The 63,807-nt window shown below is 47.5% G+C and overlaps 1 protein-coding gene across 1 annotated transcript; it reads right to left on the reverse strand.

Moving 5' to 3' along the window:
- Positions 1-13,234: 13,234 nt before the first annotated feature.
- Positions 13,235-56,515, reverse strand: LOC119951506 (zinc finger protein 850-like). The gene is made up of 3 exons (XM_038774711.1): positions 56,452-56,515; positions 53,546-54,807; positions 13,235-15,561 (listed from the first exon to the last, which is right to left on the reverse strand). The coding sequence occupies exons 2-3, from the start codon at positions 54,470-54,472 to the stop codon at positions 14,500-14,502; spliced, it is 1,989 nt and encodes a 662-aa protein (XP_038630639.1). The 5' UTR covers positions 54,473-54,807; positions 56,452-56,515; the 3' UTR covers positions 13,235-14,499.
- Positions 56,516-63,807: the final 7,292 nt, after the last annotated feature.

Below are 63,807 nucleotides of genomic sequence, written 5' to 3' on the forward strand. Positions count from 1 at the left end.
CTTTCCTTTAAAAATAAGTTACAAGGGCAGCACGGTGGCACAGTGGTTAGCATTGCTGCCTACGGCGCTGAGGACCCGGGTTCGAATCCCGGCCCTGGGTCACTGTCTGTGTGGAGTTTGCACATTCTCCCCGTGTCTGCGTGGGTTTCGCCCCCACAACCTAAAGATGTGCAGGTTAGGTGGATTGGCCATGCTAAATTGCCCCTTAATTTGAAAATAAAAAATAAAAAAAATAATTGGGTACTCTAAATTTATTTAAAAAAAAAAAAAAATAAGTTACAAAATGTGTAAATGCCTCATGAGAACCAAGGGAGTATTTCAAAAGCTGCTGATAACAGCTTCCCAGAACAAGAAATGCTCTGTATCCGTGATAAGATCAAGGATACCAGTTGCAGCCAGGACATCATTATGTTTGTTTTGAATGACTTCTGTATGAAGTTAGGGGCCGGTAAGACAACGCCCACTTTAATGTGATAACTGGGATGCTAGGAAAATTGATTGACTACATGTAATGAAGTGTGATGCAAATATAGTTGATTGATTGTATGTAAATGAGAATACAACTAATTCCGCCCCTTGAATCTGTATATTAACCTGTGTGAGCCTTAGCTCAAGTGAGAAAAGGTGCTGTCAAAGACTGCGGAGTCTCAGGCCTTTCCTCCCAGAATTCTGATATAATAAACTGCTTTTTTCACTTATACTCAGGCCTTTGTGCGAATATTGTCACCTCTAACAAGCACCTATTTTTTTTTTCCAATTAAGGGGCAAATTAGTGTGACCAATGCACATATTTTTGGTTGTGAGGGTGAAACCCACGCAGACAATGGGAGAATGTGCAAACTCCACACAGTCAGTGACCTGGGGCCAGGATCGAACATGGGTTCTCAGTACCGTAGGCAGCAGTGCTAACTACTGTGCCACCGTTCCGCCATCGCTATCCAGAATATTAACACGTATAACTGAGGTTGAGTTTATTACCATCAATTGTAACAGACTTGAATGAACGAGTTTCAGTCCTGGATGTAATTAACACAAAAGTATAACCCTGTAGTTACTTGTAAACAAGCTGGTGTTTCAGCAGGTGGGATGAAGTAATTAATCCCTTCCCACAGTCGGAGTAGGTGAATGGTCTCTCCCCAGTGTGAGTTCACTCATGTACAGTGAGATTAGATGTTTGTCTGAACTCAGTCCCACAGTGAGAGCACCTGAACAGTTTCTCTTCAGTGCAAACATGTTGATGGGACTTTATAGAACATAGAACATAGAACATAGAACAGTACAGCACAGAACAGGCCCTTCGGCCCTCAATGTTGCGCCGAGCCATGATCACCCTACTCAAACCCACGTATCCACCCTATACCCGTAACCCAACAACACCCCCTTAACCTTACTTTTTGTAGGACACTACAGGCAATTTAGCATGGCCAATCCACCTAACCCGCACATCTTTGGACTGTGGGAGGAAACCGGAGCACCCGGAGGAAACCCACGCACACAGGGGGAGGATGTGCAGACTCCACACAGACAGTGACCCAGCCGGGAATCAAACCTGGGACCCTGGAGCTGTGAAGCATTGATGCTAACCACCATGCTACCCTGCTGCCCCATATCTTTTCTTATCTCCCCAGAACTTTTAAAACACTTCTCGCAGTCTGGGTGGTTTTCCTCTGGGTGCTCCGGTTTCCTCCCACAGTCCAAAGACGTACAAGTTAGGTGGATTGGCCGTGCTAAATTGCGCTTAGTCCAAAAAATGTTAGGAGGGATTATTGGGTTATGGGGATAGGGTGGAAGTGAGGGCTTAAGTGGATTGGTGCAGATTCGATGGGCCGAATAGCCTCCTTCTGCACTGTATGTTCTATGTTGTTCCTTAATCATCAAATCCATCCCTCACCCTGACAACTGTCTGAGGCTGAACCAGACTGTTCAACATTTTAGTATCATATTTGACCCTGAGATGAAGTATTTTGATGAACATGTTGCTCCCATTCTGTCATCGAAAGGATCGAAGAATATTGCCCCTCACAAACATGCGTCCTCTCGCCCATTGTCGCCTGGAAACATGGCGGCCGTTAACTTGTGTCAGTAACTGGGGAAAAAAAACCTGTGGCTCCGTTCGGTCCGAACAAAGGACTGTAAAGTTGATTATCGCCGTTTGCAGCTTTCACAACGTATTTACGAAACCTCTCCTCCCACCCGCCAGATCCATAATATTTATCTCCCTCATCAATGTCACATCTGAGAAAGAAGCATCTCTCCTTCGCCATTACTTAGACTGTACATGTTCTAGCCCTGCGCCCCTCATTCACTCCGATTGGTCGGAGGACCAGCCGCTCTCGCTGGGTCCTCACGCTCCCTCTCTTGGTTTAGATTTAGATTTATTGTTACGTGTACCGAGGTCCATGTCCGAGGTACATTGAAAAGTATTATTGAAAAATATGGTCCGGAGCTGCCGTCAATCAGCCGGGCATTGTGGGGTATCAACGTGGGCTTGAGAACGCAGACAGAGTCAAATGGACAATGGGGGAGAGTTTACTTGAATCACATTCACATTGGATTGTATTTGTGACTTTGAGAAGAGCTGGTTTAATACTGTGACAGGGAGAGAAATCTTACTGAAGGATTCAAATATGGAGTTCCAGGAAAAATGGTCATGAATTTAGGAGGTGACCAGGACTTTGGAGAGGAAAAGGTGGATGGAGATTGAGCGGTGGGTTTGCAAGGACAATGGGTCAAAGGTTTTTATTGAGGAGGGGATATGATGGCAGATTGGAAGGAGAGGGATAAAGATGTGACCAGAAGAGATGGAATCTCAGGGGCAGCACGGTAGCATTGTGGATAGCACAATTGCTTCAGAGCTCCAGGGTCCCAGGTTCGATTCCGACTTGGGTCACTGTCTGTGCGGAGTATGCACATCCTCCCCGTGTGTGCGTGGGTTTCCTCCGGGTGTTCCGGTTTCCTCCCACAGTCCAAAGATGTGCAGGTTAGGTGGATTGGCCATGATAAATTGCCCTTAGTGTCCAAAATTGCCCTCAGTGTTGGGTGGGGTTACTGGGTTATGGGGATAGGGTGGAGGTGTTAACCTTGGGTAGGGTGCTCTTTCCAGGAGCTGGTGCAGACTCGATGGGCCGAATGGCCTCCTTTTGCACTGTAAATTCTATGTAATCTATCTATGTAAACCATGAACAATATCAATGCACATGGAGAAATTGGGTGATCAGCAGGTTAATGGAAATAGGGTCCATGGAGCAGGAGGTGGATCTCATGGATAAGATGAAAACTTGTGAGAACATGAGGGAAGATGAGTATAAAAAGTGTTTATTTTGGAGAAGGAGAATAACTGGGAAACAGCACAATAAGTATAAGTCAGGTTCATTATAATAAAATAATAGAAGTAAACAAGGTAGGGTAAGGGACGGAAAGTTACCATAAAGGAGATGTAAATAGTATTCTTATCTAGCTTAATGCTTCATTAAAAGGAAGTAATTAAGGGCTTAAAGATAGTCTTGGCAGGCGAGCTTGTACCTATGCATCCTGTACTAAGTGGCAAATCATGGAAGCTTCAGCTGTCTCCGGTGACCACGTGTGCAGGAAATGTGTCCAACTGCAGTTACTGGCTAACTGCATTTCGGAGCTGGAACTGAGGGTGAATTCATTGTGGAGCGTCCGTGATGCTGAGCAGACCATGGTCACACGTTCAGTGAGGTGGTCACACCGCCGGTGAGGATTGAACAGGCAGAAAGGGCATGGGTGACCACCAGGCAGAGTAGAGGTAGTGCAGGAGTCCCCTGCAGCCTCCCCTTTCTAACAAATATACCTTTTGGATACTGTTGGGGGAAATTACTATGTAGGGGAAAGCAGTTGCAGCCGACCTCATGGTACCATGGGTGGGTCTGCTGCACATGGGGAGAAGGAAGAATGTCACGGCTTTGGTTGTAGGGGATTCAATTGTAAGGGGAACACACAGGCGTTTCTATGGTGCGGCCATCTAAGATGACCACCTGCAAAGGACCCTCGGAAATATGGCCAACCCAGGACACAGACAGATACACAGCCTCTGTGTATCTAAAACACAGGTAACCAGACCTGATCGAAATCCCCGCTCGTTTGCATTTTAATGGCCCATTTTCCCAGGACAATAGAACTCCAATCAAGAAACTGGTACAGCCACAGACTGATCGGCGCCACTCCCCTTACTCAGAAAGCGCAACAGCCAAGGTCAATGACCGCTAAGGACCTGCCCAACTACCAAGATACCCTCCCCTTTATTGGCCGAAATCAAAGAGAATGATCAGAGCCCTGTCAAACTATTGGGTCCAAGGTTAAGGACCGCCCCAAAGAGCGCAAAATCCCAGAGGGATAAAAGAGGACACAGCCATGTGTTCTGTCTCTTTTGGATCCAGCCTGTGCCAGCCCAACTGTAGCAGGAACAGCCAGTCAAGTTCAAGACCAACGATCGCTACCTGACTGAAGAACCCAGCAGAGACCGATCCACTTTCTTCGAACCAGCCAAGTGAAATCCAGATAAAGGCCTTATCCATTTGCATAGTGCCGGTCACCCTGAAGTTAAGTATAGGTTATTGTAGCTGATAAGTGTAGTTTAACTCGTAGTAGATATTGTGTTTGCATGTTGAGATAACTCTTGTGTATGTAAATAAACCATCTTTTGAACTAACTAACTGGTTGTGTGGTCATTTGGTCGATATAAGGGAAGGATTGTGATTCATTAAGATAAATAGAAATACCCACAGTATTGGCGGCGCTGTTGGGACCGAAACAGAGCAACATTGGTTACAAAAGAAACTCCTGGATGCTCCTTGGATACGATGTTGGAGTTCAGGGACACGTCCACTGACCCAGGCTCCTTTGCGTGCAAGAAGTGTGTCCAGCTGCAGCTACTGTTCGCTCGCGTGACGGCTCAGGAGCTGCGGAAGGACGCACTTTGGAGCATCCGCGATGCTGAGGATGTCGTGGATCGCACGTTTAGCGAGTTGGTCATACAGCACGTGAAAATGAATGAGGGAGATAGAAAATGGGTGACCAAAAGACAGAGCAAGAGTAGGAAGACAGTGCAGATGTCCCCTGCGGTCATATCCCTGCAAAACAGGTATACCGTTTGGATACTGTTGAGGGAGTAGGCTTACCAGGAGAAGGCAGCAGCAGCCAGCTTCATGGCACCGTAGCTGGCTCTGTTGCGCAGGAGGGCAGGAAGAAGAATGGCAGGGCGATAGTGATAGAGGACTCAGTCATAAGGGGAATAGACAGGCGGTTCTGCAGACGCAATTGAGACTCCAGGGTGGTATGTTGCCTCCCTGGTGCAAGGGTCAAGGATGTATCGGAGCGGCTGCAGGACATTCTGGGGGGGGGGGTGGGGTGAACAGCCAGCTGTCGTGGTGCACAAAGGCACCAACGATATAGGTTAAAAATGGGATGAGGTCCTACAAGCTGAATTCAGGGAGTTAGGAGTTAAACTAAAAAGTAGGACCTCAAAGGTAGTAATCTCAGGATTGCTACCAGTGCCTCGAGTTAGTCGGAGTAGGAATGTCAGGATAGATAGGATGAATGCATCACTTGAGAGATGGTGCAAGAGGGAGGGATTCAACTTCCTGGGGCATTGGAACCGGTTCTGGGGGAGGTGGGACCAACACAAACCGGACGGTCTACATCTGGGTAGGGTGTTTGCTGTTGGGGAGGGTTTAAACTAATGTGGCAGGGGTGTGGGAATTGATGCAGGAAGTTGGATGGAAGTAAAACGGGGCCAGAAACAAAAAGCAGTAAGGGGGGAGTGTAAGGCAAAGAAGCCATAGTCAAAAATCAAAAAGGGCCACAGTACAGGGTACAGTGACTGAGGAGAGTGTGAGAAGGGAGGTGGTCAATGCAGGATTGAGGGTGTTGTACCTAAATGCACACAATATATGGAACAAGGTAAATTGGCCGGTACGATATTGTGGGCATCACAGAGATGTGGCTGCAAGGGGATCAGGGCTGTGATCTAAATATTCAAGGATATATGTCCTATCAAAAGGACAGGCAGATGGGCAAAGGGGGCGGGGTCGCATTGTTAGTAAGGAATTAAGTTAAATCAATAGCAAGGAGCGATAGAGGATCAGAAGGCATAGAATCTCTGTGGGTACAGTTGAGGAATCGCAAAGGTAAAAAGACCCTGATGGGAGTTATGTACCGGCCCCCTAGCTGTAGTCAGGATGTGGGTCAGAAAATAAATCAGGAGATGGAAAAGGCATGTAAAAAAGGCAATATTACAATAATCATGGGGGACTGGGAAAATCAGGTTGGTAGTGGATCCCAAGAAATGGAATTTGTGGAATTCTAAGAGTTGTATTTTTGGAGCAGCTTGTGACAGAGCCTGCTAGGGAACATGCAACTCTGGATTTGGTGGTGTGTAATGAGGCAGACTTAACACACTGGGCTAAATACCGGGCTTTTAAAGCAGGCCAAGGCAGGCCAGCAGCGTGGGTTCAATTCCCGTACCAGCCTCCCCGAACAGGTGCCGGAATGTGGCGAACAGGGGCTTTTCACAGTAACTTCATTTGGAGCCTACTTGTGACAACAAGTGATTTCATTTCATTTCATTTCACTTGATTAGGGAATTTAAGGTGAAGTAACACTTAGAGAGCAGTGACCACAATATGATAGAATTTACCCTGCAGGGAGTAATGGTATTACAATTAAATAAGGCTAACCACAAAGACATGAGGGAGGAACTGACTAGAGTTGATTGGAAAATGATCCAACCAGGGAAGACAGTGGAACAGCAATGGCAGGAGTTTTTGGGGGTTATTCAGGAGGCACAAAAGAAATTCATCCCAAGGAGGAGGAAACATGCTAAGGGGAGAACAAGGCATCCATGGCTGACGAGGGATGTCAAGGACAGCATAAAAACTAAAGAAAAAGCATACAAAGTGATGAGGATTAGTGCGAAACCAGAGGATTGGAAAGCCTTTAAAAGCGAGCAGAGGACAACTAAAAAAGCAATAAGGGGAGAGAAGATGAAGTATGAGTGCAAGCTAGCTACTAATATAAAGGAAGATAGGAAGAGATGTTTTCAATATATAAAGGGTAAGAGAGAGGCAAAAATAGACATTGGACCACTAGAAAATATGGCTGGAGAAGTAATAATAGGAAACAAAGAAGTGACAGACAAACTGGATAGTTACTTTGCATCAGTCTTCACGCTGGAAGACACCAGTGGGATGCTAGAGCTCCAGGAGAACCAAGGGGCAGAAGTGAGTGCAGTGACCATTACTAAGGAGAAGGTTCTGGGGAAACTGAAAGGTTCGAAGGTGTATAAGTCACCTGGACCGGATGGGCTACACCCCAGGGTCCTAAAAGAGATAGCTGAGGAAATTGTGGAGGCATTGGTGATGATTTTTCAGGAATCACTGGAGGCAGGAAAGGTCCCACGGGACTGGAAGGTGGTAATGTAACACCACTGTTTAAGAAGGGAGGGAGGCAGAAGACGGAAAATTATAGGCCGGTTGGCCTGACTTCGGTCATTGGTAAGATTTTAGAGTCTGTTATTAAAGATGAGATTGCGTGAAAAAGAAAATAGTTAAAAAGGTGTGGTTATGATGGGGGTTTTGGGGGAATTTTTTGCAATCTTCTTCTGTGTGAGGAGGGGAAGGGCTGAGAGTGCCTGGGTACTTCTTATCTCTATCTGTTTGATCTAAATTGCACTATTGTTGGGGATGTCTTTGACTTGTGTGCGCTTAAGCAGGGCTGGTTTGGGGAAGTGGTATGGACGGGTAGGGCCGGGGGGTCGGTAGCCAGGGAACAATGGGTGAGAGACGCGCTGGCACCGAAGCGGGGAGCCACCAAGCTAGCTGGGTGGGCTGTTCAATGGAAGCCAGGTTGGGGGGGGGAATTCATTTAGTTAGACTAGAGCAGTTAGGTAGGTGTTACTGGGGGGTGGGGGGGGGAGAGTTGACGAGGATGGAAACTTGCCATGGCAACAGTGGGGAGGTCATGGGTGGAGCCAGCCAGGAGGCGGCCCAGAGGAAGCGCGACACACGGCTGCAAGGCTGGCCAAGGAAAGGGGATGGCTGATCGGCAAAGGGGAGGGGGGCGAAGTGCCCCCCATCCAGGCTGATCACCTGGAATGTTAGAGGGCTAAACGGGCCAGGGAAGAGGGCGCGTGTGTCCGCGCACTTGCGGGTTCTGAAGGCGGATGTAGTCATTCTGCAGGAGACGCACCTGAAAGTGGCAGACCAGGTTAGGTTAAGGAAAGGCTGGGTTAGTCAGGTCTTTCATTCGGGGCTCGACACTAAGACTAGGGGGGTTGCGATCCTGATTAATAAAAGGGTTCAATTTGAGTCGGAGGGTACAGTTGCGGATGGGGGCAGTAGATTTATTATGGTTAAGGGTAAGCCCGAAGGGGTGAGAGTAGTCTTGGTCAGTATGTATGCCCCTAATTGGGACAATGTGGATTTTATCAGGAGGTTGCTAGGGAAGATCCGCGACTTGGACTCACGCAGACTGATTATGGGTGGGGACTTGAACACAGTCCTGGACCCGAACCTGGATCGGCCGTCTTTAAAAACGGGCAGATTGCCAGTGATGGCAAAGGAACTGAGAGGGTTCATGGAGCAAATGGGAGGAGCTGATCCATGGAGATTTAGCCGGTCGTCGGCGAGGGAGTTTTCGTATTACTCCCACGTCTATAAGGTGTATTCCCGAATTGATTTCTTTGTCATGAGTAGGAACTTGCTGGCCGGGATGGTGGGGGCAGCATATTCGGCAATTACCATATCGGACATGCTCCGCACTGGGTACACCTACGGATTTGTAAGGATAGCTTTCAGCGCCCACAATGGAGTTGGAAGTTGGATTGCTTGCGGACGAGGCGGTGTGTGAGCGACTTAGGAAATGCATGCAGAATTACCTGCAGGTAAATGATACCGGAGAAGTCTCAGCAGCAGTGCTCTGGGAGGCACTGAAGGCAGTGGTGAGAGGGGAGCTGGTCTCAATTCGGGCCCATAGGGACACGCAGACAGGGCAGAAATGGACCGACTGGTTCAAGAAATTTTACGGACGGACAGGAGCTACGTGGAGTCTCCGAGGCCAGAGTTACTCAGGAAACGGCAGAGGCTGCAGGCCGAGTTTGGGGCGCTGACCAGAGGCAAGGCTGTAGAGCAGCTTAGAAAGGCAAAAGGAGCGATATATGAGCATGGAGAGAGGCCAGCAGAATGTTCGAGCAACAACTAAAGAAGAGAGAAGCGGCTAGGGAGATAGGAAGGATAGCGGATGGGGAGAGAAATTTGGTGGGGGACTCGGCAGGGCTGAACAAGGTGTTTCGGGACTTTTATAGTAAGCTGTACACTTCGGAGCCCCCCAGGGGACCGGAGGGTATGAGGCGATTTCTGGAAGGACTGACCTTCCCAAGAGTAGATAGGGGGTCGGTAGATGGACTGGGGGCCCTTGTTAGGATCGAAGAGGAATTGGGGGGCCTGAAGGTCATGCAGTCGGGTAAAGCCCCGGGGCCGGATGGTTATCCGGTGAAGTTTTACAAAACGTTTGCCGAGATAGTGGGGCCGGTGCTGGTCAGGGTTTTCAACGAGGCAAGAGACAGAGGGGTTCTACCCCCCGACAATGTCGCAGGCCACTATTTTGCTTATTCTGAAACAGGATAAAGACCCGGAGGCTTGTGGGTCTTACAGGCTGATCTCCTTGATCAACGTAGATGCTAAGTTATGGGCCAAGATCTTGGCGAGTAGAATTGAGGACTGTGGGGGCAGCACGGTGGCCTAGTGGTTAGCACAACCGCCTCACGGCGCTGAGGTCCCAGGTTTGATCCCGGCTCTGGGTCACTGTCCGTGTGGAGTTTGCACATTCTCCCCGTGTCTGCGTGGGTTTCGCCCCCACAACCCAAAAATGTGCAGAGTAGGTGGATTGGCCATGCTAAATTGCCCCTTAATTGGAAAAAATAATTGGATAATCTAATTTTATAAAAAGAAAAAGAAGAATTGAGGACTGTGTACCGGACGTAATTGCAGAGGACCAAACTGGGTTCGTAAAGGGTAAGCAACTAGCGGCCAATCTAAGAAGGCTGCTTAATGTGATCATGATGCCCCTGGAGAGCAGGGAGGCAGAGATAGTGGTAGCCATGGATGCGGAAAAGGTTTTTGACCGGGTCGAGTGGGACTATCTGTGGGAGGTGCTGGGAAGGTTTGGGTTCGGGGAGGGGTTCATTGACTGAGTTAGGCTGTTGTATCAGGCCCCAGAGGCTAGTGTAAGGACGAACAGGACGACATCAGATTACTTCAGACTGCACCGCGGGACAAGACAGGGTTGCCCTCTCTCCCCACCGCTGGAGTGAAAAACAGGACTTGAAAGGATACTGGCAGGTAAAATAAAGGAAAATCGTAAGTTGTTTTACAAGTGGATTAAGGGGAAAAGGATAACTAGGGAAATGAGTAGGGCCCATACTGGTAACTTGTGTGTGGAGCCGGAGACGTAGGTAGGGTTCTAAATGAATACTTTGTTTCGATGTTCACTTGTGAAAGGGCTGGCGTGGGTATGGAAATTAGGAAGAATTGTGATCAAATTAAAGAAATTAACATAGACAGAGGGAAGCTTCTGAGTGGTCTGGCAGGCTTAAAAGTAAACAAATCTCCAGACCCAGATGCAATGTATCCCAGGTTGTTGAGAGAGGCAAGGGAGGAACTGGCAGGAGCCATGGCAATCATTTTAAAATCTTGTTTGTCACAGGAGAGGTGCCAGAGGACTGTAGGATAGCCGATGTGGTATCATTATTCAAGAAAGGAGAAAGGGATAAACCAGGAAACTACAGGCCAGTCATTCTAACCTCAGTGGTGGGGAATCTATTGGAAGCAATTCTGAGAGGCATAATTCATCTGCATTTGGAGAGTAAGGGATTAATCAAGAACAGTCAGCATGGTTTTGTTTTTTTTTTAAATATTTTTTATTCTCCTCTTTTTTCACATTTTCTCCCAAATTTACACCCACCAACAACAAACAATAATCAGTAACAAATATGTCAATCCCCATACAAATAACATCGATCCCATCTTCCCACCAAACCCCAAACATTAGCACGGTGTTCACATAAGCAAATGACAAAAAAGAATCAAGAATCACCATAGTCACCATCAACACACACTAAAAGATTTGTTTCTTAGGGGTCGGTTTGCAGGATTGAAGGAACTGGAGGCAAACTATGGGCTGGAGCAGGGGGAAATGTTTAGGTACATGCAGTTCGAGATTTTGCCAGAAAGGAGATACAGAGCTTCCTGGTGAATATCCCCCCAACCCTCCCACCCACCCCCCCCCCCCCTCAACTAATGTTCGATGTTATCCAGTTCTTGAAAGTGCATGATGAATAATGCCCATGAATTGTAGAACCCCTCCATCCTTCCCCTCAGTTCAAACTTAATCTTCTCAAGAGTCAAGAATTCCAACAAGTCCACCCGCCACGCCAGGACACGGTGGAGAGGTTGCTCTCCATCCTATCAGGATCCGCCTTCGGGCGATCAATGAGGCGAAGGTAACAACATCTGCCTCCGCACCCGTTTCCAACCTTGGCTGGTCCGACAGCCCGAATATGGCCACCCGGGGTCCCGGGTGCAGTTTCACGTGCACCACTTTAGAAATTACCCTAAAAACCTCCTTCCAGTAATCCTCCAGCTTTGGACAGGACCAAAACATATGAACGTGATTAGGCCCCCCCCCGCCGCAACGTTCACACACATCTTCTACCCTTTCAAAGAATTGGCTCATCCTCGCCCTCGTGAGGTGTGCTCTGTATACCACCTTCAGCTGTATCAGCCCTAACCTCGCGCACGAGGTGGAGGCATTCACTCTCCGGAGCACCTCACATCAGAACCCCTCCTCCATATCCTCTCCCAACGTTTCCTCCCACTTTGCTTTGATCCCTTCCAGTGGTGCCTTCTCCTCTTCCAAAATAGCTCCGTAAACCGCTGACACTACCCCCATCTCCAGTCCCCCTGTCGTCTGCACCTCCTTCAGCAGTGTGGAGGCCGGTTTCACCAGGAAGCTCTGTATCTCCTTTCTGGCAAAATCTCGAACTGCATGTACCTAAACATTTCCCCCTGCTCCAGCCCATAGTTTGCCTCCAGTTCCTTCAATCCTGCAAACCGACCCCTAAGAAACAAATCTTTTAGTGTCTTGATCCCCTTCTCTTCCCATTTCCGGAAATTTCCATCCCACCTCCCTGGCTCAAATGTGTGGTTCCCCCGAATCGGCATTTCCTTTGACCCTGCCCCCAAACCAAAGTATTGGCGCAACTGCCTCCAAATTCTCAATGAAGCTATTATTACCGATCTCCCTGAGTATTTCCCCGGAGCTATCGGGAGTGGCACTGTTGCTCGTGCTTTCAATCCCGACCCCCTGCACAAACTCTCCTCCATTCTGACCCACTGGGAATCAACCCCTCTGATCCAGCTCCGCACCTGGGGCTGTTTAGCAAGGGCTAAATCTCTGGCTTTGAAAGCAGACCAAGACAGGCCAGCAGCACGGTTCAATTCCCGTAACAGCCTCCCCGAACAGGAATGTGCGACTAGGGGCTTGTCACAGTAACTTCATTTGAAGCCTACTCGTGATAATAAGCGATTTTCTTTTTTTTTTCATTTCACCTTCTCCACATTCGCCGCCCAGTAGTAATATATCAGGTTCTGAAGATCCAAACCCCCTGCCTGCCTTCCCCTCTGTAGCCGCTCCTTTCTAACACTGGGCACTTCCCCGCCCCATATGAATGAAGTAATCGTTCCCTCAATCTCTCTGAAAAAAGCCTTTGGCAGGAAAATCGGCAGGCATTTAAAAATAAACAGAAATCGCGGCAGCACATTCATTTTAACCGCCTGTTCCCAACCTGCCAGTGACAGGGTGAGACCATCGCACCGTCCCAGATCAGCTTTTATTCTGACCACCAAACTAGAAATGTTGTACCTGCGAACCCCCCCCGCCCCCTGGGCAACCTGCAACCCCAGGTACCTAAAGTGAGTCCCTGCCCTGTGGAATGGCAGCCCACTCCTCCACCCCTGCCCCCACCCCCGGCCGAGACACCACAAAATACTCACTCTTGTCTAGATTTAGTTTGTACCCAGAGAATGACCCAAACACTCGAAGCAGCTCCAATATTCTCCCTATCGACACACTCGGTTCTGACACGTATCACAGCAAATCAGCGGCATATAAGGACACCCTATGCTCTATTCCCCCCCCCCCCCCCCCCCCCTCCGCACTATTCCTTGTCAGCATGGTTTTGTTAAGGGGAGGTCAGGTCTGACCAAATTGATTGACTTTTTCGAAGAGGTGACCAGGTGTGTCAATGAAGAAAATGCATTTGACAAAGTCTACTTGGATCTCAGCAAGGCATTTGATACGATCCCACAGCGCAGACTGATAGCGAACATAAGAGCCCATGGGATCCAAGGAAATTTGTCAAATTGGATCCAAAGATGGCTGAGCGGCAGGAAGCAGAGGGTGATGGTCGAGGGTTTTTTTTTTACTGGAAGCCTGCCTCAAGTGGGATCCTGCAGGGATCAGTGTTGGGGCCTTTATTGTTTGTGGTTTATGTAAATGATTTAGATATTAATGTAGCAGGGTTGATAAGTAAGTTTGCGGTTGATACGGAAATTGGTGGGGTGGTAAATAGTGAGGAGGATAGACTTCAATTACAGCAGGATATAAACAGGCTGGTCAAATGGACTAATCAGTGGAAAATTCAATCTGGATAAGTGAGGTGCTGCACTTGGCAGATCCCTTAAGGTACCAGAGCTGGTGAATACAGTGGTTAAGAAGGCATATGGTATACATGCCTTTATTAGCCGAGGCATAGAGTTTAAGAGGAGGGAGGTTATGCTGGAACTGTTGGTTTGGCTACAGCTAGAGTATTGCGTGCAGTTCTAGAATCACATTTTAGGAGGGATGTGATAGCACTGGAAAGGGCACAGACGAGATTTACCAGGATGTTGCCTGGGCTGCAGAGTTTTAGTTGTGAAGAAAGATTGGAGACACTTGGATTGTTTTCCTTGGATCAGAGGAGACTGAGGGGGGACATAATTAAGATGTATAAAATTATGAGGGGCATAGATAGAGTAGACAGGAAGAAATGTTTCCCTTTGGTGGAGGGATCAATGACCAGGGGGCATAGATTAATGATTCATGACTCAGACAAGTCTGAACTCAAGACATTTTCCCGGTGGGCAATTGGAAGGGAGGGAAGCTGATCGGGTTGCCTCAATCTCAGTGACAAAGAAGCTCCATGAACTTCTCACATTTCTTGTTGGCGGTGCGGATGAAGGAGATGGGGAGAGGGGGAGGCATTAAAAAGGATATCTAAAAAGAGATTAAAAACTTCACCACACTGTATTTAACACCAAGCTGTTTATTTGAATTTTATCCAGAATATTATAACTGGACAGGAATTCACTAACACCAGCAGAAACAGACCCCAATAAACATGGTTCAGTCCTGAATGTGCTAAACAGCACAATCTAACAGTACTTACATGTGAACTCTCTGGTGTGTCATCAGGTGGGATGACTGAGTGAATCCCTTTCCACACTTGGAGCAGGTGAATGGTCTCTCCCCGGTGTGAACTCTCTGGTGTGTTTGCAGGTTGGATGACTGAGTGAATCCCTTTCCACACTTGGAGCAGGTGAAAGGTCTCTCCCCTGTGTGAATTCGCTTGTGGTCAGTGAGGTCATTTGATCGCCTGAACCCTGTTCCACAGAGGGAGCACCTGAACGGTCTCTCATCGGTGTGAACACGTTGATGGTACATCAGGTCCCCGGAACTTTTGTAATACTTGCCACAGTCCGAGCACTTAAAAGGTCTCTCGGAAGTGTGAACCTGCTGGTGTCGCAGCAAGCTGGATAACTGAGTGAATCCTTTCCCACACTCAGAGCAGGTGAAGGGTCTCTCTCCAGTGTGAACCCGCTGGTGTGTCTGTAGGTTGGAAGAGCGATTAAATCCCTTCCCACACTCGGAGCAGATGAACAGCTTCTCGCCAGTGTGAGTCAGCTGGTGTTCAGAGAGTTGCGATGATCGTATGAAGCCAGTCCCACAGTTAGAGCACCTGAATGGTCTCTCATCAGTGTGAACACGTTGATGATATATCAGTTCCCCTGAACTTTTAAAGCACTTTCCACAGTCTGCACATTTAAAAAACCTCTCCCCAGTATGAATTAGCTGGTGTGTCTGCATGTTGGATGACTGAGCGAATCGCTTCCCACACTTGGAGCAGGTGAACGGTCTCTCCCCGGTGTGAATTCGTTGGTGTGTTATTAAGTGATATAACCGGGTGAATCCCTTCCCACATATGGAGCATATGAACGGTCTCTCCCCAGTGTGAATGCGCTGATGAACCTCGAGCTGAATTGGAAAATTAAATCCTTTCCCACAGTCCCCACATTTCCACAGCTTTTCCACATTCTGACTGCATTTATGTCTTGACAGGTCAGATGATCGGCTGAAGCCTCGTCCACACGCAGAACACGAGTATGATTTATCCCCACTGTGAACAGTGCCTTTTCCTTCCATATTCAAAATCTGATGATACTCAGGTCACGATAAATTGGGCAATTCTGTCAGATCCTGATGTGATGTTGGGTTTCAGTTTCCCAACTGCAAACCCCCCTCTTCTGAAACCCTGTGAAATTGATTAAAACAGAAAAAAAGAGAGTGAGAGAGAACCCACAAAAATACAAAGGCAGGTTGTGAAATTGAGCTGAATGAATCTGGCACTTGCAAAAGTGATTTTGTAAGCTGCTGGATTGTAACAAGCACCGATATGTTTCACGAATGTTCCTCAGGTAAGGGTCCCAACCTAATCCTATGCAAGTGTTTGACATCTCATCAAAATAACAAGGGGGCATTCAAATTGCTGGGAAAGTATTATAGACCCCCAAACAGTCAGTGAGCAGTAGAGGAGCAGACATGTAGACAATTCACTGAGGTCTGTGAAAATAATAACGACAATAGGGTAATTATATAACGAGGTTTCAACTTCCCCAATATTAATTGGGATAGTCATAGTGTAAAGGGTTTAGAAAGGTGGATTTCTTAAAATAGGTTCACGGGAGCTTTTTATGTCAGTATGTGGAAGGTCCAACAAGGAGTGGCACAGTGCTGGATCTAATTCTGGGGAATGAAGAGGGACATGTGACAGTGGGGGAACATTTTAGTGAAAGCAACCACGAGTAACTTTGTTGTGGAAAAGGAAAAAGATGATCTGCAAAAAAGAATTTTGGATTGGGAGATGGCAGATTTTGTAAACAATTAGGCAGGATTTAGCCAATGTAGCTTCTTGTGGGAAAATCTACAGCAGAGTAGTGGGGAGGGGGGATGGGGGTGTTTAAAAAGGAAATAATAATAATCTTTATTATCACAAGTGAGGTTACATTAACACTGCAATGAGGTTACTGTGAAAATCCCCAAGTCGCCACATTCCGGATTAAGAGAGTACAGGCCCACCATGTTTCCTTTAGGGTGGAAAGTAGGAGCAACAAGCACAGAGAATCCTGGATGTCCAGGAATATTCAGGACTGGATAAGAAAGAGAGGCGTTTAGCAGGTACAAAGGCAGCAAATCATCAGAGGCCTAAGTGGAGGGGGGGCATAGAAAGTGCAGGAGGGAGCTGAAGAAAGCAAGTAGGAGAGGAGAGGGGGTGATGAAAAATCACTGGTGGGTAGGATTAAGTACATAGGGACATACTCTGTCAGTATATTAAAGGGGAAGAGGTTAACCAGAGAAAGAGTAGATGCCGTTAGGGACCAAGAGGGAAATCTGTGCGTGGAGCTGGAGGACATTGGTAGGGTGTTAATATGAGTACTTCACATCTGTCTTCACTCGTGAGCGGAGGATATAGGGACATCAGGGAACATAGAACATAGAACAGTACAGCACAGAACAGGCCCTTCGGCCCTCAATGTTGTGCCGAGCCATGATCACCCTACTCAAACCCACGTATCCACCCTATACCCATAACCCAACAACCACCCCCCCCCCTTAACCTTACTTTTATTAGGACACTACGGGCAAATTAGCATGGCCAATCCACCTAACCCGCACATCTTTGGACTGTGGGAGGAAACCGGAACTGGACTATGAGGTTCTTGAACAGTTTTACATAGGGATTGAAGAGTATTAGAGGTTTTGGTGAGCTTAACCAAATCCCCAGGTCTGGATTAATTGAATCCCAGGCTGCTGCAGGATGCACGGAAGGAAACTACTGGTCCTCTGACCCAAAGTTTTAATACCTCTCTGGCCATAGAGGAGGTTACAGAGGACTGGAGTACAGCTAATGTGGTTCCACTTTTCAAGAAGGGTTGTGGTGATAAATCAGGGAATTACAGACCAATGAGTTTCACATCCGTGGTAGGGAAACACTTGGAGAAAATCAATTTCCACTTGGAGGCATGGTTTGATGAGGGATAGTCAGCATGCCTTTGTCAGAGATCATGCCTAATGAAGTTGACTGAATTTTCCAAGGAGGTGACTAGGTGCGTAATTGATGTGGTTTATATGGATTCCAGCAAAGCCTTTGACGAGGCCCACACAGGAGGCTGAAAAATAAAGTAAAAGCACATGGGATCCAGGGCAACGAAGCAAGTTGGAACCAAAACTGGCTTCTGGAGGAGACAGAGAATGGTGGTAGAAGACTGTGTGACTGGAACCAGTGGAGTGCCACATGGATCAGTGTTAGGTCCCTTATTGTTTGTAATACATTTCAACAATATCAATTAGAATGTGGAAGGAGTGATTACTAAGTTTGTGGATGACATGGAGATTAGTAGAGTGATGAAGGAGGTCTCAGGTTACAGAAAGGTATAAAAGCAAATTACTGCAGATGCTGGAATCTGAAACGAAAGAAAAATGCATTTTCTTTTTTGTTACAGGAAGATATAGATGGGTTGGTCAGGTGGGCCGATCAGTGGCAGATGGAATTTAACCCTGAAAAGTGCGAGGTGATGCACTTTGGAAGGAGTAACAAGATAAAGGAGTACTTAATGAATGACAGGAACGTAGGAAACTCAGAGGAACAGAGGATCTTGGGGTGCTTGTCCATAGATCCCTGAAGTAGGCAGGATCCTGAGGAGGTTAATAGGGTAGGTAAGAGGCATATAGGACACTTATGCTTTTCAGTTATGGCATCGTTTTTAAGAGCAGGGAGGTTATGTTGGAGCTGGACAAAACTTTGGTTAGACCACAGCTGGAGCTGGAGTACTGATGGTTGCCTCACTACAGGAAGGATGTGACTATACTGGAGAGGGTGCAGAGGAGATTCATCAGGCTGTTACCTGGAATGGTGCATTTGAGCAATGAAGAGAGGCTGGATCGCCTGGGGCAGTTTTCTTTCGAGCAGCGAAGGCTAAGAGGGGACCTGATTGAGGTGTACGCGATTATGAGGGGTAAGGTAGATAGGAAGCAGCTGTTCCCCTTAGTTGAAGGGTCAATAATGGGGAATATTGTTTTATGCTGAGGGCCAGGAGATTCAGAGGGAATTTGAGGAAAACATTTTTCACCCAGAAGGCCGTGGGAGTCTGGAATGCAATGCCGGGGTGGGTAGTCGAGGTGGGAAACCCCATAACCTTTAAAAGTTATGTGCATGATGAGCACTTGAAATGTCATAACTTTCAAATCATGGGCCATGTACTGGGACATAGGCACACTGGTTAACACTGCTGCCTCATAATGCCAATGACCCAGGTTCTATTTGAACCTTGAGTGACTGTGTGGAGTTTGCACGTTCTCCTTGTGTCTGTGTGGGTTTCCTCCGGGTGCTCTGGCTTCCTCCCATAGTCCAAAGATGTGCATGTTAGGTGGATTGGCTATGTTAAAATGCCCCTAGGTGAGGTTACGGGGATAGGGTTGGGGATTGCACCTAGGTAGGGTGCTTTTTCAGAGGGTCGGTGCAGGTTCAATAGGCCGAATCGCCTCCTTTTGCACAGTAGAGATTCTATGAAGTGCGATTAGTGTTGATTTAGAATAGTTTTGTCAATGCAGACTGGATGCATCGAAGTGACTCTTCTGTACTGTATGACTCTATGACTGAGAACAAATAGAGAGAGGGAGAGAGCTAGCTGTGGCAGTGGGTGGAGGAGACAGATTTCATGTATCTGCAACACAACCAGAATTTTCACAGAATCTCTGAAACCCTGAACCTCCAGCAACTCAAAAGACCAGGTCAGAAGGTATAAATGGACACCATCACCTCTAAACTCCCCTCCAAGTCACACATCGTCCTGACTTGGTTGACATCATGTACTGGATGAGCTGAAATTTCTCCATTTAAATATTGGGAAGTGTGACAACTGGAAGAATTTAGGAATATTGGCCTCTAAATATTGGGACAAGAGTTAAAAGCCTGGGGGTTTAGTGTGTTTTAAAAAGGTTTCTGTGGGGCGGCATGTGGCGCAGTGGATAACACTGGAGCTGCGGCACTGAGGACCCGGGTTCGATCCTGGCTCAGGGTCACTGTCCGTGTGGAGTTTTCACATTCTCCCTTTGTCTGCATGGGTTTCACCCCCACAACCCAAAGATGTGCAGGTTAGGTGGACTGGCCACGCTAAATTGCCCCTTAATTGGAAAAAAAAATAATTGGGTCCTCTAAATTTTAAAAAAGGGTTTTTGTTTTGCTTCTGGGAAACAGAATTGATCAAGGTACGTGTTTTTCAATCTGTGCTAATGGGGGTGAGACCCAAGCATGCACGGAGACAATATGCAAACTTCACACGAACAGTGACCCGGGGTCTGGATTGAACACAGGTCCTCGGTGGCGTGAAACAGCAGCGCTAACCACTAGGCCACCATGCTGCCCTCTCGTTAGGTGAATTGGACATTCTGAATTCTTCTCCCTCAGTGTAACTGAACAGGTGCCGTAGCGTGGCGACTAGGGGTTTTGACAGTAACCTCATTGCAGTTAAAAAAGTAAGCCTACTTGTGACACTAACAAAGATTATTATGAATAGAAGACTGAAGTCTTCAGACCCTGCTATAAACTGTACTCCCGAGACTACAATTCTATTCCTTTCCCCCTAACTCTCTGAGATTGAACTAGACTGTTCAAAACTTTGGTAGCATATTTGACCAAGGGATGAGCTTGCACCCACATATCATCACCAGATCATCACCAAGACCACCTATTTCCACTTCAACAATATTGCCCGATCCCACCCCAGTTTCAGCTTATCTGCTGCTGAATCTCTCATCTATTCCTTTGTTACAATGTAGAAGTCAACTGTTTCCTGATGCCACTGAGAGGCACAAAAGGAGGCAGCTTCCCTTGTTGCTTGGTCCGCAAGAGCATTTCCTCTTGCTTCCATAGTGTCCTCATGAGTATGGGCTTTACATTTTAGAACTGATACTTCTTTGGGCAAGGTCATAGCTGCTAGAAGGTCTCGTACATCCTTTCCATTTTGGATAGGTGTACCTGCTGTTGCGAAAAATCCTCTTTTTCTCCACAGATGGCCAAAATCATGCTACTCCAAAACCATATCTGGAGTCAGTATAGATGTTAGCAGTTTTATCTCTTGCCACATGACATGCTTCTGTTAGTGCCTTTAATTCGGCCTGCTGAGCTGATGTACCTGGGGGCAAACTTCCTTCAGCCAATACTCATATAGGCTTGTGACTGCCCACCCAGCTTTTCTGATACCCTTGTCAGTAAAAGAAGAACCATCAGTGAATAAGATTAAATCTGCGTTCTGTAATGGCTCTTCTACTATGTGTACTTCTTCCATTTCCTCTATTATTTTCACATAGTCATGCCCTTCTCTCTCCCCTCCCTTTTGCTCCTCGGGAAGCGGGAGCAAAGATGATGGGTTTACAGGACTGGCTTTGTGAAAATATAGGTTGGGAGCTTCCAAAACTGCTGTCCGTCTAGCTGATATAACTTGTGATACTGTTCATGGATAGTAGAGAATGGACTGAGTGTGGCCATTTAATGGTTGACGTTTGGTCTAGAACAAGGCCTGGTGTCATCATTACAACTCGATATGTGGCTTCCATGGCTCGTAAACAACTGCCAAATGCTAGTGCCACACTGTCAAGTTTAAGGGAATAGTACCCAACCGGTCTTAACTGATCACCCTGTTCTTGGGCTGGTACTGCAGTCATGTAACCATCTCTTTCATGAAAAAACATGGTAAAAGGTTTTCCGTTGTTTGGAATACCTAAACCTGACACACCTAATAGGTAGAGGATAGTTATTTAGGATAAATACTAAGCCCCAGTTTTACCCATTTTAAATTAAGGATTTCAACACTCTCATAAACCTCAGGTCATCTCAATACATAACAGTTTACAAAACAGCATAGAAGCAGCATAATTCACTTTACTAGATTAAAAGACAGTGTCCAAGGACAGAGCAAAGAACAAAGAACAAAGAAAATTACAGCACAGAAACAGGCCCTTCGGCCCTCCCAACCTGCACCGATCCAGATCCTTTATCTAAACCTGTTGCCTATTTTCCAAGGTCTACTTCTCTCTGTTCCCCACCCGGGGAACCAGAGCAGGATCCGTAGCAACAGCCATAGCAATAGCATGGCACGACAAGGTAACATGAAGGCTCTATTGTTATAACAGCTAAGCCAGCAAAAGGCCAGTTTGAACTGGCCTTCATAACAGCACACTATCGCATTCTTTAACATACTCAAGTATGCAGATACGAAACAATTAGAACTAATGTTGCATATTAAAGATGGACGGCTTGCCATCAAATCAGATGTGTTTGTGTCTAACCCAAACTAATTAAGATCGTATTGGGGTGTGATTTGATGGCTTATGACCGATATGAAACAGTATAGCTGTAAGTTTCGTTCGGCCATTTTTAGTTGGTTTGAAGCTGGATCTGGACTGGATGATTAGCTGGATTTCTTCTCTCTCTCTTTTTTTCTTGAATCATCTATACTTTGATCTGAACTATTCACTGTCTCCCTGTATTCATATTTCATTTACAGACTTTGACTTTTAAAGTTATTGTTGAGCTGTTTGAACCAACAGCAAAGAAAAGTACGGCATAGGAACAGGCCCTTCGGCCCTCCAAGCCCGTGCCGACCATGCTGCCCGTCTAAACTAAAATCTTCTACACTTTCTGGGTCCGTATCCCTCTATTCCCATCCTATTCATGTATTTGTCAAGATGCCCCTTAAATGTCACGATCGTCCCCTGCTTCCACCACCTCCTCCAGCAGCGAGTTCCAGGCACCCACTACCCTCTGTGTAAAAAACTTGCCTTGTACATCTCCTCTAAAGCTTGCCCCTCGCACCTTAAAACCTATGCCCCCTAGTAATTGACCCCTCTACCCTGGGGAAAGCCTCTGACTATCCACTCTGTCTATGCCCCATATAATTTTGTACACCTCTATCAGGTCGCCCCTCAACCTCCGTCGTTCCAGTGAGAACAAACCGAGTTTATTCAACCGCTCCTCATAGATAATGCCCTCCATACAAGGCAACATCCTGGTAAATCTCATCTGCACCCTCTCTAAAGCCTCCACATTCTTCTGGTAGTGTGGCGACCAGAATTGAACACGATACTCCAAGTGTGGCCTAACTAAGATTCTATACAGCTGCAACATGACTTACCAATTCTTAGACTCAATGCCCCGGCCAATGAAGGCAAGCATGCCGTATGCCTTTTGACTACCTTCTCCACCTGTGTTGCCCCTTTCAGTGACCTGTGGATCTGTACACCTAGATCTCTCTGACTTTCAATACTCTTGAGGGTTCTACCATTCACTGTATATTCCCGACCTGCATTAGACCTTCCAAAATGAGTTACCCCACATTTGTCCGGATTATACTCCATCTGCCATCTCTCCACCCAAGTCTCCAAACGATCTAAATCCTGCTGTATCCTCTGACAGTCCTCATCGCTATCCGCAATTCCACCAACCTTTGTGTCGTCTGCAAACTTACTAATCAGACCAGTTACATTTTCCTTCAAATCATTTATATACTAAGCACAGCAAAGGTCTCAGCACTGATCCCTGCGGAACACCACTAGTCACAGCCCTCCAATTAGAAAGCACCCTTCCATTGCTACTCTCTGCCTTCTAAGACCGAGCCAGTTCTGTATCCACCTTGCCAGCTCATCCCTGATCCCGTGTGACTTCACCTTTTGTACCAGTCTACCATGAGGGACCCTGTCAAAGGCCTTACTGAAATCTGTATAGACAACATCCACTGCCCTACCTGCATCAATCATCTTTGTGACTTCTTTGAAAAACTCTATCAAGTTAGTGAGACACGACCTCCCCTTCATAAAACTATGCTGCCTCTCACTAATACGCTCATTTGTTTCCAAATGGGAGTAGATCCTGTCTCAAAGAATTCTCTCCAGTAATTTCCCTACCACTGACGTAAGGCTCACCGGCCTGTAGTTCCCTGGATTATCCTTGCTACCCTTCTTAAACAAAGGAACAACGGGATCCAAAGATTTCTGTCAAGGCCTCAGCAACTTCCTCTCTAGCCTCCTTCAGTATTCTGGGGTAGATCCCATCCGGCCCTGGGGACTTATCTACCTTAATATTTTTCAAGACGCCCAACACCTCATCTTTTTGGATCTCAATGTGACCCAGGCTATCTACACACCCTTCTCCAGACTCAACATCCATTAATTCCTTCTCTTTGGTGAATACTGATTCAAAGTATTGATTTAGTACCTCGCCCATTTCCTCTGGCTCCACATATAGATTCCCTTGCCTATCCTTCAGTGGGCCAACGCTTTCCCTGGCTACCCTCTTGCTTTTTATGTATGTGTAAAAAGCCTTGGGATTTTCTTTAACCCTATTTGCCAATGACGTTTCGTGACCTCTTCTAGCCCCCCTGACTCCTTGCTTAAGTTCCTTCCTACTTTCCTTATATTCCACACAGGCTTTGTCTGTTCCCAGCTTTCTAGCCCTGACAAATGCCTCCTTTTTCTTTTTGATGAGGCCTACAACATCTCTTGTTATCGAAGGTTCCCGAAATTTGCCGTATTTATCCTTCTTCCGCACAGGAACATGCCGGTCCTGAATTCCTTTCAACTGACATTTGAAAGCCTCCCACATGTCAGATGTTGATTTACACTCAAACATCCTCCCACAATCTAGGTTCTTCAGTTCCCGCCTAATATTGTTATAATTAGCCTTCCCCCAAGTTCGCACATTCACCCTAGGACCATTCTTTTCCTTGTCCACCAGCACTTTAAAACTTGTGAATTGTGGTCACTGTTCCCGAAATGCTCCCCTACTGAAACTTCTACCACCTGGCCAGGCTCATTCCCCAATACCAGGTCCAGTATAGCCCGATAGTTGGACTGTCTACATATCGTTTTAAGAAGCCCTCCTGGATGCTCCTTACAAACTCTGCCCCGTCCAGGCCCCTAGCACTAAGTGAGTCCCATAAGACCATAAGACATAGGAGCGGAAGTAAGGCCATTCGGCCCATCGAGTCCACTCCACCATTCAATCATGGTTGATTTCAACTCCATTTACCCGCTCTCTCCCCATAGCCCTTAATTCCTCGAGAAATCAAGAATTTATCAATTTCTGTCTCAAAGACACTCAATGTCCCGGCCTCCACCGCCCTCTGTGGCAATGAATTCCACAGACCTACCACTCTCTGGCTGAAGAAAATTCTCCTCATCTCTGTTCTAAAGTGACTCCCTTTTATTCTAAGGCTGTGCCCCCGCGTCCTAGTCTCCCCTGCTAATGGAAACAACTTCCCTACGTCCATCCTATCCAATCCATTCATTATCTTGTAAGTTTCTATTAGATCTCCCCTCAACCTCCTAAACTCCAATGAATATAATCCTACGATCCTCAGACGTTCATCGTATGTTAGGCCTACCATTCCTGGGATCATCTGTGTGAATCTCCGCTGGACCCGCTCCAGTGCCAGTATGTCCTTCCTGAGGTGTGGGGCCCAAAATTGCTCACAGTATTCTAAATGGGGCCTAACTAGTGCTTTATAAAGCCTCAGAAGTACATCCCTGCTTTTATATTCCAAGCCTCTTGAGATAAATGACAACATTACATTTGCTTTCTTAATTACGGACTCAACCTGCAAGTTTACCTTTAGAGAATCCTGGACTAGGACTCCCAAGTCCCTTTGCACTTTAGCATTATGAATTTTGTCACCGTTTAGAAAATAGTCCATGCCTCTATTCTTTTTTCCAAAGTGCAAGACCTCGCACTTGCCCACGTTGAATTTCATCAGCCACTTCTTGGACCATTCTCCTAAACTGTCTAAATCTTTCTGCAGCCTCCCCACCTCCTCAATACTACCTGCCCCTCCACCTATCTTTGTATCATCGGCAAACTTGGCCAGAATGCCCCCAGTCCCGTCATCTAGATCGTTAATATATAAAGAGAACAGCTGTGGCCCCAACACTGAACCCTGCGGGACACCACTTGTCACCGGTTGCCATTCCGAAAAAGAACCTTTTATCCCAACTCTCTGCCTTCTGTCTGACAGCCAATCGTCAATCCATGTTAGTACCTTGCCTCGAATACCATGGGCCCTTATTTTACTCAGCAGTCTCCCGTGAGGCACCTTGTCAAAGGCCTTTTGGAAGTCAAGATAGATAACATCCATTGGCTCTCCTTGGTCTAACCTATTTGTTATCTCTTCAAAGAACTCTAACAGGTTTGTCAGGCACGACCTCCCCTTACTAAATCCATGCTGACTTGTCCTAATCCGACCCTGCACTTCCAAGAATTTAGAAATCTCATCCTTAACGATGGATTCTAGAAGTTTGCCAACAACCGAGGTTAGGCTAATTGGCCTATAATTTTCCATCTTTTTTCTTGTTCCCTTCTTGAACAGGGGGGTTACAACAGCGATTTTCCAATCCTCTGGGACTTTCCCTGATTCCAGTGACTTTTGAAAGATCATAACTAACGCCTCCACTATTTCTTCAGCTATCTCCTTTAGAACTCTAGGATGTAGCCCATCTGGGCCCGGAGATTTATCAATTTTCAGACCTTTTAGTTTCTCTAGCACCTTCTCCTTTGTGATGGCAACCATATTCAACTCTGCCCCCTGACTTTCCTGAATTGTTGGGATATTACTCATGTCTTCTACTGTGAAGACTGACGCAAAGTACTTATTAAGTTCCTCAGCTTTTTCCTTGTCTCCCATCACTAGATTACCAGCGTCATTTTGGAGCGGCCCAATGTCTACTTTTGCCTCCCGTTTGTTTTTAATGTATTTAAAGAAACTTTTACTATCATTCCTAATGTTACTGGCTAGCCTACCTTCATATTTGATCCTCTCCTTCCTTATTTCTCTCTTTGTTATCCTCTGTTTGTTTTTGTAGCCTTCCCAATCTTCTGACTTCCCACTACTCTTTGCCACATTATAGGCTCTCTCTTTTGCCTTGATGCATTCCCTGACTTCCTTTGTCAGCCATGGCTGCCTAATCTTCCCTCTGATAACCTTTCTTTTCTTTGGGATGAACCTCTGCACTGTGTCCTCAATTACTCCCAGAAACTCCTGCCATTGCTGTTCTACTGTCTTTCCCACTAGGCTCTGCTTCCAGTCGATTTTCGTCAGTTCCTCCCTCATGCGCCTGTAATTACCTTTATTTAACTGTAAAACCTTTACATCTGATTCTACCTTCCTTCTTTCAAATTGCAGACTGAATTCTACCATATTATGATCACTGCTTCCTAAGTGTTCCCTTACTTTAAGATCTTTTATCAATTCTGGCTCATTACATAACACTAAGTCCAGAATAGCCTGTTCCCTCGTGGGCTCCATCACAAGCTGTTCCAAAAAGCCATCCTGTAAACATTCAATGAATTCCCTTTCTTTGGGTCCACTGGCAACATTATTTACCCAGTCCACCTGCATATTGAAGTCCCCCATGATCACTGTGACCTTGCCTTTCTGACATGCCCTTTCTATTTCGTGGTGCATTTTGTGCCCCTGGTCCTGACCACTGTCAGGAGGCCTGTACATAACTCCCATTATGGTTTTTTTTGCCTTTGTGGTTCCTCAACTCTACCCACACAGACTCCACATCGTCTGACCCTATGTCATTTAGTGCTATTGATTTAATTTCATTTCTAATTAACAAGGCAACCCCGCCCCCTCTACCCACCTCTCTGTCTTTTCGATAGGTTGTAAATCCCTGGATGTTTAACTGCCAGTCCTGAACCCCCTGCAACCATGTCTCTGTGATGCCTACCACATCATACCTGCCAGTCACAATCTGGGCCACAAGCTCATCTACCTTGTTCCGTACACTGCGGGCATTTAAATATAGCACCTTTAATTCCCTATTGACTGTCCCTTTTTGTTTTCTTAGTGTGGTGGACCTTGGTTTACTGAGCCTTTCCATACACTGTGTCATATTTTGTGAGATGGGGACTATCGTAACCTCTCCTGAGCTCTGTCTTTTTGTGATTTTTTTGTAATCCTAAGAAGCTACGCTTCCCACTGATTCCTTCACCTCTTGGTTCCCTGACTTTCCCTTCCCCCCCCCAATCTCTAGTTTAAAGTCCTATTGACCACCCTATTTACTCTTTTCGCCAGAACACTGGTCCCAGCTCGGTTCAGGTGGAGACCATCCCAACGGTGTAGGTCCCCCCTGTCCCAAAACTGATGCCAGTGTCCCATGAAAAGGAACCCCTCTTTCCCACACCACTCTTTCAGCCACGTGTTAACTTCCCTTATTCTTGCCTCCCTATGCCAATTTGCACGTGGCTCGGGCAGTAATCCGGAGATTATGACCCTTGAGGACCTGTTTTTTAATTTGAATCCTAACTCTTTATAATCTCTAAACAGGTCCTCTTTCCTAGACTTGCCTAAGTTGTTGGTACCGACATGGACCACAACAACTGGATCCTCCTCCTCCCTCTCCAATATCCTTTCAAGCCGGTCAGAGATGTCCCGCACCCTAGCACCGGGCAGGCAACATACCATGCGGGACCCTCTATCCTGCTCACAAAGGATACTATCTATCCCTCTGATAATAGAATCCCCTACAACTACAACTTGCCTATTTACTTCCTCCCCTTGAATGGCCTGCTGAACCATGGTGCCTTGGTCAGCTGACTCATCCTTCCTGCAGCCCTGTTCGCCATCCACACAGGGAGCAAGTGCCTCGTACCTGTTGGACAGGGTCAAGGGCTGAGGCTCCTGAGTTCCTGACTGCTGGTTCCCTTTACCTGCCTGATTTGCAGTCACACCCTGCTGTCCCTGGCCACTGGCAGGATTTAAACTATTTACTCTGACAGGTGTGACTGCCTCCTGAAACAAAGTGTCCAGGTAAGCCTCCCCCTCCCGGATGTGCCTCAGTGTGTGAAGCTCAGACTCCAGCTCATCAACTCTGAGCCGGAGTTCTTCGAGCAGCCAACACTTACTGCAGATGTGGTCGCTGCAGCTCGCAATGGGATCTGCCAGCTCCCACATCAAGCAGCTTAAGCACATCACCTGACCAGCCATCTCTAATTAATTAATTTGTTTAATTTAAGTTTACGAGTTTTAAATTTGGGGCAGATTGGTTATCAACCAATCAGATCACAGCTTCCCTCTGATGTCACTTTTGAAAAAAAAGTGGAAAACAGGAAGTTACCGTTAGGTCTGTATACTCACCCAGAGACTGCTCCTCCTCCTCTGAACGGCTCCCGAAACTAGGCCTCGATCCCCGGGTTAAAGTGAGTTTTTATACTCACCCAGAGACTGCTCCTCCTCCTCTGAACGGCTCCCGAAACTAGGCCTCGATCCCCGGGTTAAAGTGAGTTTTTATACTCACCCAGAGACGGCTTCTCCTCCTCTGAACGGCTCCCGAAACTAGGCTTCGATCCCCGGGTTAAAGTGAGTTTTTATACTCACTCAGAGACTGCTCCTCCTCCTCCTCTGAACGGCTCCCGAAACTAGGCCTCGATCCCCGGGTTAAAGTGAGTTTTTATACTCACCCAGAGACTGCTCCTCCTCCTCTGAACGGTTGAAACTAGGCCAACGGACAGAACTTTTTTTTTGGTTAGAGGAGGAGGATGGGTGGGAGACACTACGTAAGTAGTGTTTCGGGTAAAGCTGTCACTCGAGAACAGCCCCTTCACAAACCAGTCCCAGTAAATATTGGGGAAGTTGAAGTCTCCCATCACAACAACCCTGTTGTTTTTACTCGTTTACAAAATCTGTCTACCTATCTGCTTCTCTATCTCCCGCTGCCTGTCGGGAGGCCTGTTGGAAACCCCCAACATTGCGACTGCACCCTTCTTATTCCTGATCTCGACCCATATAGCCTCGCTGCCCTCTGAGGTGTCCTCCCGTAGTATAGCTGTGATATTCTCCCTAACCAGTCGCGCAACTCCGCCACCCCTTTTACATCCCCCTCTATCCTGTCTGAAACATCTAAATCCTGGAATGTTTAGCTGCCAATCCTGTCCTTACCTCAACCAGGTCTCTGTAATGGCAACAACATCATAGTTCCAAGTTCTAATCCAAGCTCTAAGTTCACCTGCCTGACCCGTAATACTTCTCACATTAAAACATATGCACTTCAGGCCACCAAACCCACTGTTTTCAGCAACATCTGCCTGTCTGCTCTTCCTCAGAGCCATACTGGCCATATTCCCTAGTTCTTCCTCAATGCTTTCACCTTCTGACCTATTGCTCTGGTACCCACTCCCCTGCCATACTAGTTTAAACCCTCCCCTGTGACACTAGCAAACCCCGCGGCCAGGATATTTATGCCTCTCCAGTTTAGATGCAACCCGTCCTTCTTATGCAGATCACAGCTGCCCCGGAAGAGCTCCCAGTGGTCCAGATAACGGAAATCACCCTCCTACACCAGCTGTTTAGCGATGTGTTTAGCTGCTGTCATCCTATTTCTAGCCCCACTGGCACGTGGCACAGGGAGTAATCCTGAGATTAAAACCCTCAAGGTCCTGTCTTTTTACTTTCTGCCTAGCTCCCTGAACTCCTGCTGCAGGACCTCCTGCTCCTTCCAGCCTATGTTGTTAGTACCGATATGTACAACGACCTCTGCCTGTTTGCCCTCCCCCTTCAGGATGCCCGCTACCCGTTTGGAGACATCCTGGACCATGGCACCAGGGAGGCAACATACCATCCTGAAGTCTCTTTCACATCCACAGAAGCGCCTATCTGTGCCCCAAATGAAGTTACTGTGAAAAGCCCCTAGTCGCTACATTCCGGCGCCTGTTTGGGGAGGCTTGTACGGGAATTGAACCGTGCTGGTGGCCTGCCTTGGTCTGCTATAAAAGCCAGCACTATAGCCCTGTGCTAAACCAGCCCCATGCCTAAGCCAGAAGATCATTTCTGTGATTCTTTGAAAGCTTCAAATTGTCTACAAATTGCCTTTTAAATGACTTTCAAATTGTAATCAATAGAAGACAAATAAACAATTCCTATTTGCACCTGATTGATTTAACGTAGTCTATAAAAATGCCCTTTTCAGAGGTCGAAGCACTGATTGATGCGGCTTTAACGCTCTTAATGGGTGAAAAAGATATCCCTTACCCTAGTCTAGCCGTGGGTCCTGGCGGTCTTCTGGCCTCCATGATTATTCCCGAAGCTTCCGAACCTCTCTGATGTTGTGATCAACAGCACGGTTCAGAACCCTTTTGCCGAACTGCGCCAAATTGATAGATTTAACCATTTGGTTTCAGCAGCACTTTGCGATTACTGGAACTCAGTAAAATTTAAGTTAAAACTTCTCAGGTGCAAATAGGAATTATTTATTTGTCTTCTATTGATTACCATTTGAAAGTCATTTAAAAGGCAATTCGTAGACAATTTGAAGTTTTCTCAGAATCACAGAAATTATCTTCTTGCTTAGGCAAACAGCTCGACAATAACTTTAAAAGTCAAAGTCTGAAAATGAAATATGAATACAGGGAGACAGTGAATAGTTCAGATCAAAGTATAGATGATTCAAGAAAAAGAGAGAAAGAAATCCAGCTAATCATCCAGCCCAGCTCCAGCTTCAAACCAACTAAAAACGGCCAAATGAAACTTACAGCTATACTGTTTCATATCTGTCTTAAACCATCTAATCACACCCCAATATAATCCTAATTGGTTTGGCTTAGACTCACACACATCTGATTTGACGGCAAGCTGGTTTAGCTCACTGGGCTAAATCGCTGGCTTTTAAAACAGACCAAGCAGGCCAGCAGCACGGTTCGATTCCCGTACCAGCCTCCCTGGACAGGCGCCGGAATGTGGCGACTAGGGGCCTTTCACAGTAACTTCATTGAAGCCTACACGTGACAATAAGCGATTTTCATTTATTTCAAGCCATCCATCTTTAATTTGCAACATTAGTTCTAATTGTTTCATATCTGCATACTTGTGCCTGTTAAAGAATGTGATATTGTGCTGTTATCAAGGCCAGTTCAAACTGGCCTTTTGCTGGTTTAGCTGTTATAACAATAGAGCCTTCATGTTAGCTTGTCGTGCCATGCTGTTGCTATGGATCCTACTCTGTCTTGAAAAATGTATTCATTAAATCAGTTAAAGTGTCTGTTTTAATCTAGTAAAGTGAATTATGCTGCTTCCATGCTGTTTTGTAAACTGTTATGTTTTGAGATGACCTGAGGTTTATGAGAGTGCTGAAATCTTAATTTAAAATGGGTAAAACTGGGGCTTAATATTTATCCCAAATAACTATCCTCTACCTATTAGGTATATCAGGAAACCTCAAGACCGTTTCAAATTTTCCAAGGGGCAATTTAGCGTGGCCAATGCACCTACCCTGGACATTTTTTAGTTATGGGGGTGAGACCCATGCAGACACAGGGAGAATGTGCAAACTCCACACAGTTACCTGGGTGTTCAGAATCCAATGGGAAACCATTAACATTGCCCTATTCGGTCTGGGTTAGGATTCTGACTGAGCTGTTTTCAAAGTTTGAGATAAATCTTCATTCTGCACCAGGGACCCGGGTTCAATTCTGGCCTTAGATTACTGTGGAATTTGCATGTTCTCTCTGTGTCTGCGTGCATTTCGTCCGGGTGATCAGGTTTCAACGATGCACAGGTTAGGTGGATTCGTTATTCTAAATTGCCCCTTAGTGGCAAAAGATGAGGTTAGCTGGGGTTATAGGGTTACAGGGATAGGACGGAGGAGTGAGCTGAGGTAAGGTGCACTTTCAGAGGATCAATGCAGACTCAATGGAGCAAATAGCCTCCTTCTGTACAGTGGGAATTTCTATGATTCTCATTCTGATTCGAACTATTTCATTTGCCTGGGCCACAAACTCTGGAATTTCCGATTTAAACCTCTCCACCTCTCTTTCCTCCTTTAAGGTTTTTTGCGAATTGACATTTGGACAGTTTTATTGCGTTAAAATTATAATATAAATACAAATTATTCTCACTGACTTCGAAATTTCTCGTTGTTCTGCCTCATCAATATGACACTGTAACTCAGTGTGAAGCAGTTTGGTGGACAAATTGTTCCCTTTGTAATTCAAACAATTGAATGGAGTCCCAATAAACATGGCTGCCACGCCTGCGCCGTTTGCACTTTGCCAGCAGCAAATATGGCGGCTATAAATCCGGGTCAGTAAGTTGGACGCAGCCACGTTCGGTGCAAATAAGGGACCGATAACTTCGTTTTCCGGGTTTTCGATTTACAACACATGTTTACGAAGCCTCTCCGCGCACCCGCTGATCCACCCCTGCCTGCGCCCCACCATTTTCTCCATTTACCGATTGAACATCAAATAAGAAAACCCCTCGCTGTCGCCATTACATAAACTGCGCATGCTCCACTCCCAGCAGAGCCGCACCTCTCGATTCCTCTCTTCCTATTGGCCCTGAGCTACCGCCAATCAGCCGGGCACTGTGAGGTGTCAGGCCACCATCAGCAGGGGAGGCGGGCGGGTGTTCAGAATCCAATGGGAAACCATGAACGTTGTCCTATTTGGTCTGGGTTAGGTTTCTGACAGCAGTTTTCAAAGCTTGAGATAAATTTTCATTCTGCGCCGGACCACCAGGTTTTCAGCTGATTTGTCCTTCCACAAAATTATGTTCTAAAGTGGGGTGGCATGGTGGCACAATGGTCAGCCCTGCAGCGACAGGGACCTAGGTTCAATTCCAGCCTTAAGCCACTGGGGTTTCCACGTTCTCCCTGTGGGTTTCCTCCCACAGTCCAAAATTGTGTAAATTCGATGGGGTTACGGGGATAGAATCATAGAGTGTACAGTGCAGAAGGAGCCCATTCAGCCCATCGAGTCTGCACCGCCCTTGGAAAGAGCACCCTACTTGAGCCCCACATCTTTGGACTGTGGGAGGAAACCCATGTACACACGGGGAGAACATGCAGATTCCACACAGACAGTGACCCAAGGAGGAAATCGAACCTGGGACCCTGGAGCTGTGAAGCAACTGTGCTAACCACTGCTACTACCGTGCTGCCCTGATTGGGTGGGGAATGAGCCTCGGTAGGGAGCACTTTCAACGGGTTTGTGCAGAGTTGATGGGCCAAATAGCCTCCTGCACTGTAGGAATTCTATGAAGTGGAAGCAAACTGCACGGTTGACATTCTGGATCTGTCACTGTGGTTATGAGCAATATTTCTGCAGTGTCCTGGTTATCACAATCACTTTATACGTGAATGGTTTGAAAGGGGACAGAAATATTCTCCAAATTCACTGTTCTAAAATTTCTCACTTTCATTGTTGAATATGATATCAATTGAAATATTGAATATTTGGTCATCATTTATATACACTCAATTGTCGAGGTTTCTGCTGGCACCAGGTATTTGGATAGTGTGGAACTGCAATAATGCTGCTTTTCTTTGTCTCATTTGCTGTGGAGCTGAGGAAAAGAGAATAATTGATGGGTTGTCTGACTGTAATAGTTTTGATGATTTCTAATGGGTGAGATGTAGATACATGTCAAGTCTAACTGCATATTTGAAATAAATATGTATGATTATACATATTATGATTGAATTCTATATTGCATTGAAACATACATAGAAGAAGCAGCCCTTCGAGCCTGCTCCACCATTTATTATGATCATTGCTAATCATCAAGTTCAATACCTTTATCCCACCTTCACCTCCATATCCCTTGAGCCCCAAAAGCTATATCTAATTCCTTCTTGAAATTACACAGCTTTTTGATCTTAACTACTTTTTGTGATAGTGAATTCCACAGATACACCACTTTCTGGGTGAAGAAACTTCTCCTCACCTCAGTCCTAAAATGTTTACTCTTTACCTGCAAACTATGACCCCTAGTTCTGGACTACCCCACCATCAGGAACAGTCTTTCTGAATCTACCCTGTCTAATCCTGTTAGAATTTTATAAGTTTTAGGGGTGACACAGTGGTTAGCACTGCTGCCTCACGGCACCGAGGACCCGGGTTCGAAAACTGGCCCCAGGTCACTGTCCATGTGGAGTGTGCACATAATAATAATTTTTATTGTCACAAGTAGGCTTACATTTACACTGCAATTAAGTTACTGTGAAACGCCCCTAGTCACCACATTCCGTCGCCTGTTCGGGTACACAGGGGTAGAATTCTGAATGTCCAAATTACCCAACAGCACATCTTTCGGGACCTGTGGGAGGAAACCAGAGCACCCGGAGAAAACCCACGGAGACAAAGGGAGAACGTGTAGAGGGCATTGGTGAGGTCAAACATCCAGTACTTTGTGCAGTTTTGGTGTCCTTATCTGAGGAAGCATGTTCTTGCTCTGGAGGGAGTGCAGCAAAGGTTTATCAGGCTGATTCCTGGGGTTGCCGGACTGTCATATGAGGAGAGACCAAGTTAGTTAGGATTATATTCATTGCACTTTAGAAGAGTGAGAGGGGATCTCATAGAAACTTATACATTTTTTCTTTATAAATTTAGAGTACCCAATTATTTTTTTCCCAATTAAGAGGCAATTTAGCGTGGCTAATCCACCTACCCTGCTCATCTGTGGGTTATGGAGGTGACACCCACGCAGACACAGGGAGAATTGGACAGCATGGTAACACAGTGGGTAGCACTGTTGCTTCACAGCTCCAGGGTCCCAGGTTTGATTCACAGTCACAGTTTCCTGGTCTGCATGTTCTCCATGGGGGACATTGGGCAAGACCTGTCTGCAATCTCACGTCCATGAAGTGTGGAGCATGGTTGAAGATTACCATCAATGGAAGCACCAATGTCGCCATGACAAAGAAGTCGATATGGATGTGGACCCTGTGTACCTGCGAGAAGAATGACAACTCCTTCTCCCCTGCCTGTGTGAACCTCCCTGGGTCCACTGCCCACATCTGCTCCATAAATGTCCCTAGTTCTTTTGCCATGTTTGATGTCTTCCCCGTGTTGGATTTTTGACCTGTCCATCAGCGTGTCCTGTATGCAGTTAAAACCCCCCATCCCCTCACCCCATGATTAGTTAGTGGGTATCTATGTCAGGGAGTTATGTAATGCTATTTTTATAAATTCTCTGTCGTCCCAGTTGGAAGCATACACATTCATCAGGACCACCAATTCACATCCAGAACATCGCTGACCATGATGTATTGTCCCCTGGGTCCGTAACCATCCTCATTGTGCTAAATGTTGTCCTCTTTCTAAGCAGTATGGCCATCCACCCCCTCCCCCAGAGCTCTCATCCCGTAACATAGGTCTGTCCCACCATCCCTTTCTCACGAGGCCAGTCCTTCTCCCTCAGGTGTGTCTTTTGGAGGAAGACTATGTCTGCTTGCATACTTTTCAGGTGTGCAAAGCCTCTGGATATTTTCACTGTGCCGTTAAGTCCCTTGACGTTCCAGGTAACCATTCTGATGGTTTTTCTATGCGGGATGAACATTCTTACCTTGAGGATGCGCCCCTGCACTCTGGGTTTCCCTTTGTTCGGGGGCTATCCAACTGGCCGCCAACTTTGAGTCCGGCATGTGGGTGAGCACGAGCACTCCAAGGTTTCCCTTTGTCTGGGGACCCTCCAAATTGGCTGTTTGCGGCGCCATATTGTTCCTTGTTACCTCATGTGGCCTGTTGTAGCCAGCGTAGAGCCCTCCCCCCCAAATGTCCCTTTGTTCACCTGTGGTTCTGCTTCTCTCCCCCTTTTTGCCTACTGTTGTCCCCCCCTCTGTTCTCCCCCCCGCTGGTGGTGTATACCTCCAACCACCCACCATTGCCAGGCGCTCTCCCCGGTGGGAGGTGCGCCGCATCCCCCCCCCTCTCATTCGTACCTCCTTGTGCTAGCTTTCCCGCTAATGTGGTGGCCCCCTCCTAGGGTCTGCCCGATCCCCTCTGTCACCCGCTGCTTTGATTCCCCCTCTGTCTCCTCCTCACCCTCTCCTGCACTCTGCTGCCCTCACCCCCTCCTATCTGTGCTCTGGTTCCCAGGTTCTGAACGAGGCGGAACAGTTCCATGCAAATTGTGCTTTAACATTTTCCGCTTCTTAGGTATCTGCCTCATCGGTATCTCTGTTGCTGTTTACCCAGCCCATTATTTTGGACGACCAGGTCTGCATCCACAGAGACCGTGAATAATGCTCTCTGCCCTGGTACATGAGCCAAAATCTGGCTGGGTACAGCATCCCAAACTTCACTTTGCTCCTGTACAGGCAGCCTTCGCTTTATTGAACGCACCCCAGCTTTTTGGCTGCAGTGACCTATGAGCTCTGTCAATTTCCGGTGGGTTGGGGAAGCTACTCTTGATTCCCTCTGGCAGGCCTACTCTGCTGATGTTTTGGTGCATCGACCGGTTCTCCTCGTCCTTGATCTTTCCCTTCAGGTTCCCCTGGGTTAACACCAGCCTAGTTTTTTCTGCCTCCAGGGCAACAGTCCGGTCGCCCTGATCTCTCAAGGCTTTTTCCAGATCCTTGATCGTGTTTCCTTTTTAAAAAAAATATAAATTCAGAATACCCAATTCTTTTTTTCCAATTAAGGGCCATTTAGCGTAGCAACTCCACCTACCCTGCATACCTTTGGGTTGTGTGGGTGAGACCCACGCAGACACGGGGAGAATGTGCAAACTCCACACAGTCAGTGGCCCGTAGCTGGAATTGAGCTTGGGTCCTCAGTGCATGAGGCAGCAGTGCTAACCACTGCGCCACCATGCTGCCATCTTGATTATGTTTCTCTGGGCCTCCAATCTCCTTTCCAACCTTTGAAGTCCGACTTCTGAATTTTCTTCCAAACTCCCGATATTTTGTTTTTCAGACCTCATTCCTTTTATTTTACCTCTGTCATTGGTACCAATGTGTACCATGACCTGGCTGTTCACCCTCCCTTCCAGAATGTTCTGTAACTGCACCGAGACATCCTTGACCCTAGCACCAAAGATGTAACGTAACATCCTGGAGTCTTGTTTATGGTCGCAGAAATAGGTATCTATTCTCCTTACAATTGAATCCCCGATAACTATTGCATTCCCAAAATGTTTTACACCTCCCTTCTGCAGCAGAACCAACTGTGGTGCAACAAATTTGGCTGTTGCTGCTTTACCCTGAGAAGCAACTGATCGGGCATTAGGAGGGGGAATGATCATCCCCGGGAGAGGGGGCCACCACACTTGCGGGGAAAGCTAGCGGCAGGAGGTATATAATTTACAGTGCAGAAGGAGGCCACACGGCCCATCGAGTCTGCACAAGCCCCGGGAAAGAGCACCCCACCCAAGCCCACATCTCCACCCCATCCCCGTAACCCAGTAATCCCACCTAACATTTTTAGATACTAGTGGCAATTTAGCATTGCCAATCCACCTAACCTGCACATCTTTGGACTGTGGGAGGAAACTGGAGCATCCGGAGGAAACCCATACAGACACGGGGAGAAAGTGAAAACTCCACACAGTCAGTGACCCAAACCGAGAATCGAACCTGGGATCCTGGAGCTGTGAAACAGCTGTGATACCACTGTGCTGCCATGTCCCCCAAATAACCCTAATTTTGTTTTCTATACCTCTGTCAATGAGAGCATTCCTTATGGCTTCTTTACAACCTTTAGGGACCTATGCACTTGCACACCAAGATCTCTCACTTCATCTACCCCTCTCAGCATATTCCCATTTATACTGGGATAGTATAATATCCCAAAATGCATTACCTCACTTATCAGTGTTGAACTCCGTCTGCCCCTTTCCTGCCCATTCCACCAACCCATCTGTATAATTTTGGAGCATACAACTATCCTCTGCACTATCCACTATATGGCCAATTTTTGTATCATCTACAAATTTCCCAATCGTGCTCCTCATGTACAAGTCCAACATCAAGCCCTGAAAAACACCACTTGAAATAGCTTTCCATTTGCAAGGGCAGCTATCAATCATGACCCTTTGTTTCCTGTCACTGCGCTGACTTTGGATCCAATTTAACACATTACCCTGTATCTCATGGGTGTAGTGAGTTGGATGATCTGCTATAATCATCATGAATGGCAGAGCAGGCTCGAATGGCTGCCTCCTGCTCCCATTTTATTATTTTTGACTAATCTGTCATTTGGGACCTTGTCAAATGCTGTACTAAAATCCATGTAGATAACATCCACCTTGATCCTTCTTGTGACTTCCTCAAACAATTCAATCAAATTTGTAAGGCATGATCTTCCCTGAACAAAGCAATGCTGACTTTCTCTGACTAGTCCATGTCTTTCGAAGTGACAGTTTATCCGATCTCTCAGGATTTATTCCAACAATTTGCATACCACCAAAGTATGCCTAACTGGCCTATAATTGTTTGACCTTTCCTTTGTACCTTTTTTAAACAATGAAACCACATTTGTATTCCTCAGTCTTCCAGCACTTCCGGTGTCTCATGAAGATTGGAAAATAATCCACAGAGCATCTGCTATTCACTCCCTGACCACCTTCAACGTCCTACAAAACAATCCATCTGGCTGGATCTGGCAACTTATCCACTTTCAAAGATTTCAACATCTCTCACACTTCCTCTCTCGTTATGATTATTTTATCCAATATTTCACATTGCTTCTCTTGGAAGCATATACCCGCAACATTCCTTTCCCTTTGTGAATATGGAAACATAAAAAGGACAGAGTTTTAAATCATGTGACACAAATATATGTCGCCCTATTCAAGAAATTAAACAAAATATTAATTAGTCATTTTTCAAATTTTTTTTATTTTAAGCAATGTGGGTTTGGTTGTCAAGGCCAGTATTTATTGATCATCCCTATTTGCCCTTGAACTGAGTAGTTTACCGGCCATTTCAGAGGGCAGTTACAAGGTTACAGCTGACACAGATATTAGGTTTAGATTCCTGGGGCGGGATTCTCCGACCCCACGCAGGGTCGGAGAATCGGCGGGCAGCGGCGTTATTTCCGCTCCCGCAGGGTTTTTAAATCTCCCACCGGCCAAAAACCGGCGTTGTGCAAATCCCGCCGGCAGCCTCTGAAAACAGCTGGCGCCGGCGGGATTTCATTTTTTTTTAAGTGTCCACAAATCTCCGGCCCGGATGGGCCGAAGTCCCGCCGACGTGGCCACGGGTCACGTCGGCGAAAATCACAGTTGCTTTAAAACGGCGTCAACCATTGATGATGGTTGACGCCGTTCAGTGTCGGGGGGTGGGTTGCGGCATCGGAGGGGGGGGGGGTTGCGGCATCGGTGGGGGGGTGGGTTGCGGCACCGGGGGGGGGTGGGTTGCGGCATCGGGGTGGGTTGCGGCATCGGGGGTGGGTTGCGGAATCCGGGGGGTTGCGGCATCCGGGGGGGGGTTGCGGCATCGGGGGGTGGGTTGCGGCATGGGGGGGCATCGGGGGGGGGGGGTTGCGGCATCGGGGGGTGGGTTGCGGCATCCGGGGGGTTGCGGCATCCGGGGGGGGGGGGGTGCGGCATCGGGGGGGGCATGGGGGGGGGGTTTGGGGGCAGCGGCGTGCAGAGAGGGGGGGCTACGGATGCCCTGGGCCAACGCACTGTCGCCCCCCCCTCTGTACGCCGCTGCCCCCTACCCCAACCACCCCCCCTCACCACCACTACCTCCCTCCAACGCCCCTACCCCCCTCCCCACCACCCCTACCCCCCTCCCCACCACCCCTACCCCCCTCCAACGCCGCCCCCCATCTCTCGCAACGCCGCAACCCCCCACCCTCAACGCCGGGTCCCCCCCCCTCAACGTCGGTACCCACACCCCGTCCCCCTCCCTCTGAAGGCCGGTACCCACACAACCCCCGCCCCTCAACGCCGGTACCCACACCCCGTCCCCCTCCCTCTGAAGGCCGGTACCCACACACCCCCCCCTCTCTCCTCCTCCCCCCCCTTCCTTCCTCCTCCCCCCCTCCTTCCTCCTCCCCCCCTCCTTCCTCCTCCCCCCTTCCTTCCTCCTCCCCCCTTCCTTCCTCCTCCCCCTCCTTCCTCCTCCCCCCCTCCGTCCTCCTCCCCCCCTCCTTCCTCCTCCCCCCCCTTCCTTCCTCCTCCCCCCCATCTTCCTCCTCCCCCCCTTCCTTCCTCCTCCCCCCTTCCTTCCTCCTCCCCCTTCCTTCCTCCTCCCCCCCTTCCTTCCTCCGTTAGTGGGGGGGGGGGGGTGCGGCGTTAGTGGGGGTGGGGGGGTGGGGGGGGTGCGGCGTTGGAGGGGGGTAGGGGTGGTGAAGGGGGTAGGGGTGGTGAGGGGAGGGGGTTGGGGTAGGGGCAGCTGCGTGCAGAGGGGGGGTGACGGTGCGTTGGCCCCGGGCATCAGTCGCCCCCCTCCTCTGCACGCCGCTGCCCCTACCCCAACCCCCCCTCACCACCCCTACCCCCTTCACCACCCCTACCCCCCTCCAACGCCGCACCCCCCCACCCCCCACCAACGCCGCACCCCCACCCCCCCACTAACGGAGGAAGGAAGGGGGGGGGAGGAAGGAAGGGGGGGGGAGGAAGGAAGGGGGGGGGAGGAGAGAGGGGGGTGTGGGTACCGGCCTTCAGAGGGAGGGGGACGGGGTGTGGGTACCGGCGTTGAGGGTGTGGTACCCGGCGTTGAGGGGGGGGGGGACCCGGCGTGAGGGGGGCGGGGGGGGGGGGGGACCCGGCGTTGAGGGGGGGGGACCCGGCGTTGAGGGGGGGGGTTGCGGCGTTGCGAGAGATGGGGGGCGGCATTGGAGGGTGGTAGGTGTGGTGGGGAGGGAGGTAGGGGTGGTGGGGAGGGGGGTAGGAGTGGTGGGGAGGGAGGTAGGGGTGGTGAGGGGGGGGGGTTGGGGTAGGGGGCAGCGGCGTACAGAGGGGGGGGGGCGACGGTGCGTTGGCCCCGGGCATCCGTCGCCCCCCCTCTCTGCACGCCGCTGCCCGCAACCCCCCCCATGCCGCAACCCCCCCCATGCAGCAACCCCCCATGCCGCAACCCCCCCATGCCGCAACCCCCCCCATGCCGCAACCTCCCCCATATGCCGCAACCCCACCCCCCATGCCGCAACCCCCCCCCATGCCACAACCCCCCCCCCATGCCGCAACCTCCCCCCCCCCCCAAATGCCGGGTCTCCCCCCCCCAAATGCCGGGTCTGTCTCTCTCCTCCTCCTCCTCCAAAAAACGCCGGGTCTCACCACTTCCGCAGCTGGTGAAACTGACGCGTATCGCGTCAGTCAGCTGCTGGCCCCTCCGGGAACGGAGATTGCCAGCTTAAAAGAAGGCCCCGACGCCGGAGTGATTAACACCGATTTTTCTCGCCGGAAACCCACGTTACGACGGGCAACGGAGAATCCCGCCCCTGATGTGCAATGTTGCTCTGTTTACTTGCTATAAATATAGCAGTCAATATGGTTGCCTTCCTTAATCCTAATTACATTTGCTTTAGAGTCGATAGGTATCTCTTGATACCGCCACAAGGTTCAAACCCGAATACTGATCAAAGAGCCAATACACCAGTTAGTTAGTTCAAAGTCATTACTATTTATTTACACACACAGTAAGATCTACTCATGCACAAAGTACTACAAACTAAACTATCTCTAACGCTAACGCCTATACTTAACTTCGGGTGCCCACTCAGTCAGAGGAACAATGGCCGTTGTTCGGATCTGAGGTTGCCTTGGAGTTATGCAGACAATGGGGACCCAGCGAAGCTGGAAAAGAGGAAGGAACTGAGTGCGAAATTTGGGTGCATTTGTGTGCTATAGTGAGAGTTTGTTGACTGAGGGAGTCAGGTGAGGAGGGAGTAAGGTGCTCCCTTTCATCTCATTTCCTATATTTCTTCAAAGAGCTTGAAGGGAGCCGGGAGTTTACAGAGAGTACAGCTGACTGGGAGCAGAGTCGGAGGGCAGAGTTCCAGTTGGTCCACAGTGCAGCTATATTACATAGATTACATAGAACAGTACAGCACAGAACAGGCCCTTCGGCCCTCGATGTTGTGCCGAGCAATGATCACCCCACTCAACCCCACGTATCCACCCTATACCCGTAACCCAACTACCCCCCACCCCTTAACCTTACTTTTTAAGGACACTACGGGCAATTTAGCATGGCCAATCCACCTAACCCGCACATCTTTGGACTGTGGGAGGAAACCGGAGCACCCGGGGGAAACCCACGCACACACGGGGAGGACGTGCAGACAGTGACCCAGCCGGGAACCGAACCTGGGACCCTGGAGCTGTGAAGCATTTATGCTAACCACCATGCTACCGTGCTGCGGGACTATATTCTGTAAGGTAAGAGGGGATGGTACAGAGGTAATAGAGAAGAGTTACAGGGAGGTAGCCACACCCAAGGTACAGGACAAGAGTAGCTGGGTTACAGTTAGGGGAACGAAAATGAATGGGCAGACAGTGCAGGGATCCCTCGTGGTCGTTCCCCTTCAAAACAAGTATACCGTTTTGGATGCTGTTGGGGAGGATGACCTACCGGGGAAAGGCCCTAGCGGCCAGGTCTCTGGCACTGATTCTGGCTCTTGGGCTCAGAAGGGAAGGGGGGAGAATAGAAAAGCAATAGTGATTGGAGACTCAATGGTTAGGGGAATAGATAGGAGATTCTGTAGTCACGAGCGAGACTCCCGGAAGGTATGTTCCCTCCCGGGTGCCAGGGCCAGGGATGTCTCGGATCGTGTCTTCAGGATCCTTAAGGGGGAGGGTGAGCAGCCAGAAGTCGTGGTGCATATTGGTACCAACGACGTAGGTAGGAAATGGGGTATGGATGTAATAAAGAGTTTCGGGAGTTCGGCTGGAAGTTAAAAGCCAGGACAGACAGAGTTGTCATCTCTGGTTTGTTGCCGGTGCCATGTAATAGCAAGGCTAGGAATAGGAAGAGAGTGCAGTTGAACACGTGGCTGCAGGAATGGTGTAGGAGGGAGGGCTTCAGGTATTTGGATAATTGGAGCACATTCTGGGGAAGGTGGGATCTGTACAAGCAGGATGGGTTGCATCCGAACCAGAAGGGCACCAATATCCTAGGAGGGACGTTTTCTAGTACTCTTCGGGAGGGTTTAAACTAATTTGGCAGTGGAATGGGAACCGGACTTCTAGTCCAGCAACTAAGGTAGCCAATTTTCAGGACGTCAAAGCGTGTAGTGAGGCAGTGGGGAAGGAAACACTGACAAAGGAGAGTACTTGCTGGCACGGAGATGGGTTGAAGTGTGTATACTTCAACACAAGAAGCATCAGGAATAAGGTGAGTGAACTTAAGGCATGGATCGGTACTTGGGACTACGATGTGGTGGCCATCACAGAAACTTGGCTAGAAGAGGGGCAGAAATGGTTGTTGGAGGTTCCTGGTTGTAGATGTTTCAATAAGATTAGGGTGGATGGTAAAAGAGGTGGGGGGGGGGGGGGGGGTTCATTATTAATTAGAGATAGTATAACAGCTGCAGAAAGGCAGTTCGAGGAGGATCTGCCTACTGAGGTAGTATGGGTTGAAGTCAGAAATAGGAAAGGAGCAGTCACCTTGTTGGGATTTTTCTATAGGCCCCCCAATAGCAGCAGAGATCTGGAGGAACAGATTGGGAAACAGATTTTGGAAAGTTGCAGAAGTCACAGGGTAGTAGTCATGGGTGACTTCAACTTCCCAAATATTGAGTGGAAACTCTTTAGATCAAATAGTTTGGATGGGGTGGTGTTTGTGCAGTGTGTCCAGGAAGCTTCCCAGAGGGGAGGCCATATTGGATTTGGTACTTGGTAATGAACCAGGGCAAGTGATAGATTTGTTAGTGGGGGAGCATCTTGGAGATAGTGACCACAATTCTGTGACTTTCACTTTAGTAATGGAGAGGGATAGGTGTGTGCAACAGGGCAAGGTTTACAGTTGGGGGAAGAGTAAATACGATGCTGTCAGACAAGAACTGAAGTGCATAAGTTGGGAATATAGGCTGACAGGGAAGGACACAATTGAAATGTGGAACTTGTTCAAGGAACATATACTACGTGTCCTTGATATGTATGTCCCTGTCAGGCAGGGAATAGATGGTCGAGTGAGGGAACCATGGTTGACATGAAAGGTTGAATGTCTTGTTAAGAGCAAGGATACTTATGTATCCCTGGGAATTACAGCAGGCCAGTTAGTCTTACTTCGGTGGTAGGCAAAATAATGGAAAGGGCAGCACGGTAGCATTTTGGATAGCATAATTGCTTCACAGCTCCAGTGTCCCAGGTTCAGTTCCGGCTTGGGTCACTGTCTGTGCGGAATCTGCACATCCTCCCCGTGTGTGCATGGGTTTCCTCCGGGTGCTCCGGTTTCCTCCCACAGTCCAAAGATGTGCAGGTTAGGTGGATTGGCCATAGTAAATTGCCCTTAGTGTTGGGTGGGGTTACTGGGTTATCGGGATAGGGTAGAGGTGTTGACCTTGGGTAGGGTGCTCTTTCCAAGAGCCGGTGCAGACTCGATGGGCCGAATGGCCTCCTTCTGCACTGTAAATTCTATGATATCTATGATTATGTAAGGCTGAGGAAACAAGGTTCATACAGGGCGCTTGAGGGATACAAGATAGCCAGGAGGGAACTGAATAAAGGGATTAGGAGAGCTAAGAGAGGGCATGAAAAATCTTTGGTGGGTAGAATCAAGGAAAACCCCAAGGCCTTTTACACATATGTGAGAAATATGAGAATGACTAGAGCAAGGACAGTCACGGGAGATTGTGTATTGAGTCAGAAGAGATAGGAGAGGTCTTGAACGAGTACTTTTCTTCAGTATTTACGAGAGGGGCCATATTGTTGGAGAGGACAGTGTGAAACAGACTGGTAAGCTCGAGGAGATACTTGTTAGGAAGGAAGATGTGTTGGGCATTTTGAAAAACTTGAGGATAGACCAGTCCCCCGGGCCTGACGGGATACATCTAACGCAAAAGGGACAATGCTGGAAAATCTCAGCAGATCTGGCAGCATCTGTAGGGAGAGAAAAGAGCTAACGTTTCGAGTCCGATGACTCTTTGTCAAAGCTAACAGACTGAGAGAGTGGGAAATATTTATACTGTGGAGTGAGAATGAAAGATGAGTCATAGCCACCGAAACCCAGGGAAACCGGGTGCTAATGGCCACAGAAACCAAGAGGAAAGAGTGCTAATGGCAGTCCCCAGAGAGGACAAAAGATGTGAAAGGTCAAACAGCAGGGAAACTAACATCAGAGGATGAACTGTAGGTGTGGGGGGAGGGGAAGGGGGAAGCAAAGAGGAGAAAGGTGCAGGAAAGAAAGAAATGGTAAAAGACCAATGGTATATCCACGGATTCTATGGGAAGCAAGAGATGAGATTGCAGAAAAGTTGGCAATGATCTTTTCGTCTTCACTGTCAACAGGGGTGGTACCACGGATTGGAGAGTGCCGAATGTCATACCCCTGTTCAGAAAAGGGAATAGGGATAACCCTGGGAATTACAGCAGGCCAGTTAATCTTACTTCAGTGGTAGGCAAAGTAATGGAAAGGATACTGAGGGATAGGATTTCTGAGCATCTGGAAAGACACTGCTTGATTAGGAATAGTCAGCACGGATTTGTGAGGGGTAGGTCTTGCCTCACAAGTCTTATTGAATTCTTTGAGGAGGTGACCAAGCATGTGGGTGAAGGTAAAGCAGTGGATGTGGTGTACATTGATTTTAGTAAGGCATTTGATAAGGTTCCCCATGGTAGGCTTATGCAGAAAGTAAGTAGCCATGGGATAGTGGGAAATTTGGCCAGTTGGATAACGAACTGGCTAAACCATAGAAGTCAGAGGGTGGTGATGGCAAATATTCAGCCTGGAACCCAGTTACCAGTGGCGTACCACAGGGATCAGTTCTGGGTCCTTTGCTGTTTGTGATTTTCATTAATGACTTGGATGAGGGAGTTGAAGGTTGGGTCAGTAAATTTGCAGACGATACGAAGATTGGTGGAGTTGTGGATAGTGAGGAGGGCTGTTGTCGGCTGCAAACTGACATAGATAGGATGCAGAGCTGGGCTGAGAAGTGGCAGGTGGAGTTTAACCCTGAAAAGTGTGAGATTGTCCATTTTGGAAGGACAAATATGAATGAGGAATACATGGTTAACGGTAGGGTTCTTGGCAATGTGGAGGAGCAGAGAGATCTTGGGGTCTATGTTCATAGATCTTTGAAAGTTGCCATTCAAGTGGATAGAGCTGTGAAGAAGGCCTATAGTGTGCTAGCGTTCCTTAGCAGAGGGATTGAATTTCAGAGCCGTGAGGTGATGATGCAGCTGTACAAAACCTTGGTAAGGCCACATTTGGAGTACTGTGTGCAGTTCTGGTCGCCTCATTTTAGGAAGCATGTGGAAGCTTTGGAAAAGATGCAAAGGACATTTACCAGGATGTTGCCTGGAATGGAGAGTAGGTCTTACGAGGAAAGGTTGAGGGTGCTCGGCCTTTTCTCATTAGAACGCATAAGGATGGGGGGGGGGCGACTTGATAGAGGTTTATAAAATGATTGGGGGAATAGATAGAATAGACAGTCAGAGACTTTTTCCCCGGGTGGAACAAACCATTACAAGGGGACATAAATTTAAGGTGAATGGTGAAAGATATAGGGGGGATGTTAGAGGTAGGTTATTTACCCAGAGAGTAGCAGGGGCATGGAAAGCATTGCCTGTGGAAGTAGTTGAGTCGGAAACATTAGGGACCTTCAAGTGACTATTGGATAGGTACATGGATTACGGTAGAATGATGGGGTGTAGATTAATTTGTTCTTTAACTAGGACAAAAGTTCAGCACAACATTGTGGGCCGAAGGCGCTGTTCTGTGCTGTATTTTTCTATGTTCTATGTTCTAACTACAGGCGAGCTTTGACCGACTGTCTACCAGGAAGGCGGTGCGCCAACTGAGACAAGCAAGGGGTTCAGTTTATGAACATGGAGATGAGCCCTATGTTAGCAGGTCAGCTCCGGAGGGAAGCAGCGGCAAGGGAAATACTTCAGGTGAGGGAGAGGGCAGGGAAGTTGGTGGTGGCTCCGGAGCTGATTAACAAGGTTTTTGAGGCGCTTTATGAGAGGTTGTACAGGTCAGAGCCACCTGTCAGGGTTACGGAGACCGTGAGATGCAGGAATTTCTAGATGGGTTGGAGTACCCAAGGCTAGAGGAGGGGAACAGGGCTACATTAGAGGGGGCGATAGTGGAGCAGGAGATAAAGGATGCGATTGGGAGGATGAAGTCGGGTAAGCTGGCAGGGCCGGATGGGTTTCCGGTGGAATATTATAAAAAATTCAAGGATAAGCTGGCACCCATGATGGTGTGGATGTTTGAAGGGGCAATAGGGAAGGAGGTGTTGCCACAAACTTTGGGGCAGGCATGGATTTCACTGTTGCTAAAAAAAGATAAGGATCCGATGGAGCGTGGGTCGTACAGGCCCATATCACTTCTGAATGTGGACGCAAAAGTATTGGCGAAGGTACTGGCGGGTAGGCTGGAGGAGTGCATCCCGAAGGTGATCGGTGAGGATCAGACGGGGTTCGTGGGAGCTTCTTTAGAACATTAGGAGGGGTTTGAACATCGTTCTGGCAATGGCGGAAGGGAAGGAAACAGAGGTGGTTGTGGCATTGGACGCCGAGAAGGTGTTTGACTGGGTAGAATAGGGGTACTTGATGGCAGTTCTGGAGCGGTTTGGGATTGGACCAAGATTTGTGAACTGGGTAAAGCTACTATATAAGGAGCCGAAGGCGAGTGTCCGCACAAACAAATCAGTTCGAGATACTTTTCTCTCCACCATGGGACAAGGCAGGGATGTCCCATGTCCCCCCTGCTGTTTGCACTTGCGATTGAGCCATTGGCCATCACATTGAGATGTTCGGGAGCATGGAAAATAATAGTGAGGGGGGGGGGGGGGGGGGATAGAGCATAGGGTGTCCTTATATGCCGGCGACTTGCTGTTATATGTGTCGGAACCGAGTGTGTTGATAGGGGTAATATTGGAGCTACTGTGGGTATTTGGGTCTTTCTCGGGGTACAAGCTGAACCTAGACAAGAATGAGTATTTTGTGGTGTCTTGGCCGGGGGTGGGGGCAGGGGTGGGGGGCTGCCATTCCGTAGGGCAGGGACTCACTTTAGGTATCTGGGGGTGCAGGTTGCCCGGGAGTGGGGGAGGCTTCGTAGGTACATCTCGTTTGGTGGGGAGTGAAAGCCGATCTGGCAAGGTGGCGGGTCGGGTACAGGCTGTTAAAATGAATGTGTTGCCACGATTTCAGTTTATTTTTCAATGCCTACCGATTTTCCTGCCAAAGGCTTTTTTCAGGGAGATTGAGGGAAGGATTACCTCGTTCATATGGGGAGGGAAAGTGGCCAGAGTGAGAAAGGTGCTGCTACAGAGGGGAAGGCAGGCAGGGGGTTTGGGTCTTCAAAACCTGATGTACTACTGGGCGGCGAATGTGGAAAAGGTGCTGAGCTGGATCAGAGGGATTGATTCCCAGTGGGTCACAATGGAGGAGACTTTGTGCAGGGGGTCGGGACTGAAAGCACTAGCAACAGCGTCGCTCCCGATACTTCCGGGGAAATACTCAGGGAGTCGGGTAATAGTAGCTTCATTGAAAATCTGGAGGCAGTTTCGCCAACACTTCAGGTTAGGGGTAGGGTCAAGGGAAATGCCGATTCGGGGGAACCACAGATTCAAGCCAGGGAGGTGGGATGGAAATTTCCGGAAATGGGAAGAGAAGGTGATTAAGATGCTAAAAGATTTGTTTCTTAGGGGACGGTTTGCAGGATTAAAGAAGCTGGAAGCGAAGTATGGGCTGGAGCAGGGAGAAATGTTTAGATGCATGCAGGTTCGAGATTTTGCCAGAAAGGTGATACAGAGCTTCCCGGAGGAACCAGCCTCCACATTGCTGGAGGAGGTGCTGACGACAAGGGGACTGGAGAAGGGGGTAGCGTCAGTGGTGTACGGAGCTATTTTGGAAGAGGATAAGGCACAACTGCAAGGGATCAAAGCAAAGTGGGAGTAAGAGTTGGGAGAGGTTATAGAGGAGGGTAAATGCCTCCACCTCATGTGCGAGGTTGGGGCTGATACAGCTGAAGGTGGTGTACAGAGCACACCTCACAAGGGCGAGGATGAGCCGGTTCTTTGAAGGAGTAGAAGATGTGTGTGAGCGTTGCGGGGGTGGCCCCGCTAACCACGTTCATATGTTTTGGTTCTGTCCAAAGTTAGAGGATTACTGGAAGGAGGTTTTTAGGGTAATCTTCAAGGTGGTGCATGTGAAATTGGACCGGGTCCCCAGGCCATATTCGGGGTGTCGGACCAGCCAGGGTTGAAAACGGGTGCGGAGGCATATATCGTAGCCTTCGCCTCGTTGATCGCCCAAAGGTGGATCCTGTTGGGATAGAGAGCAGCCTCTCCACCCTGTGCCCTGGCGTGGCGGGGGAACCTGTTGGAATTCTTGACTCTTGAGAAGGTTAAGTTTGAACTGAGGGGAAGGACGGAGGGGTTCTACAAGTCATGGGCATTCTTCAATATGCACTTTCAAGAACTGGATAACATCAAACATTAGTTGGGGGGAGGGGGGCTGTGTGTATTAAGGGTGACTATGGGTAATCCCCGATTCCTTTTTTGTCATTTGTGTGAACATGCGGGCTAATGTTTGGGGGTTGGTGGGAGGATGGTATCGTTGTTATTGTTATGGGATTGACATATTTGTTGCTGATTAATGCTTATTGTTGGTGGGTGTAAATTTGGGAGAAAATGTGAAAAAGCAGAATAAAAATATTTTAAAAAAGAAATCCTATTGAGGATGGACTCGTAATCACTGTCACCCTCTTCTCCAATCCCCAGGAAATCTCTTAACCTCCGGCCCGGCTGTATTCTCTGTCAAGACTATCTATCAGTCCTTCCTGTAATATGCCAATGCCATTGTAACTCAATTCATGTTTAACTGAGACTGATGCTCCTCAAGCCAATGATGTTGGCCACTGTGATCTCATTGCTAACTACATTTGTAAGATTTAGGTCCGGGAGTCACAGATTACCATAAAAGGGGTGAACTCAAAAGTGACTTTAGATTTAGATTTATTGTCACATCTACTGAGGTACAATGAGAAGTATTGTTCTGCGTAGAGTCCAGATCGCTCCATACATGAAAACAGACCATACGATAAATACACAATGTAAATACATAAACATAGACATTGGGTGATGCACATGGAATATAGCACTACAACTGTAGAGATGATGTGTAGAAAGATCAGTTCAGTCCATAAGTTCCCGTACCAGCCTCCCCGGACAGGCGCCGGAATGTGGCGACTAGGGGCTTTTCACAGTAACTTCATTGAAGCCTGCTCGTGACAATAAGCGATTTTCATTTTCATTTTCAAGAGGGCCATTCAGAAGTCTGGTAACAGCGGGGAAGAAGCTGTTTTTGAATCTATTGTTGCGTGTTCTCAGACATTTGTACCTTCTGCCCGATTTAAGAAGTTGGAAGAGAGAATAACCTGGGTGAGAGGTGTCTTTGATTATGCTGGCCACTTTCCCAAGGCAGCAGGAGGTGTAGACAGAGTCAATGGATGGGTGGTGGGTTCACGTGGTGGATTGGGCTGTGTTCAAAACTCCCTATAGTTTCCTACTGTCATGGGCAAGCAGTTGCCGTACCAGGCTGTGATGCAGCCAAGTCAGGTGCTTTCTATGGTTCATCTAGAAAAATTGGTCAGAGTCATTGTGGACTTGCCGAAGTTCCTTAATTTTCTGAGGATGTATAGGCTCTGTTGTGCTTTCTTGGTCATAGTGTCGACGTGAGTGAACCAGGATAGTTTGTCATGTTTACACTGAGAAATTTGAATCTGTCAACCAACTCCACCTCGGCACCATTGACACAGACAGGGCTGTGTGTGACACCGCTTCTTGAAGTCGATGACCAGATCCTTAGTTTTGCTGATATTGAAGGAGAGATTGTTGTAATTGCACCATGCCACTAAGTTCTCTCCTGTACTCTGACTCGTCGTTGTTTGAGATCCGACCCATTACGGTCATGTTATCAGCAAACTTGTAGATGGTGTTGGAGCCAAATGTTGCCACACAGTCATGTGTATAGTAGGGGGCTAAGCATGTAGCCTCGTGGAGCCCCGGTATTGAGGACTATCGTGGAGGTGGTGTTATTGTTTATCGTTATTGATTGTGGTCAATCTGTCAGAAAGGTGAGGATCCGGTTGCAGAGGGAGGAGCCATGTCCTAGGTTTTGGCGTTTGGATATGAGCTTGGCTGGGATTATGGTGTTGAAGGCGGAGCTGTAGTCAATGAAGAGGAGTCTAACATAGGTGTCCTTGTTGTTGAGATGCTCCATGGTGGAGTGTAGGGCCAGGGAGGTAGCAGCTGCTGTGCTTGTGGCAGGAGGCAAATTGCAATGAATCAAGGCATTCTAGATGGTTGGAGTTGATGTGTCTCATGACTAACCTATCAAAGCACTTTAAAATACTAGATGTCAGGGGCACCGGTCAATAGTCGTTGAGGCACCGGTATGCTGTAGTTTAAAGTAGTTTATTGAGAAGCGACAGTTTAAATATGATGAAGAAGCTAAACGGACAGGAAAAACACATGACTTGTGATAAGTGAGAATGGTTTACCGGTCCCGGAGGACAAAGGGACGGATGACGCAGAGTGAGAGCTGGTCTCCATAGCTGGTGGTGGCAGTCTCCTCTGAACGGTTAACTAGTGTGAGCCAGAGTGTTGGGCTGAAGCCAGTGCGGATCACTTCAAAATCTCTTTACTCTCGCCAGCCTGTTTTAACCTTTACATAAACAGTTGGTTTACTTATGGGTCATGAGATCCAATGGCATCAGGGTTAGAAATGTCTCGTTTCAAGGCCTGTGGGACATGTCCTTGGCAGAGATAACAGGCCTGTCCTGTGTGTGTCAGCCAGCAAGATGCTATGGAAGCTTCCTTCCTTTATTTATTCATTTTAGTTTTTCCAATTAAGGGGCAATTTAGCGTGGCCAATCCACCTACCGTGCACATCTTTGGGTTGTGGGGGGTGAGACCCACGCATACATTGGGAGAATGTTTGCACAGTGACCCGGAGCCGGGATTGAACCCAGGTCCTCAGCGGTGTGAGGCAGTAGTGCTAAACATTGTGCCACCGTGCCACGCTGGATGCTTCCTTCATAATAAAGAGTGAGAGAGCTATTTCTAGAATATTCCATCAATTTCTGAAGATTTTATAAGGTTATTAGACAGCGATTTCTGACAGTTCATTACTTGGTTCGAATATGTCTCTATTCCCATGCTGAGGGGATTTCTTTTCCAGCCGGGCGGGACAACATTTGGGAACTCTCGATTCTTCACCAATTCCCATTCCTCTGCTTCCTGCTGAATAATGGAGGTGTCACTGTGTGAAATGTACAAGTCAGCAAGAATTGTCAGCAAGGATTAATCAGCAATTTCTAACTGGAGATGTCAATCAGTGGAACCTCACTGAATTGTAGAGTTCGTACCAAAGATCAATTTAGGATTGAAGTAAAATTTCAATCGAAGTACAACCTTGTTGTAAATTAATTTCTGATGAGAGCTCCTGAATTATGGAGAAAGATCACAGACAGCAGTTCTTAAAGAGACACTGCAGCCCAAGAACACAATCAGCTATAGATCCAGAATATTAAACTCCAGCCCAGTTATAGGGATTAACATCAGCAAAAACAAACCCCAACTGTCAAAATGAACATGTGTAGAAGGGACTTTAGTTGGCGGATTAGTTTCCTTAATACCCTGTATTCATTTTAACCAGCTGCTTGACTCTATTTCATGGAAATAGGCACTTGGCAAAGCATGATGGATATTTAGCCTTATTTCAATCAAGAAGTTCTGTATGAAATAGTCAGGTCAAACAATGTAAAGAAGCGTACAGCTGCACATTGTTTTGCTGACAGCATACAATTATTATTTTTCTTAGGCAAGGAACCCAAGGCCTGTTATTCAAATCTAATTCCGGCCTCCTCATTTTTCTGTCTCTTGCTAATCTAAAGAATGCTTTCTGTCCTAGATATTGCTTACTGTATCATAGAAATTGCCTGTCTTTACCTCTGTAAAGCGGGGACATTTGGAATGACTGTGGTCTGTCCAACCCCCCCATTAAATTTGTGTTTAATTAAAGAACCTTTGGCGAAAACTCGAAGTGCTGACTTATAATTTCTTCGACCACATAGTTCAGTCCTGGATGTGATGAACAGCAGAATCCAATTCCTACGGTCATTTGTGAACTCATTGGTGTGTCAGCAGTTTGGATGCCCAAGTGAATCACTTCCCACGCTCAGAGCAGGTGAACAGTCATTCTCCAGTGTGAATTCGCTGATGTGCAGTCAGGTGGACTGAAGACCTGAATCCATTTCCACAAGAAGTACAGCTGAACAGCCCCTCATCAGTGTGAACGCGCTGGTGCTTCAGCAGGTTGGATGATGTGGTGAATCCCTTTCCACACTCTGAGCAGGTGAAAGGCTTTTCCCCAGTGTGAACTCGCTGATGTATCAGTAGGTCAGATGATTGCGCGAATCTCTTCCCACAGTCGGAGCAGGTGAACGGTCTCTCCCCAGTGTGAACTCGCTGGTGTGCACGGAGGTTGGAAGAAGACCTGAATTTCTTTCCACAGGAGGTACAATTGAACGGCCTCTCCTCAGTGTGAACCTGCTGGTGCTTCAGCAGAATAAAGGATCTTGTGAATCCTTTCCCACATTCTGAACAGGTGAACGGCCTTTCCCCAGTGTGAACCCGCTGGTGTATCAGCAGGTTGGATGACTGAGTGAATCCCTTCCCACACTCAGTGCAGGTGAACGGCCTCTCCCCAGTGTGAACCCGCTGGTGTGTGAGCAGGCGGGATGACTGAATGAACCCCTTTCCACACACAGAGCAGATGAAAGGCCTTTCCCCAGTGTGAACCCGCTGGTGTGTGAGCAGGCGTGATGACTGAGTGAATCCCTTCCCACACACAGAGCAGGTGAAAGGCCTCTCTCCTGTGTGAACTCGCTGGTGTGTAAGCAGGTGGGATGACTGAGTGAATCTTTTCCCACACTCGGAGCAGTTGAATGGGCTCTTCCCAGTGTGAACTCGCTGGTGCCTCTGCAAGTTAGATAACCGAATGAATCCCTTCTCACACTTGGAACAGGTGAATGGCCTTTCCCCAGTATGAGTGCGGCGATGAATTTCCAGCCGGGATGCATAATTGAATCCTTTCCCACATTCCCCACATTTCCACGGTTTCTCCATGGTGCCGGTGTCTTTTTGTCTCTCCAGGTTGGATGATCAGTTAAATCATCATCCACAAACACATGTACAGTTCTCCCCTTTTTTTCCGGCCGTGTAACTGGTTACAACCCTTTCCACAGTCAGTTCACTGGAACATTCTCACTCCGGTGTGTGTATGTGTCTTCATGTTTTCTGCTCACGCTGATGTTTGAAATCTTCTCCCACACACCGAACAGACAAACATTTCTCCTTCCACATTCAAAGACAATTATACTCATGAATTGCGTGACCCTGTCAGATCTTGAAGTGATGTTTGGTTTGAGTTTCCCATCTGTTATTTCTGGCCTTGTAATTCTCTGTAAAAGGAGTTTACAAAAGTCATCACTGTCAGTACAAGACAGAAATTCAGAACAGACAATTCTAGTTTCTATGGGGCATTTTTCCTCTTGTTCCCCCAAACCTGTAAATCCCTATCCCACACACTCCCTCCTCCCTGTGCTGAAATCCAAACAAAGTTTTGGACAATTATTTCTGTATCTTTTTTAACAGTTTTGTACAACTAGAGATAACGATATGTTTGATCATTCACTTCAGTCATTACTCGTGACAGAACATTAATCTGATACCCCCTGCCCAACCATACAGGATAGCAGACATTAACTTTGTGTCCAAAACCTGCTGAGTGGAGATTTAATGAGTAAAGGTGAAGGTGGCTTCTCCAAACCACCAGTGTGTCTTCCTTCTTTCTCTCCCTCTCTAACAAAGTTAAACCTGGGATCAGTCTCATGGTCCATTCTGGTTCTCTTTCTGATGACTAATTAACTCCAATTAAATATTAAGACTGAAGACACAATTATCAGTCCCTGCTTCAATCTCCATTCACTATCTACCAACTCCATCCCTCTCCCTGGGAAAACAGAGATGAAGTCAATCCGTTCACAATCTCAGTGACACAATTGATCCTAAAATTTGTTTCTGACCTCATCTCTGTGTTATCACTGAGATCTGCTGCTTGTGTCTGTTCTGGCTGAATGTACGAAGTTTGCACATTCTCCCAGTGCCTGCATGGGTTTCCTCCCACAGTCCAAAGTTTTGTGAGGTAGGTAAATTGACCATGCTAAATTGCCCTTCAGTGTCCAGGGATATGTAGGTCAGGTTACAGGGATAGGGCGGTGTGGATGGAGGAGTGAACCTGGGTTGAGTGTTCTTTCGGAGAGTCGGTGCAGACTTGACGTGCTGAATGGTCTCCTTCTGCACTGTAGTGACACCCGAAGTTTGAGTCTAAAATATTCAACAGTCCGTTTATTTTTTCAGTGATACTCAAGTTCCATAACAAGTGAGCAATTATTTCACTCTCCTTAAAACTGCCAAAGGTATTTGGTTGATTGGCCATGAAAAATTGTCCAAAATTCTATGATTAACCTAGGACAAAAGTTCCACGCAACATCGTGGGCCGAAGGGCCTGTTCTGTGCTGTATTTCTCTATCTATCTATATCTCCCGATGTGTCTGGTTGTCAGCCTTTGTTTGCTAATTTTCTTGTGAAGTTCACTGGGATGATTAATGATCTAATATAAGTTGTTCTTTTTGACTGTAAAACTGATTTCCTGTTTTTATAACAACCACTGATTTCACCAAACTCTGTCTGAGTCATTATCTACACCGCACTCCCCCCGCCCATCATCGGGTATTCGTCCATGTTTGCAGCCTCTGCAAAGATGGTAGCCACGCATGCTCCCTGGAGACAATTGCCCCCAATAAAGATGGCGTCCGCACATGCGTTCTTTCGCTCACTGCCCCACATAAATATGACGGCCGCTCACTCGGGGCCTATTTCCGGTGACCGGAGATGCGGCTCCGAATTTAATTCCCGTTTGCTGCAAAAGCAGTACCGGTAAGTTTTGAATTTGGAGTTACAAATCTCCACGGGATGTTTATGAAGCCTCCCCGCCCACTCCGTGGGTTGTATTCCTTTCCCACCCACCAACTCCATTACTCAACTGCTCTCCATTGTTTCTTGTTCCCTCTTCGCAGTTCCTTGCGTAGCACGCATTGCGCATGCTCCACGTAGAGCTGGGTACTGCGCCTGCGCGACGGCTCCTGTGTCGAGAATAGGGCACATTCTGAATCGCTGTGATTAGACTAGAGGAGCAGAATGCGACCAGTCGTTCCGTGGAGTCTGCTCTGCCTCAGGTTAGGTGTATTGGCCATGCTAAATTGCCCCTTAATTGGAAACAAAATTGGGTACTCTCAATTTAAAAAAAGAGTCTGCTCTGCCATTCAATCATGGCTGATATTTTTCTCATCTCCATTCTCCTGCCTTCGCCCCATAACTGCTAGTCCCAGCATGATTCAGATAAGGACCATCCCATTCCGGGACAGGTACCATCTTCCAATGGACAGCACAGGAGCAATGGGCAGCCCAGTAGCACACGTGGCTAGCATGGTGCCAGGGTCCCAGGTTCGATTCCCTTCTGGGTGACTGTGCAGAGTCTGTACATTCTCCCTGTGCCTGCGTGGGTTTCCTCCCACAGTCCAAAGACGTGCAAGTTAGGTGGATTGGCCATGATAAATTGCCCTTAGTGTCCAAAAAGGTTAGGCGGGGTTATTGGGTTATGGGGATAGGGTGGAAGTGAGGGTTAAGTGGGTCTCCAAATGGCCTCCTTCTGCACTGTATGTTCTATGTTCCCCAGTACAGGTGCCAATGTGCCATGAATTCATACCCATTTCTCCCACAGCAATCTTCGAGCCAAGCATTAACCTCCTTAATCTTATTGACCCTGTGCCAATTCGCTTGTGGCTCAGGTAATAATCCAGAGATTCTGGTTCTGCTGTTTAATTTAGCTCCTAGCTGTTCATCCTCTCTTTGCAGAACCTCTGTCCTTGTTCTACCTATATCGTTGGGACTGATGTGGACCACAACAACTGGATCTTTACCCTCCCACTCCAAGTTCCTCTGCAGTCCGAATGCGGTATCCCCAATCCAAGCACTAGGCAGGCAACACGACCTTTGGGATTCCCGATCCTGATCACTGAGAACAGTGTCAAGCCCCTAACTACACTATCTCCAATTCCGACTACATTTTTTTTTCTCTCCCCGCACTTCAACAGCTCGCTGTACCATTGTGCTGTGGTCAGTTTGCTCATCCTCCTTGTTCCCATTCACACTGGGAGCTCAAACCTCTTGACAGGGACTAGCACTTGGACAGGTTCCTTCAACCCTCCCCCCTGGATCGCTCTACCTGCTTCACTTGCAGCCACACCCTCCTATCCTTGACCACTGGCCGAATTTATGTTAGTTATTCTAAGTACTGTGACAGCCTCCTGGAACACAATGTCCAGATACCTCTCCCTCTCCCCGATGTGTCGCCAGAACTCAGAATCCAGCTCATCAACTGTGAGTCGGAGTTCCTCAAGCAATCAACACTTACTGCAGATGTGGTCACTGGGAACCACAATGTGGTCCACCAGCTCGCACATCATGCAGGAAAAACACATCACTTGACCCTCCATCTCTATTTTATTTAATTAGTTTCTAATTAGATTTTTAAATTTAATTTTTAAAAATAACTTATTTTTATATCTCTCCTTAGTCTGAAAGAAATTTGTAACCAGTAGCCCTTGCAGGTTATAAACCACAAAACATATTTTCAAACTATAAATGATGAAACGTGTGAAGACTTACTAACCTTACCAACTACTTACTAATCAGCTCTCTCCCTTGTAGCCTCAGCTGCAGCAGGACAAGACCCCTCTCTGATGATTTAAAAGATACACAGCAAGGAGAAAAAGCAAAGAGAATCTTTTCCCGCTTTGCACTGAATTCCCAATCTGCTTCAAAATATCAAGTTTGAAGCTCCCTCTGTCTGTGCCTCCCTCCGGATGTGACCTCTCCCACTGCTTTACGGGACATGGGTATCGCTGGTTCAGCCAGCCTTTATTGCCCATCCCTATTTGCTCTTCAGAAGGTGCTGTTGAGTTTCCTTCTTGAATTGCTGCAGTCCTTGAGGTGTAGGTACACCTACTCTGCTGTTAGGGAGGGAGTTCCAGGATTTTGACCCAGTGACTGTGAACGAGCGGCGATATATTTTCAAGTTTGGGTGGTGAGTGACTTGGAGGGGAACCTGCAGCTGGTGGCGTTCCCAGGTATCGTAAATAGGGCTGAGATGGCTCAGATGACTCATACACCAGTTAAGCTTCAAAAGCAAGTAATGAACACCTCTTAATTCCTAATCAGGCTTTAGATGATGGACAAATAACTGCCCCTCAGCTATCAGGGTGGGGCAGCTCCTTAGTGACCATTTAACAGGGTAACTGGATTACTGGGCAAAGACTGCCATAGAAACTCATATTCATAGAATCCTGACAGTGCAGAAGGAGGCCATTCGACCCATCAAGTCAACAGCAACCTGCTGAAAGAGCACCCTACATCGGCCCACTACCCTGCCCTATCCCTGTAACCCCACCTAACCTTTGGATACTAAGAGTCAACTTAGAGTGTTCAATCCACCAAACCTGCACATCATTGTTTAATGGAAATTAATGACTGGTGATCCGATTACAATTGTAGCTACTGAGCAAGGCACAACATGAAAACTATTAAATCAATTGATACAGCAACTGCCAGCACACCAGCAACCCCCCATCCCATCACAGTTCTGTCTGAGGTCAACTTAACAAAAGTAGAAATTCCTATTGTTAGATGTGAATGCACTGGAGTCTGAGCAATAATCAAGTGCTTTTATTCCCCCATGGACAGAAGACTTAAAGTACTCTTCTGGGTGGCACGTTGGCTCAGTGGTTGCACTGCTGTCTCACAGCACCAGGAACCTGGGTTTGATTCCAACCTTGGCCGACTGTCTGTGTGGAGTTTGCACATTCTCCCGAGTCTGTGCGGGTTTCCTCCAGGTGCTCCGGTTGCCCCTCAAAGATGTGCAGGTTAGGTAAATTGGCCATGCTAAGTTGTCCATAAATATCCAGGGATGTGCAGGTTAGGTGAGGATGTGGGGATATGGCAGGGCAGTGTTCCTAAGTGGGGTGATCTTTCGGAGGGTTGGTGCAGACTCGATTAGTTTCCTTCTTCATTGTAGGAATTCTGTTCTATAAAAATAGGTAAAATATTTTGAGATTTCAAAGCTGCAATGTTAACCAATGGGAAAACTGAGTAAATCCCTTTGTGTATGTGAAGAATTTGAATGCCCCCCCCCCCCCCCCCCACCCCCCCTCCCCCTGAGGTGACTGTGCAGTTTTTGTTTTATTAGTTTCTCCAATTAAGGGAATTTAGTGTGACCAATCCACCTACTCTGCACATCTTTGGGTGGTGGGAGTGAGACTCATGCAGACACGGAGAGAATGTGGAAACTCCACATGGACAGTGCCCTAGGGCCGGGGTCCTGGGCACCATGAGGCAGCAGTGCTAACTACTGCGCCCATGACTGTGCTGGTCTGACTGCCAGTGGGATAACCAAGTGAATCCATTTCCATATTCAGCTGGTAAATTAGTGTTTTCTGGTGGGATTATACCCATGCGTTTTCACCTTAGAGAATCCCAAATCCTTCTCGGTACTCTCCAGTTAAAGAAAAGCAAAACATTGTGGATGCTGGAATTCTGAAACATAAACACTGGAAATACTCAGCAATCCAGTAGCATCTGTGGAGACAGAAACGTGAGTTCACATTTCAGGCCCATGACCTTTCATCAGAACTGTCCTGTATCACTGCACAGATCTGAAACATTAACTTTCTTTCTCCAGCCACAGATATGTGGAGTATTTTCAGAGTTCTCTGCTTTATGCTCAGAAAAATTGCTCCTGATTTTCACCTAAGATTCATAAACTGATGTTTCTTCTCCTCTATTTGCACTTGTCTATCTTGTCAAATGTTAAATGTTCAGGTCATCCTTCTCTCTCTTTACCGGAGAAAATATTTAGAGCATGTCCAGTCATTCCTGAGAGATGTGATCCGTGAGTTTGCCATCATTCCAGTTTGACTTTCTCTTAAAAAAAAATATTTCAAAGGCACGGCCAGCATTTATTGCCCTTCCCTAATTGCCATTGAGAAGGCAGTGATGAGCTGCCTTCTTGACTTCTGCAGTTCATCTGGTGTAGGTACCGTCTGGTTTTATTCCTTTATATAGACTGCAGTAGCTTCATACAACTGGGTGACTGCTGGGCCATTTCGGAGGGCATTTAACAGCACCATTTAAGGCTGGTTTCACATGTAGGCAAGGTTTCCTTACCTAAAAGGGCATTACTGAACCAATCGCCAATGGTTTCATGGTCATTAATAGACTTTAAATTCCAGATTTGGAATGTGGTGGAATTCTGATCTGGGTCCTCAGGGTATTACCCTGTGTCTCTGGATTACAAGTCCAGTGACAATATCACTGCCTCCTCATAAGTTGTTGCATCTACTCCAGTCCTTCTAGATAAAGGGACCTGAGCTAATTTGAGCAACAAATTCACTATTTGCACCAAATGTCTGACTGTTGCAGCATCTCAGTCACTTTCCGATTAGTGAATGAAGTTGGGATGGAATGAGCAGATCCAGTGAGTCAGTCTGTAACAGTACGGAGCATGTACAAAGTAGTCACTTCTTCTTACAGTGAAACAGTGACTCTCACTATTAATCTATTAACTATGACATTCAAGATAACGTATCAGCGAAAGGCAGGATTGCAGTGTGGTGACAGTTGGACACATGACTTTGTACAAGCCTAAAGTAGTTGATCAGCTATCCCCATAACCCAGTAACCCCACCCAACACTAAGGGCAATTTTGGACACCAAGGGGCAATTTAGCATTGGCCAATCCACCTAACCTGCAAATCTTTGGACTGTGGGAGGAAACCGGAGCACCCGGAGGAAATCTACACAGATGCAGGGAGAAAGTGCAAATTCCACACAGTCACCCGAGGCCAGAATTGTACCCAGGTCTCTGAAGCTATGGGGCAACAATGCTAACCACTAAGCCACCGTGCCGCCCTAAAACCAGAGAAGACAGCATCTCTGGATGGTCTCAAACCACCAACCTTTCAGTTAACAGTCGAACGTGATGAGCAATTGCACCACAGAGACTGAGGTGGGTGAATCCAGTTAAAAAAGGTTGTGCAATGCTGGTTCGAGGCAACAGAAGAGGTCCTACACCACCTGGAGTCAGTGGACTGGTCCATATTCAAGAACTCAACAGCCAACCTAGATGGGTATGCCATCACCGTCACAGACTTCATCAGCAAGTGTGTAGCAGATTGCATACCAAAGAAGGTAGTATGTGCATTCCCCAACTGGAAACCACGGTATAAACGGGAGAGTAACTCCCTGCTGAAGGCAAGGTCTGAGGCATTCAAGACAAGCATTCAAGGCAGGAGAACCTGACTAAGACATGAAATCTAGGTATGACCTTCGCAAAGCCATCAGGGATGCCAAGAGAGAATACCAGACTAAGCTAGAGTCACAGACAAAGACACTGGTTGTGGCAAGGCTTAAACAACATAATGGGGTAGAAAGCAAACCGAGTAGAATCTCCAGCAACAGCACACCCCTCCCGATGAACTCAATGCATTCTATGCTTGATTCTAGCAGGAAACCAACAAACCATTGTGAACTGCCCCAGCAGCTCAGAGACACCCATACCTGCCTTCACAGCCTTCAAAGTCAGATCGATTTTCTTGAAAGCGAACCCTTGAAAAGCAACAGGCCATGATGGGGTCCCTAGTCGTGCACTCAGATCTTGCGGACCAACCAGCGGATGTATTTGCAGACATCTTCAACCTCTCCCTACTCTGTTCTAGGGTTCACACCTGCTTCAAGAAGACCACCATTATGCCAAAGAACAACCAGGCAACATGCATCAAAGACTACCATCCAATGGCCTTGACATCTATCATTTATGAAGTGCTTCGAGAGGTTGGTCATGATACAAATCAACTCCACACTCCCAGAATTCCTTGATCCACTGTAATTCACATATGGCCACAACCGGTCCACAGCAGATGCTATCTCCCTGGTCCTACACTCATCCCTGGAGCATCTCGACAACAAGGACCCCTATGTCTCTTAGTCTCTTAGTCATTGATTACAGCTCCAACACCGTAATCCCAATCAAGTTAATATCAAAACTCCAAAACCTATGACTTGGCTCCTCTCTCTGCAACTGGATCTTTGACTTTCTAGCCCATAGACCACAATCGATAAGGATAAACAATAACAGCTCCTCCACGATAGTCCTCAATACCCGGGCCCCGTAAGACTGCGTACTTAACCCCCTACTATACTCCCTATGCACAGACGACTGTGTGTCACAATTTGGCTCCAACTCCATCTACATGTTCGCTGAAGACGCGTCCGGTGTGGGTTGGATCTCGAACAGCAATGAGTCAGAGTACAGGAGGGAGATAGAGAACCTAGTGACTTGGTGTAACGACAACAATCTCTCCCTCAACAACAGCAAAACTAAGGAGCTGGTCATTGACTTCAGGAAGCAAAGTATCTTACACACCCCTGTCTGCATCAATGGTGCTGAGGTGGAGATGGTTAACAGCTTCAAATTCCTAGTTGTGCACATTATCAATAATTTGCCCTGGCCCACCCATGTCGATGCTACGGCCAAGAAAGCACACAGCGCCTATACTTTCTCAGGAAACTAAGGAAATTCGGCATGTCCACCTTGACTCTTAACATTTTTTACAGTTTCTGTAAAACTATGGAAGTATCTATGCTTCTATGCTTCCATAGAAAATATCCTATCTGTCTGCATCACAGCCTGGTATGACAACTGCTCAGCCCAAGATCGCAAGAAACTACAGAGAGTCGTGAGCACAGCGCAGTCCATCGTGTGAACCTGCCTACCATCCATTGACTCCATCCGCACCTCCCGCTGCCTTGGAAAAGCAGGCAGCATAATCAAAGACCCCTCCCACCCGGGTTATTCTCCCTCCCAACCTCTTGCATCTGGTAGGAGATACAAAAGTCTGAGAACACGCACTAACAGATTCGAAAACAGCTTCGTCCCTGCTGTTAGCAGACTCTAATGGACTGAACTGATCTCTCCACGCATCTTCTCTACTGAGTAGTACTACACTTCGTATCCTTCAACCGATGTCTGTGTCTTTGTATTTACATTGTATATCTATCATATATCTTACGTTTTCATGTATGGAATGATCTGTCTGGATTGTACGTAGAACAATACTTTTCACTGTACCGCGGTACACGTGACAATAAACCCAAATCCAAATCTAGTTCAAAACTAAGGCGTCTCTCATTTAACACTGAGATGAGGGGATCTTTTTCCCCTGAGAGTCAATGAAATGAAAATCGCTTATTGTCATGAGTAGGCTTCAATTAAGTTACTGTGAAAA

Source organism: Scyliorhinus canicula, chromosome 17, assembly GCF_902713615.1.
Source record: "Scyliorhinus canicula chromosome 17, sScyCan1.1, whole genome shotgun sequence".
In the NCBI taxonomy this organism is placed as follows: Eukaryota; Metazoa; Chordata; class Chondrichthyes; order Carcharhiniformes; family Scyliorhinidae; genus Scyliorhinus; species Scyliorhinus canicula.

Excerpts from the sequence above, each read along its gene's own strand:
- LOC119951506 (XM_038774711.1), bottom strand. The coding sequence starts at position 54,472 with ATGGAGAAACCGTGGAAATGTGGGGAATGTGGGAAAGGATTCAATTAT. Across the intron at positions 15,562-53,545 it reads ATCAGCGAATTCACACTGGA|CCTGAGTATCATCAGATTTT; the intron begins GAATGACTGTTC and ends AATTTATCGTGA.